The 71,252-nt window shown below is 34.2% G+C and overlaps 6 protein-coding genes and 1 pseudogene across 9 annotated transcripts; 4 read left to right on the top strand and 3 right to left on the bottom strand.

Moving 5' to 3' along the window:
- Positions 1-7,000: 7,000 nt before the first annotated feature.
- On the top strand, positions 7,001-14,010 carry LOC143633746 (beta-galactosidase-like). Its single transcript, XM_077101993.1, has 19 exons — positions 7,001-7,507; positions 8,013-8,108; positions 8,191-8,303; positions 8,386-8,452; positions 8,534-8,626; positions 8,995-9,138; positions 9,351-9,439; positions 9,542-9,647; positions 9,730-9,817; positions 9,972-10,090; positions 10,181-10,345; positions 10,650-10,822; positions 10,916-11,025; positions 11,145-11,254; positions 11,332-11,442; positions 11,873-11,983; positions 12,068-12,276; positions 12,487-12,823; positions 13,654-14,010. The coding sequence occupies exons 1-19, from the start codon at positions 7,310-7,312 to the stop codon at positions 13,762-13,764; spliced, it is 2,550 nt and encodes an 849-aa protein (XP_076958108.1). The 5' UTR covers positions 7,001-7,309; the 3' UTR covers positions 13,765-14,010.
- Positions 14,011-14,902: 892 nt separating this feature from the next.
- Positions 14,903-19,007, top strand: LOC143633721 (uncharacterized). The gene is made up of 6 exons (XM_077101969.1): positions 14,903-14,915; positions 16,716-17,053; positions 17,971-18,023; positions 18,136-18,223; positions 18,303-18,401; positions 18,550-19,007. Exons 1-6 carry the CDS (start codon positions 14,903-14,905, stop codon positions 18,712-18,714), a joined length of 756 nt encoding a protein of 251 aa, XP_076958084.1. The 3' UTR covers positions 18,715-19,007.
- Positions 19,008-19,289: 282 nt separating this feature from the next.
- Positions 19,290-23,676, bottom strand: LOC143633745 (transmembrane 9 superfamily member 7-like). The gene is made up of 7 exons (XM_077101991.1): positions 23,495-23,676; positions 21,680-21,844; positions 21,464-21,573; positions 21,270-21,378; positions 21,071-21,183; positions 20,839-20,989; positions 19,290-20,722 (listed from the first exon to the last, which is right to left on the bottom strand). The coding sequence occupies exons 1-7, from the start codon at positions 23,603-23,605 to the stop codon at positions 19,565-19,567; spliced, it is 1,917 nt and encodes a 638-aa protein (XP_076958106.1). The 5' UTR covers positions 23,606-23,676; the 3' UTR covers positions 19,290-19,564.
- Positions 23,677-33,461: 9,785 nt separating this feature from the next.
- On the bottom strand, positions 33,462-38,280 carry LOC143633734 (WD-40 repeat-containing protein MSI4-like). The gene is made up of 15 exons (XM_077101980.1): positions 38,117-38,280; positions 37,066-37,129; positions 36,487-36,573; positions 36,300-36,362; positions 35,958-36,023; positions 35,785-35,859; positions 35,604-35,679; positions 35,309-35,501; positions 35,011-35,092; positions 34,696-34,769; positions 34,490-34,601; positions 34,310-34,384; positions 34,131-34,198; positions 33,797-33,896; positions 33,462-33,718 (listed from the first exon to the last, which is right to left on the bottom strand). Exons 1-15 carry the CDS (start codon positions 38,251-38,253, stop codon positions 33,620-33,622), a joined length of 1,371 nt encoding a protein of 456 aa, XP_076958095.1. The 5' UTR covers positions 38,254-38,280; the 3' UTR covers positions 33,462-33,619.
- A 1,428-nt stretch (positions 38,281-39,708) lies between these two features.
- Positions 39,709-43,632, top strand: LOC143633744 (uncharacterized). 3 transcript variants are annotated; one of them, XM_077101990.1, is made up of 4 exons: positions 39,709-39,797; positions 41,255-42,926; positions 43,003-43,207; positions 43,301-43,631. In XM_077101990.1, exons 1-4 carry the CDS (start codon positions 39,780-39,782, stop codon positions 43,473-43,475), a joined length of 2,070 nt encoding a protein of 689 aa, XP_076958105.1. In that variant the 5' UTR covers positions 39,709-39,779; the 3' UTR covers positions 43,476-43,631. The 3 variants fall into 3 exon arrangements, with proteins under 3 accessions (XP_076958105.1, XP_076958104.1, XP_076958103.1); XM_077101989.1 differs by lacking the exon at positions 39,709-39,797 and adding an exon at positions 40,584-40,652 and having other exon boundaries at positions 43,301-43,632; XM_077101988.1 differs by lacking the exon at positions 39,709-39,797 and adding an exon at positions 40,973-41,137 and having other exon boundaries at positions 43,301-43,632.
- Positions 43,633-47,619: 3,987 nt separating this feature from the next.
- LOC143633741 (protein ROOT HAIR DEFECTIVE 3-like) lies at positions 47,620-54,395 on the top strand. Its single transcript, XM_077101987.1, has 23 exons — positions 47,620-47,738; positions 48,710-48,859; positions 48,993-49,059; positions 49,137-49,239; positions 49,310-49,380; positions 49,742-49,805; positions 49,892-49,957; positions 50,055-50,102; positions 50,198-50,260; positions 50,355-50,411; positions 51,006-51,164; positions 51,243-51,311; positions 51,384-51,475; positions 51,551-51,629; positions 51,720-51,885; positions 52,181-52,305; positions 52,392-52,654; positions 52,772-52,868; positions 52,960-53,103; positions 53,218-53,322; positions 53,409-53,503; positions 53,590-53,686; positions 53,940-54,395. Exons 1-23 carry the CDS (start codon positions 47,735-47,737, stop codon positions 54,135-54,137), a joined length of 2,382 nt encoding a protein of 793 aa, XP_076958102.1. The 5' UTR covers positions 47,620-47,734; the 3' UTR covers positions 54,138-54,395.
- On the bottom strand, positions 54,295-59,889 carry LOC143633742 (receptor-like serine/threonine-protein kinase ALE2; annotated as a pseudogene). Its single transcript, XR_013153721.1, has 8 exons — positions 59,715-59,889; positions 59,583-59,630; positions 59,395-59,490; positions 58,508-58,879; positions 57,184-57,507; positions 55,835-56,227; positions 55,131-55,368; positions 54,295-55,052 (listed from the first exon to the last, which is right to left on the bottom strand). The product of XR_013153721.1 is annotated as a receptor-like serine/threonine-protein kinase ALE2 (transcript).
- Positions 59,890-71,252: the final 11,363 nt, after the last annotated feature.

Raw genomic sequence — 71,252 nt, 5'->3', positions numbered from 1 at the left:
GGAAAATATATATATTATTATTAAAAGTAAAATATAAGTATAAATAAATATTAAATCATAAAAGAAAGAGATCGGATAAGGGAAACGGGTACCTGGGTCGGGTCGGATCGGGGCAGATGTTACATTTTTCAGGTTTATGGTTAACTCCGGCAGTACTACTGCTCCGGCTGTTGTACCCTGGGAAACAACGAGTTCTCTTGGGAGACTCGAAATATTGTTTTAAGGGCCCCGTGTTCAACACGATCCTCAACCAAACCGTTTATATTTTTTTTCCGTATTGTATTTGGTTTATTTCTTTGATTCTGTATTGTATTTCAGATTCTTGTATTGTATTGTATGAGTAATAAAACTGTTTGTTAATTTTCTGTTTATTTACTCAATTCACGAATTCGGTTCCTACAGTCTTAAAACAATATTTTTAAAACCGTTTCGTGAAAACTTTGTTTAAATTTTCAGAAACTATTCTGTTTTGATCCAAACCAGTTTTGTTTCAAAATAGTATATGTTTTAAAAACAGTTTTTTCTTTTCTGTTTTTGTCTCAGAATCAAGAATTGGATCTTCAAAGTTGGACTTAGACAGATTCGTTCTTGGTTTAACATTCTGAAATCAGAAAAGGCTCCTTTTTGGGTTGTTTTTGGCTATCTAGCACGAGATAGCTTATCGTGAAAACTTTGTTTAAATTTTCAGAAACTATTCTATTTTGATCCAAACCAGTTTTGTTTCAAAATAGTATATGTTTTAAAAACAGTTTTTCTTTTCTGTTTTGGTCTCAGAATTAAGAATTGGATCTTCAAAGTTGGACTTAGACAGATTCGTTCTTGGTTTAGCATTCTGAAATCAGAAAAGGCTCCTTTTTGGGCTGGTTTTGTTATCTCGCACGAGATAAAGCTATCTCGCACGGGATAAATTTATCTGGCAAATTTCAGAATTTTCTGAATTTTTTTTCTAAGTTACTAACTTGGTCTGTTTTCTGTGTGCAAGAATGACAGGACCAACCCCAAACACTTCTAATGCTACCCCTGCTATCCATTTGACCACCCCAGCCAATGTGGGAGCGACTACAATGGCTAACCATGCTGAAAAACCTGAAAAGTTCACGGGTGTCCACTTTAAGAGGTGGCAGCAGAAAATGTTTTTCTACTTGACAACCTTGAACTTAGCACAGTTCTTGGAGAAAACAGCCCCATACCCACTGCCCAAGATGATGCCCAAAGTGTGAGTGCTTTGGACGCTTGGAAACATTCTGAATTTCTATGTCGCAATTACGTGCTCAATGGTTTGGCGGATCCATTGTATAACGTCTATTGTGGGATAAAGACTGCCAAAGAACTATGGGAGTCTTTAGACAAGAAGTATAAAACCGAAGATGCAGGAACAAAGAAATTTGTTGTGGCCCGTTTTTTGGACTTTAAAATGGTTGACTCCAAGACTGTGATCACCCAAGTCCAAGAACTACAAGTTATACTTCATGAAATTCATGCCGAGGGTATGACACTTAGTGAAACGTTCCAAGTTACAGCCATAATTGAAAAGTTGCCTCCTAGTTGGGTTGAGTTTAAGAATTATCTTAAGCACAAACGAAAGAAAATGACTATTGATAAATTAATTGTTCGTCTTCGAATTGAGGAAGACAATAAAACGGCTCAAAAATCAGCTCGTGTGGAGCCAATGGCTAAGGCCAACATGGTTGAACTTGGACAATCTTCTAAGGGGGGGCATAAGGGAAAGGGTAAAATGAATAAGGGAAAGGGAAAGGTGAACCTTGGACCGAAGAAGGAGGTTGTGAAAAAGAAACCTCAATCTTCAAACTTCCAAGGTGTTTGTTACAATTGTAATGAGAATGGCCATCGTGCGAACCAATGCAAGAAGCCTAAGCGTGAGCGTGCGCATATGGTGGATGAAAATGGTGAACCGTTGGTGGCAATGATCACCGAGCTCTCGGCAATGATTGAAGAAATCAATCTTGTGGGGGACAAACCGCAAGGATGGTTCATTGATACGGGTGCGACCCGTCATGTGTGTGGTGACAAGACCCTCTTTAGCACCTTTAAGGAGGCTGCTAGTGATGCTAAGTTGTTTATGGGGAATCAAGCAACGGCCGACATCAAGGGTGAAGGGAATGTGATCTTGAAGATGACTTCGGGAAAAGAGCTTACTTTGAGCAACACTTTGTATGTGCCCGAAATTCGTAAGAATTTGGTTTCGGGTTGGTTGCTTAATAAGTTTGGTTTTCGTTTAGTGTTTGAGTCGGACAAGTTTGTCTTGACTAAGCGTGGAATGTATGTTGGTAAGGGCTATGCCCTCAATGGTATGTTTAAACTTGATGTAACCGTGATTGGAAATGAAATGAATAAGACATCTACTTCTGCTTATATTATTGAGTCTTTAAATTCAAATGTTTGACATGGTAGATTAGGAAATGTAAATTTCAATTCACTTCGTCGTTTAATTAAATTAAAAGGCACACCAACATTTCACATTGATACAAACTCGAAATGCGAATCATGTGTTGAATCCAAACTTACAAGATCATCCTTCAAATCGGTTGAAAGAATAACCGAAACACTTGACCAAAGCCGTTGTCGGCAATTTGCATACACTGTGACAGTGAGTCTGCAATTGGTATATCTCAACGTTCAATGTATAATGGCAAATCAAGGCATATGAGACATAGACATAACACGATACGACAACTACTGTCAACGGGTGTCATCACGATTGACCATGTGAGGTCAGAAGATAACATTGCAGGCCCGTTAACAAAAGGCTTAAGCACGAATAAATTTTATAAGTTGTCGAGAGGAATGGGACTAAAGCCCGCGATAAAGGAAGTATGAGGGAAACCTAACTTAGCAGACTGGAGATCCCAAGAGCTAAGTTCAATAGGCAAACTTAATCATATGACCAGAGGCAGTCACTGTGGGGAGTACCCCAAAACCAAAGGGAGTCTTGAACTTCCTAGTCCTTTCTCCTAGGGGAGTACCCTAAACCAGTGACATTTGGGAGAGGTTAAGCATATTAAGGTTAAGTGAAATAACCATGATGCTTTTAATGATTCATGGGAATCACCTATGTTAGAGAGAAGTGTGGTCGCTTCGAATGGAATTGTGGGGAGGCGCAATTTCCTAGAGCTCTCGCAGAACTAGGACCGTGATCCATGACCATAACGGACACAAGAATGAGGGGTTGACCAAACCAGGGAGAGTATTGTGTGAAGGCATATTGTCGTCTACACAAATGGGGGTCTGTTCAAAGTCATCGCGACTACAAACCGCTAGGAGGCTAAGTATGCTTCACAATGGAAGGTTCAAAGGGTAACACCTACCTATCCGGCAATACTCAACTGCTGAAACTTACTTCGAAGAATCGATTTCCATTCATGTGGGGGATTGTTGGAAAATTTGTTACGTGTGCATTAGTAGGTTGTTATGACACAAAAAATGCACACTAATAGACATTGATGAATGAGATATCGATGTGTGATTGTGTGTATTTGAAAGAAAATACTATAGTGGTGTATCACACATTGGTGGGATGAAAAACTTGTGCCTTGTTTTTCCTCTATAAATAGAGAGGTAAACTAAGTTGCAACACACACCAAACCTTACACACAACACAAACATTGTTGCAAGATTTTTCCAACTTCTTCTTCTTCTTCTACATTTCTGGTTTCTTTTATTCGAACCTTTTTCAGGTTTACGGTTAACTCCGGCAGTACTACTGCTCCGGCTGTTGTACCCTGGGAAACAACGAGTTCTCTTGGAAGACTCGAAATATTGTTTTAATGGCCCCGTGTTCAACACGATCCTCAGCCAAACCGTTTATATTTTTTTTCCGTGTTGTATTTGGTTTATTTCTTTGATTCTGTATTGTATTTCAGATTCTTGTATTGTATTGTATGAGTAATAAAACTGTTTGTTAATTTTCTGTTTATTTACTCAATTCATGGTTTAACATTCTGAACGAATGTTAAACCAAGAATGAATCTAAGTTTGACTACATTCTGGACGAATCTGCCCAAAAAGCTTGTCTTGGGTCATGGCTCGGCTCGTTGGCTTGATCTTAGGCTCGTTTGACTACAAGCTTAAGACCGAGCTTGATCTCGAATCCATCATGGCTTGACTCATAAACAACCCTAACAGAAATTAGAAAGGAGTGGACATGGTCAATATAGTTATCAATCTGATATCATAATGGATATGGTGTAGTAGTAACGTGTGTTTGATACAAATACAATTCTCTTGTGAACATGATATATATCAAGATCTAAGTCAAAAGTTGTTTTATCTTTGAATAGTTGTCTATAAATGGTAGAAGTCATTAATGTATGACACCATTGGTAATTTGGTATGCAAGCTCTAAGTGTTGTAGTTATCGACTTCATCATTACTCTTGGTTTGTAAGCACTTACAGTATATTGTTATCAGAGTTGTTTAAAATTTCAATTCAACCAATATCTGGTTTGTATGAGTTGTTTCGGTTTTTTGTTTAAAGCATGAGCATTTCAACTTATACTTGCCGAGTCTCTCTCAACTATTTTTATTACCATTATAAATGATTAATTCTATACATATGAATAAAAGAAATATTTCTTAAATAATAGAATGTTTTTGTTTAAAACAACATTTATTTCCACTTATATTTAGAAATCAAATGTCCCACATCAAGGATGTGTGTTGTCATCATTGCATCATGTAAAGTTGAAGACAACATTAAGAGGGTGTTTGAATTCAACGTGTGCTTTGAAAGCAATTATGAGATGGAAAATATAGAGTAAACCATGTAAAAATACAGGAGATGATTTAGGTTTGTTTTCATTATTATTATTATTATTATTATTATGAGAGTTTGTTTTGTATAAGGTAATAGCATGAACGCGAGAATGAAATTATCAAGGGTCATGTTTGAATATTTATCGTTTATAGCATGGTGCAATAGCGAGCGTGATGGGTATATAATTATCTACAATTCAAGACTCGTCTTTAATCAAAGAAAGTCATATTAGCTGACATGACAAATAGGCAACTTTTCTATTCTTCGTTCAAAAATATTTTCAATAAATCTATCCGTTTTTTATTTGTTGTTACATTTCAATATAAAACAACCTTTGAAATTTATTTTTATAGTTATATTATTTTAGCAATAAACTACTTTCGTGTAAATAAATTGTTATTAGCAATGAGATTTCAATCTTTCTCAGTTATTTGATGTTTCAAGTCCTACTCGAAAGCTCATTGAATGCGGAAACACCAACAACCGGGTACGCCCTCCCGACGCATCACGATGTAGATAACCTTTTCTAGGAAAAGCAATTGGACTACCACTAAGCCAGACATCCCGTAATTACAAACAATTAATAATCTTGTAATCTAAAGGTGTACACATCATCCACATGGGGTGTCATGTGATACAAGGCTTCATGTTGGTGATATTTATAACATAAACAAGGCTTTCAAGTCAACACTTGCTTGAGTTAAAAGTCAAAATTGATAACCAGCTTAGTGAGTATGTTATAATTTATAAAAGCTAGAAAGTGTCATAATATTAAAGTTGAGGTCAAGATTGGATCCACAACTCAAAGCCCTGACAGCAGGAGGATTTCACAATCCTATGCATCACATGTTTAGCCGACTCATTTACAACAATAGAGTCTGATATGTCATATAATATAGGTTGCTTCAAGCCTTAAATGCTATGTGTAATACATTAAAACAAGCAAGTACATATATGATTAAAGAAATGGATTTGAGTTTACATATAATATAGGTTGCTTCAAGCCTTCACCTTGGTTATTTTTAGGTTCATGCCAATCCAGGACCATATCTCTTCATTTACAACAAATTCTACAAACCATACACAATAACCAATGAGATTATATTTCGGTCCATTCAATTTCGTGATTAAATCGTTGTGTTATTTCATTGGATTCATTCCCAACGCTGCGACGTCCGTGCAATAACCCATAGTCCATAACCATTTCGTAGTTCTCGTTATTTTTCTACATCTTGGTAGTTATTTTTCTATGTGTTGGTAGTAGGCTAGTAGCGGGTTGGTGAATTTAGTTCAAAGTCACATAACACACTTTTATGTAGTGCATTTATAATCAAGGTAGTGGGAGAGAAAAATTGTGACAATATGAGTTAAAACATCAAATACAAACGTATTATGTGACTTTTATATTCCTCAACGTTTTTTAGTTATGATTACATCTCTCCATGACTATGATTTTATTGAGAGAAATTTTTCAGTTGTTTCTTCTTGTTATTCTCTAAACCGATTCTATACAAGTATATATGACACTGACCCATAAAGAGTTGAATTTCTTACAACTTATATGACACAATAACACCAATTTAAGAGAGAAATGTATTTTATGGAGGTCGCATTCATCAACGGTGTCAAGAATAAAACGAAATTGTTGTTCAACGATTTGGAAGATGACGGGAATTCAAAAAGATATAGCTTGACAAATACATCTCTCACAAAAGAAGAATTAGATCGAGAGGAACGGATAACGGTTGAAATGGGTGAAGATGTGAAGTTTTGGGTTTTAGGGTCACCAAGGCAAGAGGAATAGATAAGAGGTCTGATCATTATAGGAGTCAAACGGTGAAAAATGAATTTTATGACGTATATTTTAAGAGGGGCAGGTGACGTAAAGCAAACCAAATATTTTAAAATCGGGTAAGAGATCAACTTTGGATTGAGAAAGTCGGTGTAAGTTTAGTTTTGTGAACTTTCTTTTGTAAGTGTATTCGTCTATATTAGTCCGGGCTTGGTTTTTTTTTCTTTCGGTTTCTCTTAGTCTATAAGTTTTTTGAACTCTTAACTACGGACTAGGAGGTTCCCATTTTAGTTTTAATATATTCGACATTTAAAAAAATAAAGCTGTTAAATATATTTCCTAAATTGTGTATTTTTTATACTATAAAAATATAGTTTCCAAAAACAAAAAATCACATCATATCTTTACCCTGCTACAACTTTTATAGCAAAAATGTCCTTGATGCTTAAAAAGCAGCCACAAAGCACTCATTTTTCCCCAAAATTTTCACACTCTTGCTCCCTTTATTTACTGTCATCCAGTAAAGATAGAAGAAGACACTTGACAACAATTTATTTTTATATTTTATATATTTTTATTATCTTATAAACTCCATTAATAGAACACAGCTGTAGTGTGTGTGAGAGTGTGTTTCCTGGTATCTTTCTTTATTCTAAAATATATAAAAAGAAAAAGAATAAAATAAAGTGGAGGGAACTTGCTGATAAGGGAAAGAATATTAATATTAATAACCAGAGGGAAAAATGCAGTTTGCTGAGTGTGGTTTTTGTTTCAAGAAAATGCAAACTTTTAGGATATTATTATTGTTGGTGGTTTCATTGAGTTTATGGGTTTGTTTCTGTACTGCATCTGTTGCTTATGACCATAGAGCAATCTCCATTAATGGCAGAAGAAAGATTCTTATTTCTGGATCCATTCATTACCCAAGAAGCACACCTGAGGTACAGTACAACCCATCAACGCACACTTGAGTTTTTCATCAAGAAATGTTAATGGGGTTTCAAGATTATACATTTTTTTTAATAAAAATTGTATCTTTTTGATGTTTCAGTACAACCCATCAGTGCACTTCATGGGTTCTTGTCTTTTTTGAATTTTTGAGTGTTTTTCATCAAGAAATGTTAATGGGGTTTCAAGATTATACATTTTTTAAAATAAACATTGTATCTTTTTGATATTTCAGTACAACCCATCAATGCACTTCATGGGTTCTTGTATTTTTTGATTTCTTAATTGTTTTTCATCAAGAAATATTAATGGGGTTGCAAGGTTATACATTTTTTTTAATAAAAAATGTATCTTTTTGATGATTCAGTACAACCATCAATGCACTTCATGGGTGGTTGTATTTTTTAATTTTTTGAGTGTTTTTCACCAAGAAATGTTAATGGGGTTTCAAGATTATATTTTTTTGTTTAAATAAAAGTTTTATTTTTTATGTTTCAGATGTGGCCAGATCTCATTCAGAAAGCTAAAGAAGGTGGTCTTGATGTGATTCAAACTTATGTTTTCTGGAATGGACATGAACCACAACCTGGTAAAGTAAGTATTTTTGGTTTTCTTTTAAAGGTGTTTCTTTAAGGGAAAGTTATTATTATTTTTAATTAACTTTCCTGTTTTTCAGTATTATTTTGAAGACAGGTATGATCTGGTTAAGTTTATTAAGCTAATTAAGGAAGCTGGACTCTATGTTCATCTCAGAATAGGCCCATATGCTTGTGCTGAATGGAACTTTGGGTATGAATTATTTACAAATTTCCTTACAAAAAAAAATAATAATAATAAATTTTTTTTTACCAATATGCCATTGTGTTTTCAGGGGATTTCCTGTTTGGTTGAAATATGTGCCAGGAATTAGTTTTAGAACAGATAATGCTCCTTTCAAGGTCTTATTCTCAAATTTCAATAAAATTATTTATTTATTTTTACTAGTTTTATGTCATGTTAATTTGGTTTATGCATTTTAGGCTGCTATGGAAAAATTCACAAGGCAAATAGTGAGCATGATGAAATCAGAAGGCTTGTATGAGAATCAAGGTGGTCCAATTATTTTATCTCAGGTAGTCAAAATCACTTACTATGTTTTTGTTATACGTTGTTCAACTGGTCAAACGGGTCGTGCGGACAGCCCATAATATTTTTTTACTCTTTTTTGAAGTCTAAAACTATTTAGTGTAAAGGAAATATTAATAACTTGTAGCTATCCCCTACCATTTTACTAGTAGTTACAAACGAATAAAAAATAAAATCAGCCCGTTTTTGGTCAAATGGGTCAAAGTCGCACATGTAGTGCTTAATTTGGCCCGTTTCCTTTGTAGCCATTTCCCATCTGTCAGTAATGAAATGTAGCTAAAATCGGCCCGTTTTACATACACGGGTCAAAATCACCACCTCTAGCAACTAGCATAACGAGTCTTGGCTGTGACAGATTGAGAACGAATACGGGCCAATGGAGTATGAACTTGGAGAACCAGCCCGAGCCTATTCAAAATGGGCTGCTGATATGGCGGTGGGTCTAGAAACCGGTGTCCCATGGATCATGTGCAAGCAAGATGATGCCCCGGATCCCATTGTAAGTCCATGTTCATGTTAATGTTCCTTTTTGTCATTTTGTTCACCTTATTATTGACTCTTTGCATTCTTTTATTCCCCTAATGTCATCATTGGATTCTTTATCCAGTGCACATGGCTACCTTTTACATTGCCTCCCCTAATATAATATTCACCAAAGTTTTTTGTTATTCATGTTTACAAGAAAGTAAATCTTGCTTTTGGTATTCACAGATTAATACATGCAATGGTTTTTATTGTGATTACTTCACTCCCAACAAATATGACAAACCGAAAATGTGGACCGAAGCGTGGTCTGGATGGTAATATTATTATATTTCTTTTCAACTTTTATTCAATACTATTATAGTATTATTTATAATTTTCTGCTTTTTTTTATTACATTTCTTCTTTTTTTAATGTAGGTTCACTGAGTTTGGTGGAGCAGTTCCTTATAGACCAGCTGAAGACTTGGCATATTCCGTTGCTAAATTTATTCAAACAGGCGGATCGTTTATTAATTACTATATGGTAACTAAGATGTTATGTTTTGTGTTCAATAATCGCCGTCTAATGATATTGTCAATTAATATTTTTTCTTGTTTTTTGATAGTACCATGGGGGAACCAATTTTGGTAGAACTGCAGGTGGCCCGTTTATCGCCACGAGCTATGACTATGATGCCCCTTTGGATGAATATGGTACATTCCAAGTTTATTAATTTTGATTTTGATATAAATTAGTTAAAATTTGACGCATCATTTAGGAAGGCATCATGTCACTTAATGTAACTGTCTTATGTTTCTTTAACATTTTGAAATATTAACTCACAAATGTATATTATTCGATATGTAGGACTAAAAAGGGAAGCTAAATGGGGACACTTGAAAGATCTGCATAGAGCAATAAACCTATGCGAGCCCGTTTTAGTAAACGGGGACCCGTCTGTTATCTCACTTGGAAACTATCAAAAGGTCTGATCTTTTTTCATCCTGTTAGTTCATAACCAATCTGTTTCAATTTCCAAGTGCGCCCACATCTTATATTAATCGCTTTCTTTGCAGGCATATGTTTACAAGAACAAAACCGGAGGCTGTGCTGCGTTTCTTGCAAATGATGACAAATCTGATTTTGCAAAAGTTAATTTTCAAAATCAGCATTACAATCTGCCTCCATGGTCTGTCAGCATATTACCTGATTGCAAGACCACTGTTTATAATACTGCAAGGGTGAGATATATATATAAAAAGTTTCAGATTATGTGATTTTTAAAAGTCAATATAATACCTTTTTAGCGTATTAATTTTTGCTCAAAGTAATTATCATCATGAATTTTAAAAATTCTTTGAAAAATTATTTCGATACACACTACCATAAAAATGGTTATATATGTAATATAAACATTTTACGTGTACAATGTATTAGTAAATTTTTTTTGTAAGATTTAGATATAACAAATGTTTTTATTCTCTTTGCTACCAAATAATTTATAAATACATATTTAATATTGAATACTTGTAACAATATTAACAGGTAGGTGCTCAAACCACAATGATGAGAATGAATCGTGAGCCGACAGGATTCGCATGGCAATCGTACAATGATGAAACAGAATATTATGATGATGATACGTTTGGAACCGTTGGATTATTGGAGCAGTTAAATGTAACTAGAGATGCTTCTGATTACTTGTGGTACATGACTGAGTAAGTACACCAAGATCTCTATATGCATAATGTTTAAATCAATAATTTTATTTTAAAAAGTTTATTAATTTATGGATTTTAACTGTCAATCAGTGTTAAAATCGACGCCAATGAAGGGTTCTTAATAAGAGGGGAGCAACCGACACTAACTGTATTCTCTGCTGGCCACTCTTTACATGTTTTCATCAATGGTCAATTATCAGGTGCCAAACACTATATTATAAACATTTTTGAGCCTTTTAGATGAATGAGTTAAACGGGTCGTTTTTGGAGTTAAATCATATAATCTTTCAGGAAATCTTATTAAATCTGTTTTCAACAGGGACCGTTTATGGAAGTTTAGAAAACCCGAAAATAACTTTCAAAAATGCTGTTAATTTACGAGCGGGTCTTAACAAGATTTCACTGTTAAGCATTGCTGTTGGTCTTCCGGTATGTTCTACCTCTCAAAAACATTTATCATGAAATGTATAAGGAAATCTTGAAGCTTATGTTTATTTATCTGTCAGAATATCGGCCCACATTTCGAGATGTGGAATGCTGGCGTTCTTGGACCCGTTAGTCTTTCTGGTCTAAATGAAGGGAGGAGGGACTTAACATGGCAAAAATGGTCTTACAAGGTCAGTTTCTGTATATTAATATATTATGAGAGGCAAAATTTACACGGAACTCGCGGGTATGAGTTTAGTCTAAATGGGTTTGGTTTAGTTTTTGGTTGTACTTGCAAAACACATTTAGCTAAGCAAGTCGATAAGCATCATGTATTATAGTTTAAATGTAATTACTTTGTATAAATTTAGTTGCAAACTTGTAATTTTAGAATATTAATAAATAAAATAAAAATAAATTTCCAGGTTGAACGGGTTGTGTTTGACACAACTTTTTGGGTTCGTGTCGGGTTCCACCCGCCAATCCATGAACACAGCCCATATAAGCAAAAAAAAACGGGCTGGCTGACCCGTTGGGTAACACAGTTCATACCAAAATAAGTAACTATACCGTTAGGTTTTGGTCTAGCTGACAATCAACATACTTTTGAAATTTGTTCAGGTCGGACTTAAAGGCGAAATTTTAAGTCTTCACTCGCTCAGTGGAAGTACATCAGTGGAATGGGTTCAAGGTTCTTATGTTGCTCAAAAACAACCGTTAACGTGGTACAAGGTAGATATGATCACAATCAATCATTCACAAACTATAACTTTTACTTGAAAAATATAATTTCTTAGCTCTTTTTTCCCTTTTTAGACGGTTTTTGATGCTCCTGCGGGAGATGAACCTTTGGCATTAGACATGAACAGCATGGGTAAAGGTCAAATATGGGTCAACGGTGAAAGCATCGGACGGTACTGGCCGGCATACAAGGCTACCGGCGGCCATTGTACCACATGTAATTACACTGGTTATTATGATGAGAAGAAATGCCTGAGCAACTGCGGAGAGGCGTCTCAGAGATGGTGCGAAAGTTTCTTATATTACAACTAGTTTTTTCTACGTTTCGATATAAATTTGATTGAAACCGTGTTGTATTCAAACTAACATACTATTTAGTCCCACGATATAAAAAGATACGTCACCTTGAGTGCAACTTGGTTTTCAGGAAAATTTATGTCGAAATTTAGACATAAAAATGTTTTTGATCTTGATCATCTTTCAACTTGTTTTAGGTATCACGTGCCTCGATCATGGTTAAAGCCTAGAGGGAACTTGTTGGTTGTTTTTGAAGAACTAGGTGGAATACCGTATGGGATATCGTTAGTGAAGCGTGTAATGTACAGTGCTTGTGCTGATATCTTCGAGTGGCAGCCATCACTGAGGAACTACCAGATGCAAGCTTCAGGTCAAGCCACGAAACCGTTGAGGCCAAAGGCCCACCTTTCGTGTAATCCTAATCAAAAGATTTCTTCTGTTAAGTTTGCTAGCTTTGGCACGCCTCAAGGCGGTTGTGGTAGCTTCCGGGAAGGTAGCTGCCATGCGCATAACTCATATGACATCTTCAACAAGGTATGCTTCCTAGTTTTAGTGAATTTCTTGATTTGTATCTATAAGTTTCAACTCCAAAGATCAAGATCTATTGTTTTGGGATCATGGTCCTGTAAATGTTTCAAAGATGCATGATTTTGCAAATTTCTAGATCAAGATCTATACTTTTTCAAGTTTCTTGAAAAATATCTATAGGTTTGCAATTATGTTCCATCAAATTTATTTTAATCAAGATGTGTAATTTTGGTAATTTGTTGGTCATTACCTTTTAATTTTGCAAATTTTTAATCAAGCTCTATAATTTTGCAAGTTTCTTGATCAAGATCTTTAGTTTTGGCATCATGGTCAAGGGCGAAGCTTAGTGAGGGCCACCCCCCCCCCCCCCCCGTTTTTTGCGTAGTTGTGTAAATTTATTCGTTTTTCGCCCAAAAATTGTATACGTAGTGTAAATTTACCCGTTTTCGACTGAAAATTTGACCCCCCCCCTCCTCGTTTATGACTTGTTATATACATTTTGAGTCCGGTCCCCTGACGAACTCGTCCAAGCTTCGCCACTGATCATGGTCTAGAGACTTTCTTGATCAAGCTCTATACTTTTGCAAATTTCGTGATCAAGTTCTATCCTTTTGCAAATTTCTTTATCAAGCTCTATACATATGCAAATTTGTTGATCAAGTTCAATACTTTGCAAATTTTATGATCAAGATCCATTTTTTTGCATGTTTCTTGGTCAAGATCTTAAAATTGTGTAAATTTATTGATCTAAATTCTAACATCTATAGTTTTGTCATCATTGTCCCACAACTTAATCAAGATATATATTTCTCTTACAAATTCGACATCTTTTGCAGGTTTGCGTTGGCCAACAATCTTGTGCGGTACCCATAAATCCAGATATATTCGGAGGCGATCCATGCGCGGGTGTAATGAAGAAATTATCTGTGGAGGTCATTTGTAGCTGATCAATTGTCAGCTTGAACCAAATCTAATTCTAATATTTTTGAAGGTTTATTTAAAAAATTTACATGTCTTCAGAATAAAAGAAGTGTTTTGAAGATATGTGCTTTTGAGAAAGGTGAAAGTTGTAGAGATATGCTATGCAACACACCATTTTGGTCCAAAGGCATTAGATTTAAAGATTGGTGTATATATTTATATTATATTATTATTATTATATGTAACATGAAAATAAACACTTTCATGAATGTTTTTCGAAGAGGACCTTGTTTTATGAGTGTCATATATATTGAAGAACTTGTCCAGATTGATAACAAAACCATCTACTTGATGTTGTTCTCCATCCATCAATCAATCAAGCCCTGTATATCCAACCGCATAGCACGCTATCGGTAGGGTCAGGGGAGGGTGGGATGTAGGCAAGTCTTTCTTCTATCCGAGAGAATAGAGAGGCTGCTTCCAGAGAGACCCCCGGCTCATAAAGCTACATACAGGTAATCATAATAAACATACATCCTACAAGTAAAAGACACTTAACAATACATAGATAACAAACTACTAAAAAATTAAGGAATCTATAACCTACTAAGAAAAGGATATAGGAAACAAAAAGCAGCATCAAACAAAAAAATATTCATAAACAACAAGGAGCAAGGCTAGCCAACTAGACCCTAAATAAACAAGCTAAGCTAACTAGTGAGGAGATGTTCTCCTTGTTCTATTTTATTTCGTCTCTTCCAAGTGAAGTCTGTACTCCAAGTATTATGTAAAAATGTATTTATTTCTTTTAAAGATTTGAAAAGAAAAAAAGAAATTAATTACATCTATATTAATATATTACACACACAAACATATATTAAAGACTGAAACCACATTAATATATTACACACAAACAAATATATTGTTCAGCGTTTTTAGATAAGAAAAAAAATATTTTTCTAAGTAAAAAAAAATATGTTTTTATTAAAAGCTTTTAAATATACATAAAAAGATAAATAAAAAAATTGTTAAATAAAAGTAGAAAAAAAATGCTTTTACAAAAATAATAATGATAATAAAAGATAACAAAATGACAAAAGAAACAACAAAAAGGTCTAAGTTGTATTAATGTAAAACTTGAGGGAGGAGATATGTTTAGTAAAAATGAATGGAAGGGGTACATTTAGCAGCACCCAATTTAAATACAAGAGTGAGGCAATCAACCTCTGCAATGTCCAATCCGTTTCTATTATCGTCCACATTCAATCTCTACATGGATAAAAAGTTATGCTAGTTTTAAATTTAAGTTTTTCCTAGCGCTGCCAATTTTATTCATGTACTAGTTTTTTAAATTTCAGTTGAGTATCATGCTTTTAATTTATAATTATTATAACATACAAACTAGGCAACAAAATTCTCTGTCATATGCGAATTTGGTTGATACAGTTAAGTTCGTTACCACGACACTAAATTAAGAAAATATGTAAATGCCCAAGATGGTATTGATACACGCACAATCAGTGGCGGACCTAGCTTGTAGCTAGGGGTAGCCTCCGCTACCCCTCAACTTTCGCCGGTAATGCAAATTTATTAATCTTCTGGTCGGTTTTTGTAATTCGCTACCCTTGAAAAAATTTTACCTTACCCCTATTTGCATAAAGTCCAACCAAATTAAAAGCTAAAATTAATTAAATCCCAACAAAAGTAAAGTCCAAACCAAATAAAACATTGTTCGTTGTTCCCTAATGTTGGACGTTTGGTTTATGCCGGACATCAACATTCAACAAAACAAAGTTTCATTCAGTGGTTGCTTCCACCCTACATTTCCCGACCCCAACTGCCATCCTCTGGTCACTGGACCTCCACCCTACAACCGAGTAGCCAACGCCTGATGCTCCCTCAGTCCCTCTTGTACGGTCTTGTACGGTTACTTGTTCAGTTTAGGTGTTTTTCTATTTCTATCTAAAATTGTAATAGTAATTTGTTTATATAAATTGTGTAAATTAGTTAGAGATTTAGGGTTTATGTGTAAATTGAAGTTGATTTTGGGTTTATAGTTTAAATTTTGTTTATTCTAAAATCAGGGAACTTGGAAGATGAAACGTAAAAATCTTAGTACTATTCTTTTTAAATGAAAAATCTAAGAAAACGATCATATCGGTCCAACATCAAGTTAAAAAAATCAGTTATTGTATGAAATACGGTAAGAAAAAAATTCAGATATTGTATAGAATACGGTAAGAAAATTTTTTGGTTGTTTTATGAAATAAGGTAAAAAAATATTCGTTTACATAGTATGAAGTACGGTAAAAAAAAATTTGAACGTTACCCCTGAGATTTTAGTGTAGATCCGCCACTGCGCACAACTTATGATCATGACAACCTGAATTCGTTTGATATCGGTTAGGTACGTTACGATATAATGTAATTTAATGTAAGATAATATAATATAATATAATATAATATATTGATAATAAAATAACAATATTTTTATTATGTAATGGAGAAAGAATACAATAAAGTGAAGAGAAGATAAACATAAAGGGAAAGGTTGGGTGTATTTCCACCATGTATAGTAGTATAATACGAATTAAAGTGATAATAAAAATAATAATATTCAAACGAAACTTGAAACCAACGCTTGAGACTTGAAAATACTTTCCAATTTCCACCATTTTCTCACTTCCATAACAGAAAATATATAAATAAATATCTTCAACCTCCGGTCACCACCACCTCCATGACGACTTCAACTTCCGGCTATAATAATACTCATTTCTAAACCCAAACCCACAAATGATATTATTCCTATTCCACAATAACCACCTTCTTATGCTTCCATTGGTACTCTTCTTAATAATATTAATAATAATAATAATATCCTTCTTCTCTTTCTCTCTCCACACCAGACGAAGACGGCTCCGGGGCCCACCACCACCGATCACGGACATTGTCCGTACAATCGGTGAACATACAGTGGCCGGAGATGATGATGATGATGAGGGTGAGAGGAAGAGGAATAATAATAATAATAATAATAATAATAATAATAATATTAAGAAGAAGAAGAAGAGAGTGAACAAGAAGAAGAAACGGGTTTCCGATTGCGAGGATTCGGTGAGAATTGAAAAAGACAAGGATGAATTGGTTGATGGAATTGGAAATGAGAAAGAGGATAAGAAAGAGGATGATAATAATGATTTAGTGAGTTTGTATCCGTTTACTTCGGCTTCGAGTGCCACGCAGAGGAGGATTAAGCAGCAGTATGATCAGCTTGTTCAGTCTCATGGCTCCAATGGATTAACTCTCCTTCAGGTTTATTTATTTATTTATTTATGTCTATTTTGTATAAATTGTAATGTTATATTTAGCATTGTAGAATTCGATGGTTAGTCAGGTGGTGGGGTAAGGGCTAGCGATAATCAGAATGAATTTTATATATAAAATTTTCAATTCTGACCGTAGTGAGTAATCAACAACTAGTCGGTGGGATACTGACTATTAATCGGTATCGGTGCATAGTCTGAATTTATACAACCATGGTTGGTGTGTGTGAATACAAATTTTTTTTAGAAGTAGGTGGTTTGTAGAAAACTGAGGTGTTTCTAGGTGGACGTTGGAATACTAAACAAATCTAGATAGTCTGTTGTCTCAAGTGGCGGACTTAAAGGAAAGTTGAAGTCCGCTACTTGAAGTAGCGGACTTTAAGGAAAGTTAAAGTCCGCTGCTTGAGACAGTAGACTATCTAGATTTGTTTAGTTTTCCAATGCCTACCTGGAAACACCTTGGTTAGGAGCCAAATGTGAGGAAACATGGATGCAAAGAGAAAAGTACAATTTTATAACAAATATGATTAAACTTTCAGTTGAATTTGCAGCTGCAAATAGTGGTATTACATTTATCCATGAATTCTTTTTTATCACTTTACCAATTTAGCCCTGGTCCAAAAAATGCCAAATTTAGACCAACAAACGAACACAAATTGTTTAAAGATACTTTTAAACAGACAAGATTAGTTATAACTTATAAAAGGTAGCACACTTTTACAACTTGACCAGTGTCTTCCTTGATTATCTTTTATCGAGTACATCGAGTTATTACAATCCAAGGATCTTTTTTTTCAAAGTTATTGTTTTGATAGTAAATTTGTTTCGTTTACTTGGCCAAAAGAACTTAGAAATAGGATTTTATCTTGTACATATAAAGTTAAAACATTTGAATTATACGTGCAGGTTAGTCAGTTTGTGAACTGCTTGATTGAAGCGAGAACTGAGCTAAAACACAAGTATGTAATAAGTTTAAATACATATTGCAGTCCAGTAGTATAAAATATATGTAGTTCATATGTTAATTAGAATGAAGTTTTATATAACTACAGTTGGTTTTGTTATCAACAGGTCTGAGGTCATCCATAGAAAGTTCACTATTACAAAGACTTTATTATTTAAGGCAGACAGGTCTTCATTTGATCGACTGCGCCAACAGGTTAGTAACTAAAGTTATTTAATATAATTTGGTCTTAAATATTGTAAAATCCATTTTGGTAGTAATTAGTCATCTGCAGATATACAAGTTAGAGTTAGAACAAAAGAGGCTAGAAGAGGATGCATTTGTATATAACTGGCTTCAACAACAACTTAAGCTTTCACCAGCTTACAAGAAGGTAAATTAATACACAAGTAGAGGCTAATTTGTAATGTTTGAGAATTGTGATATATGATAATAAACTTTCTCCCATTTGGGTTCTATGTAAACGTTTGCTAGAGCGTATCTAACCCGACACGCATTTGACTTTGGCTCGTGTTGTGTAGATGCTTGAAGTTGGTGCTTCCATGGAGTCAAAGGCAAAAGCTATTGAAGCAACAGAAGACAGTGACTTAGGTATATTTGATATTTCTTTTGAGGAGCTATTAGCTCAGGAGAAAAAAGATTCTTTCTGGCAAAAGAAGGTGAAACCGAAATCCGGGTCGGGTTGATGGCTGGCAAATAGAAGTGAAGCCCAATTATGCATTTCAGGGTTTTTATTTTTATTTTTTTTAACTTTTTGTTGCTTATTTTGGGTTATCTTATAGATTTTTTTTAAAACTTTTTAAACTTAATAGAATTTTGTTTTCTTTTCTATGGGTGCAACTACATCTTGGAGTTCAGTTGAAGTTACTATCATGTGAATGACCCTTACTTTTAAAAGCAATAGCAACATGCCACAATTATTTGTCTTGCCTTATAAGTTGAACTTTTTTCAACTTGTTTGGAGCATAAAAAACTATCTTAAAACTTATAACATTGCTGTTTCAGTTTTTGATAGTCATAGCTTGTAAATTTTGGTGGTTAGAATGTATAATTAGAGACTAATCGGATTGGTATTTTAATATGTAATTTTCAATTCTAACTGGTTTTAACCAAATAACGATTAATTAGCTACTAGTCGATTGAATACCTTCAACCGACTAGTGATTAATCGGTGTCTAAGCAAGTTTTTACAACCATGGCGAAAAGTAAATGTAATCATGCTAAAAATAGTTCATGTGAATTGTGATTATGCTAAAAATAATTCTTTTAAATGACTTCTTTTTATTATCATTTTTGTTACATCAAAAAGTGACTGGCCTATGTTTAACATGAGATAAGAGAATACAAAACAGGCAAACATAGAATCCAAAAACCTAAACTGAAAAGCAGAAAATTAGACAATATCCTTTTACTAATTATGATATAAAACATCATCTCATAAAACATTACACACCTCTAAAGTCTTGACTCTGGCTCTGGTGCAACAATTGCTTCATTTGTTTTCTCTTTTCATACTCGTATATGCGCTTACGTCAATCAGTCTATCTTCACGGATGAGTAAATCTTCCTCACAAACCATAAGCACGCATAGAACCCGATTGTGCCCGTCAACACAAAAAACGCATATGAAGCAATCGACATGTAACCGAAGTACAAAATCCCTGAAACCAACTTTGTAATTTCCAGTTTCGTGAAGAAGTAAAAGGCGGAGTAGAGGAAAAGGTACAGAGCGGATGACCCTGCTGTAAGGTACGCGCGCCACCACCAATTGTAGTCCTCACTGCACAGCTGGAAGTAACATAGCACCACTGTTATCTCCGCACACGTGATGATTAGAATCACAAACACGATGAACAAAAACCCGAATATGTAGTAGAACTGGTTTAACCAAATCGAGGTTAGAATAAAGAACAGCTCGATAAAAACAGCCCCGAATGGTAAGATTCCACCGATCAGGATTGAAAAGACGGGTTGCATGTACCAAGCTTGCTCCGGGACTTGTCTCGGGATTTTATTTGTTTTCACGGGGTCTTCAACTGCGGGTTTCTTGAAGCCCAAGTAACTGCCTACAAACACTAACGGCACGGATATCCCAAACCATAAACAAACGAGAGCAAACATGGTTCCAAACGGTACCGCTCCAGACGACTTCTCGCCCCAAATTATCGCGTTTAAAATGAAGAAAAACACGAACAAGATACCTGGAAACATGAATGCGGTTTTTAACGTGTTCCTTTTCCATTCGGTACCTTTAAACATTTTGTATAATCGGGCGGAGGAATAACCGGCAAACAAACCCATAAACACCCATAAAAGAACCATAGCTGTCATGAGACCACCACGGTTGGATGGTGATAAGAAACCTAGTAATGCGAATAACATGGTTACTACTGTCATTCCTAAGATTTGGACACCGGTTCCAACGTAAACCGAAAGAAGGCCATATTTTGTGGGAGCCCGGAAAACATCTCCATGAAGGAGTTTCCATCCGGTTTCTTCCTGGGCTTCGTCTTGTGAATCTAACTGGTTGTAATTTGCAATGTCGCGATAAAGGGTTCTCATCATGATCATTGCTACCATACCCGAAAGAAATAAGACTATCATTAGAGAGTTTATTATTGAAAACCAGTGGATTTGATCATCGTTCATAAGAAGGTATGTGTCCCAACGTGATGCCCATTTGATTTCACTCTCCTGCAAATTTTAAAAAGAAAATATGAAATAACATGCATACTGTACGTTGACGTGTTATTAAACATATACAACCCAAAATGACTTGTTTTCTTATTAATGGGTTCACTTGAACATACCTTGAAAGTGACATCATATGTAAATACCACCTCCTTGTCAGTATCAACTTCCTGTGGCACGGTGCTTCCTTGAATTATGGTTTTGGTATTTTGATTGCATGTTGTCAACTGAGGGTTCTTGTCATCCCAATCCTTGTACTCGTGATTGATACTAAGAACAGAAGTTAAAAAAAAAGGTCATGTATTTTCACATTAATAATCACAATTTATATGATGAAATGACTTTCTATACCTGTTTGGAGTAACTTCAAATCCAACAATTCTTGCAGAATCAGTCTCGAGGTCATTGTGATACATGACTCGAAAGCTCAGGTGGTTATTGATGAAATACTTTTCTTCTTTGCTCTACAGAAGTAAATGAAAGAATAAATTCATAGAAATTTAATAGTTAGAAAAGTGGTATGAGTGGAAACTTTGGTTACGAAACTCACCCCAGCATAATTTCCTTTGAACCCTACACGAAAACCATGTTCATAAGTGGTTGACTGACTACCGTCCCGTCTTTGTCTACGAACAGCAACCGGGAGGTTATCCAAAATCCTGAATAGTATAACGAATATCCAAAAGAAACATATGTTAATAAGGTACCATAAGGAAATGGAAATAGGATAACAATGACACATACTTGTTTACGCGATACTCATCATCGATTTTTTCCTTGAAGTTTTTTGCAGATTGAGCATCAAGCTTTACTCTACAAGCAACCTTACATGGGATCTCCTCTCTCATATTAAACTGAAATAAAGATAAGAAGCTTAGATCATAACAAAAAAAAATCATGTTGCAGTGTGTTCCCCTAACTTTGTTTGGAAAAAGAAAAACAAATAAAGAAGATGCTCACCGTGTAAACCGAATTCTCTATGCGATCACCACGCAACACCTCCCCAAGGTTCTCAGCGCTGTTCTGAATGTGTTTAGGCTTACAGTAATTCAAGTAATAATAGTCATAAGGAAGTTGTGTCTTTGTAGAAGATAGCTTGTTGACTTTGACTTGTAGAGAATCTCCCTGATAGAACGGTCAAATCAGGCATAAAGACATAAACTTTGTCAAAATACAATATAATATTACAAAAAATAGCCTAAACAAAACCAACTAGGCTTCTCAAACAGTACTTATTTAACCATGATTTGTATACACAAGTTTATAAGATAATGATAGAACTTATTTAACCATGATTTGAATGCACATGTTTATAAGATAATGATAGAACATAAATTAAGGAGCTAGATGTAAGCTCTTCAACGTTTGATATGGGAACATGATACAACAAGCAGTTTGACCGGTAAATAAAGAACGTGTATGCCTATAAACGAACCAAACATTCAGTGAATAGTTCATGAACCGTCTGACAGGAAGTCATTTATTAAATTAACTAACAAGCATGAACAAAATTTTTTGTTCATTTGATTAAACAAATGAACATGAACAACATGTTTCGTTCGTTCATTTATGTTCATGAACGCTCATTTATGTTCAGCAGATATGTTTGTTTGTCTGCTCATGTCCGTTCGTTTATACCTGATTAACCCATTTAACTATGTAATTGTATATATTTTAAAACGAACAAATATGTTCAGTAGATAAGAACCCAACTCATACTTTTAAACAAATAAGTTAAATGTGTGTTCGGATTTTTGGACAAATCATGTACTTAATGTTTCATATATGTTCGTTTGTGTTCAAATCATGTTTGTGTTCGTTTACATTTGTTCATTCATATTTGTTCTTTATTTCCATTTAAGTTCAATAACTGTTACATGTAAAAAACTTTAAACAAACAGACATGAACAATATTTGTTCAATTAACTGTTCATGTTCGGTTAAACATAAATGAACAAACACAAACACGCCTTGTTCGTGTTCGTTCGGCTCATTTACATGCCTAAAATTAGGACTTACCTGTGTTAGAGCATCAAAACATAAAACATAATTTACTTAAACCTAACTCCTCAAACTTCACACATTATAATAATGACCTTCACAAAAACTAATCGGTGTCAAAATAATAAGCAAGTGAGCCTGTAAACGAACCGAACGAACACGAACACTTAACCAACACATATTCTGTGTTCGTGCTCGTTTATTTAAAAAATGAGCATGTTTGTGTTCGTTTGTGTTCGTTTATGTTGTTTAAGTTCTAAACGAACAGTTCACAAACATAAACAAGCATACTGAACAGAGATAAACAAACATATATGAACAAATGTAAATGAACACAAACAAACATAAATGAACACACTCAAATGAACATATACAAAACCACTAAGTAAATAACTCTTCAAGATTATTAATTATTATCCATTATCTATTAATAAGTAAATGTAAAAACATAAATAGACATAACTGAGCATAAATAAACGAACACAAGTCCAGCTCAATACGTTCATGACGTTCAGTTCGGTTCGTTTACAGGCCTAAGTCAAGCTCAATAGTCAATACGAAACCAAAACACTAGATCCAAACACATAAGTGACATAACACAAAATCATCATAGCCTATAGTTACTACTTACTACTAACAACCCTAAACTAATGAAAAAAACCGTAGATCTAGCTGTAAGTAACGAGAAACCTAAATTCGCGTTGTCCTTAGTGATTAAAACTAAATTAAATTAAAACATAATGCAGTAAAACAGATCGAATTGAAAACACTTACTCTTTGGAAATCACGCGGAGCAACACCTGGAAGGTAGAATGATTCGGATAATGAGACGAAGAAGAAGACTGAGATTAATATGAAGATGAATCGAGTCATTCTCGACTCCATCTTCGATCGATTGATCGATCGGAGTGAATATGAATATGAATATGATGAGATCTCGATGTGAAGATGATGGATGGAAGAAGCCAGAAGAAGAAATAGAAATGGTGGTTACATGAGGCGTTTTATTATTATTATTATTATTATTATTATTATTATTATTTTCTTGGACGGGACTACCGAATTATTTAAACGAGCTACTAGTTATATTCATCATATTGAAATACATTATATGTGTACCAACCAGGTATTTTCAGGAACCGGAACCGTGGTAGTGAAAACCGGCTCGGGAAAAACCGGTTCTAGGTACAGTCGGGTATTTGACCAAGTTTTTTTCGGGTTTCGGGTAAGGTCGGGTCGGGTTTTGACCGGGTATTCCGGTTCCGGTGGGTCCGGGTCGGTTCCGGTTCCATGTACAGCTACGGGGAGAAATCTTATACCAAGACGTACCCACGGGTCGGGTACTGGTAGGATCCGGGTAGGGTCCGAACCATGTATTTTATGCACCTCTTGGATACACCCCCGCCTTCTGATATGAAGAAAAGCCTCACCTAAAGCCAACGTCCATGAACACTAACCTTAAGGCACGACAGGTCGACAGTGCGATAAATATAAAACTCGTTCAGTTCAATGATCCAACTAGTGAACGTCAGTACATCACTTACTCGTTTAGTCTTCCATCATCACTCTCAAACTGTTGAAACAAAATAAAAATCAAACCTGAAACACATTAAACAAATGTCTTGTCGTACCACTCCGTTACCAATTTATTGGCATGAGACGTTCTATTATTATTTGTATTGGTTTATTTTATTACTTCAACTCTGCTTTTGGATTTGATTTTATGTGGAAAATTATATAATTGAATATGATTTTGAGTACGGACACCGACGCCGTAGCCCGACTTTCGCGGTAATTAACCCAAGACATTTTTTTACTATTAATTTTTATGACTTTTTTTAATGTTATTTTATTAATGAAGTGTTACTTTAATTACTTATTATAAAATCTAAAACAAATAAATGTTATTTTCATGAATGTTTAAAGCTAATGTTATCAAATAAAAAATATTAGTTAACATAAATGTTATATTTATGACATTTTTATTATTTTTTTCGTGAAGCATTTTATATATCATTTAAAACGTACAACAATTATTATTAAAAACTAGTTATCAGACACTGCGGGCTCAAGTTTACAGTATAATGAATGAACCCCCAAGTTAATGGTATAATGGATGAACAAAGTTAAAATTCAATCATGTTTTAACATATCTCCAACTATACTCGGTAGCCCTAAACGACACTAATTTCCACGTCTCACACTTGAGACACATTGTCTTTAACGTGTCTATGCGAAGAAATAGAAACAAAATAACCATAAAATAAAAAGAAAAAAAAACAGAGAACTAAAACTCCCATAATGCATATATCATACATATGCAAGTGCCTCTTGAAACGCGTTCATAGCATCGACTGAATTTACAACGCGAGCTATAACTAATATGTAACGAACCTCATCCGCTCGCAAATAAACAATGTACACAAACACATCAAAAACGAACATAATTATAAATATTAAGTACATACCAAATCAAACTGAGAACAAAAAAAGGAAAAAAAAAGTAAAGTACAAGAAATAATGTAACTAGAAAAATTACTGCAGGCATGCAAATGAACTCCTAATCTTCATATATAGGCTGCTGTTAATGTTATGGCTCTGGCTGTTGAGAATATGGTGTTGAGATACCGAATAAATCAATGATATTTTGTAGCATCATCCCTTGCCTCTCTAGTAACTCTCGTTGGCTAACCAGCTCGGCATGTAACTGCTCTAATGTGACAGGTAGAGCAGTCTCGGGCCTTGCATGTTCCCTCGATCGTAACTGACGTGGTACCTCAGCCGCGTCCACAGGCTGAACATCAACAAACCTCCGTTGGCCACCGTATGGGCAAAGGCCCATCTGCTGCATATCCTCAAACTTAAACCGTGCGGTCCTCTCACCTTCTGTCAACTTATCCCTCGGATAATTGCTAAATACCCCCAAACTCTGCGCCAACGTGCCAATGAACGTCCCCATCGCAATGCGAGACCCCTTTCCACGACATCTATGTCTAGCGAAGGACGAAATCATGATCGTGGCCAGATTTGCTGGCTTCTTCTGAACTAAACAATAAAGAATGAAAAGGTCTAGCTGGCTAACCTTCTCGGGACTCATATAACGTCCAACGACCGTGCATGCGATGATCCGATGAAGAAAACGGATCACGGGATCACAAATATGCAATTCTGGAGAGGACGTGCGGTCTACGCCGTCTGCAATTGTAATCCAAAACTCCTTTAACTGCGCTAGTGTCACGCCATCCGGCCTCTCCTCATTGAAAACCCCTTTCAAACTTTTAGTGAATATCGGCTGCCTCGTTTCCTCAGCCGTGTACAAACCCAAATGAACAGCAAAGTCGGGGATCGTCATATGATGTAGCCGACGTCCCAAGCTGAAAACGATAGCGTGATCATTATCAAATTGGTCAGATGTATGCCTGAACGACGAAAAGAACTCCAACGTCAGCTCCTGGTACTGGCGCCCGGGCGCGTCTAATACTCTCCTCCATCGCTCCGTAACCATCTCCTCTAAGCGAACTCTTTGTCCTAAATCCTCCATCAGCTCCCAATCGATCATGCGTGGCTGATGGTGCTGCAAATCTATCATCCTCATAAGACGTGTATGCTCCTCAGTGCCCGGCTCAAACTGAAGCAACGGGTGGTCCCTGAGCTTCGGCTGCTCGTCTAAGTCAATCTCGACCTCAACCTTGGGCCTGGGCGCGTTCTTTCTGTATCTAATCTGAGGCAGCTGCCTCACAACCTCTCTTGTAGACTCTACCTCCCGACCCCTCTTGCGGCTGGATGCAGCTGATGTAGTTCAAATAATAAAAAGTATTCAAATGTATACTTATATATATTAATCTAAAATGTTTAGATTAATATGAACCTTGTTTGCAGCGAAGGAAGAATATTTCTCATTAGCAATTTCTTCACATTGAACAGCTGCCACGATAACCTACAAACTAAAAAAATCAAAATCTATACGACATGTCCGATTTTACTAGACGGGTCCATAACCATTACATTATGAGCTGCCAAGTCAAGATCTTTATTTTCATTAATAATTTTCCAGATGTGTTGTGCACTGAAAGAAAAACCTGATGCCGGAACAACTCCTTGCCTATTGCCAGCTAGACCGCCAGGTGTTATAGATTGGAAGAACTTCTGCCTCAAACTAGCAACCTAAAAACAGTATAATTTAAATAATTTAAAAAGAATAAAAATCATGTGTATATAAGTCACCAGGCAACCCAAGTTTTGTTTATGCAACTCTCTATATGAATTTTCAAAACATATATTCAGGGGCATTTTTGTCTTCTTACAAGTCTAAACATAACAAAAATCTTTAAACTTGTGTGGCCTCAAACGTTGTTATAAATATTTGGGTGGCCTTAATGATACCTTCTAAATAGTTAGGTGATATATGTCTATATCGCTACCATACCTGCTCTTTAAATTGTTCTTCCTTATCTTCATAACTCGACAATGCAACAACTTGGACCTGGCCACATAATCAATGAGAAGATATTATATAGTACATATGCATGCTATTCTATCTCAAAAAACAATTAAAATGCGATAAAATTAATATAATATCTATAGGTTCTTACATTGAAAAATTCGCACGGTAGAGTGTGTTTGTGAGCTTTCGGTTTGGGAATGGAATCCCATATCTACAATGAATATCACATTAGCATAAAGAATTTTTTGTCACTTTTGAAGGTGGCAACATCAAAATAAAAATAACTTATATATAATAAGGCAAGAGTAAAAAAGAAATTACCTTCTCGATATCTTCTCTCAAGAGAGGTTCTAAATACTCAAGAGGTATCTATAGAAATCGAAAGATACTTTAATCAAATTTACATCAAAATATGTTATGCTTACACAAGAGACAAACCTTACCCGTGTTTTATCACGTATAACAAACACTAAACTTGTTTTACGTGGAAAAATTAATCGCAACATAACCTGAAAAAAATATCATAACATAAACAAAAGATCCATGAATATATACTAAATACATATAAAGATGATGTACCTGGAAAACAGTTTTCAAAAGAGGTTTAATTGCAGCCTGCTCAAGCCCAATATCATGACACCACCTATATATGTAACACAAACTTATTTAGAAACTAAATCTAAAATAAGTCAAATCAGCAACTAGCAAACTTACATATTTATAAGCACTATATCAGAAAGCGCAAGTGCGAAAAGTGCACTTTGTTTTTCAAATGTTGTTTCATCCTGTACGAGTTATAAAATGTTATCAAATAATAGCCAATAATGAGATAACAGTAGAAATAAAATGTAAATTTTATTTCTAACCTCCCCTTTATCTCTTCCATCGGTACCCTCCAGATCCATTACAATAGTGCAAGGTTCGATACCGGGACATCTTGCTATCCAAATACCTTTGGTCGTCTTGGACCTAATAATAAAAAATGTTGAATGATAAATAATCATTCTACGAAAACATAATAACAAAAGAAAAAAAAATCAAAACATGCCTTCCCTTGTAAGCATCCATCTCCTTGAAGTTGGTATGAAAAAATGATTTAGAAGCGTGCTCTTCCCTATAAGAAGCGCGTTAACGTCACAAATTTATATGTAAGTTTTAAAAGATAGATTCGATATAAACAGCACATACCACTGCTCTGTGGACCTATGATCGCAACGACCGCATAAGAAATTCCACATTCTCCAAGTTTGACGTCTTTCATAAAAGTATCGAGTCCGGTCGCATTGAAAGTACCATCACCATCTATGAGGTGAGTGGAACAGCATTCGACTTGTTTGTCTGAAACAAGAGATCAACACATCAACTTCAAACTGGTTGTAATTTAAAAACATGCATTCACATGATCATTGATTGCATAAATTAAGTTATATATACTTGGAACTGATAAGAGTACAAGACATGAATACATGATGAAGCTTAATTAAGTTCCACTTATGCATAAACTAATTATCTAGAAAAATACCATTTCCGCCTGAACCGTTTATCATGTCATGTGAAAACATATTAAAATCAGCCACACTATGCAAGTCATGAGAAACATCTATTAATACAGTATCAATCGCATCGCCATCCTCCATATCCAACTCATATGGGGTCTGCTCGGCTCGAATATGACGTCCATTGAACAAAAACTTAACGGAGTTAAGGTCAAATGACTGCCTATTACAATATGCATTCATCAGCCTTTTAAACTGTGTGCTTCGTCTTATTCTAAACAACACTTCATTTTTATCCTTTCCTTTCACAGTCACACTGATGATATGAACACTTTGATCTCCAGCCAGCTTCTTGTTTTCCTCATTCATTTTTTTCGCAAAATTTCACCACCAGTCAAACTTTCTAAAAAAGAAAAAAAACTTAGCAAATGTTGTTGTTTTAATGTTGCAATGAATCACATTATTCATATATATATCATATAACTATACTAAAAATCACTGCATTTTCAGTTTAATTATTCTCTATTTTTCCACTCACAACCACTTTCGGAAAATATTAAAAAATTATACGGTATGAACAGTGAAACCCGAATTTAACTTTCCCATATAAAATTTTCTCTCTTTAATTTCTACTCACAACCACTGGCCAAATCATATAATTTGCAAATCTCACTCACATATTTTTAGAGAACGGGTTGAGAACGCTTTAGGGGGTGTTTGGGATTGTTTTTTAAGTGAGAGGGAAAAGTTAATAAAAGTTACATTTTTGTAACTTATTGACTTATTGAAAAGTTATAAGAAGGTTTCATAAGGAATCCCAAACACCCCCCTTAGAACACAAAAATAGATAAAATTGTATACATAAATACAAACCTATATACAAGCATGTTTGTGTATACTATACAGATATAGATTCTTTATTAATGCAACTAAATACAAACATGCAAAAGTGGATACTGGAATCATCTTCTAAAACATGGTGGTGAAGATATCAACATTATAGTAATGATATTCCAGCAAAATAACTAAAATAAAAGAAAGATAAATCGATGCATAATGCATTTTACCTGGGAAACAAGAGAGTGTGACTTTTGGGATAACTTTCTTGAAAAATGTTATAAAGTCTTCTTTTTTCTTGAGTTAATTGTTTGTTTAGTGTTGTGGTTTGCATATTTTTAAGTGTGCTCCTCATAGTTTTATAATAGTTACACGGTTGGTGGTCCTAATTAATATTTAATTTTTTTCATAACTTCTTAGTAGCTAACGTCGTTAAAACTTCAGCTAGTACATATTAAACTACTTATTTACCCTTAAAGATAAAAAAAGTAAAGTTAAATAACAGTAATAAATATTAAATCCATGTGAGCCCCACACAATCTTACTTGAAAAATTTTTATAAATAAGAAATACTAATAGGGTGTAATGGTTTACAGGAGAGAGAAATTTTTTTTGAGTTTCTAGGTGTTCTGCCATTTCAAATGACGGAACCGACCATGGTAGCATAACATGTCAGAAGTTGTCTGGTGACATGGACGTTAATTTGGTGTTCCGCCATTTCAAATGGCGGAAGCCAAATAAAAACCACATGTTCCGCCATTTCAAATGGCCGGAACACAATTTTCACCCCTTCTAGGCTACCCCTATTTATTTTTATCACTTCCGCCATTTGAAATGACGGATGTGAACAGTACCAACAATTATGACACATGACATAACTTTCTGCCACCTTTTTGACCACATATTCACTTCCGTCATTTCAAATGGCGGAAGTGAACAGTGTTATTATGACACCTTTTTGTCTGCATGTTTTTTGACCACACATTTTACTTACCCTCACTATTCACTCTTGTCATTTCAAATGGCATAAGTGAACAGTAGAATATAATAAAAAATATCACGGGTTTAAAAAAAGTACATTTTAAATAGCTAATTTGTTTTTTTCTTTTTCTCTACATATATAATATTTTTTTGAAAATGACAGATAGGCGTTTTATTGTTAACGGGTTTTATCTCATCGCACTCTCGTGTCTTCGGGCGAGTCTTTACGGTCGAACCATACCTATAATTTGTTTAGTAACCATACCTATAATTGAAATACTTTATAATAATAATACCATATAATACATAATTTTTAAATAGCATGAGTGAATAGTGTCGTAAAAAACCAGGACAGTCTTGTCAAAAGTGTCATAAAAATTCTATATTATATGGTATTTTTATTATAGAGTATTTCAATTATAGGTATGGTTACTAAACAAATTATAGGTATGGTTTGACCGTAAAGACTCGCCCGAAGACACGAGAGTGCGATGAGATAAAACCCGTTAACAATAAAACGCCTATTTGTCATTTTCAAAAAAATATTATATATGTTGAGAAAATGAAAAAAATAAATTAGCTATTTAAAATATACTTTTTTAAACCTATGATATTTTTTATTATATTCTATTGTTCACTTATGCCAATTGAAATGGCAAGAGTGAATAATGAGGGTAAGTAAAATGTGTGGTCAAAAAACATGCAGATAAAAAGGTGTCATAATAACACTGTTCGCTTCCGCCATTTCAAATGGCGGAAGTGAATATGTGGTCAAAAAGGTGGCAAAAAGTTATGTCATGTATCATAATTGTCGGTAGTGTTCACATCCGCCATTTCAAATGACGGAAGTGAATAGTGTTGGTCAACACCCCTCGTCAGATGTGTCAGGATTTACACTATTCACTCACGCCATTTCAAATGGCGGAAGTGATAAAAATAAATAGGGGTAGCCTAGAAGGGGTGAAAATTGTGTTCCGCCATTTGAAATGGCGGAACATGTGGTTTTTATTTGGCTTCCGCCATTTGAAATGGCGGGACACCAAATTAATGTCCATGTCACCAGACAACTTCTGACAGGTTATGCTACCATGGTCATTTGAAACAGCGGAACACCTAGAAACCCAAAAAAAAATTTCTCTCCTATAAACCATTACACCTCATTAGTATTTCCTATTTATAAATATTTTCAATCTTACTTCTTCATCTTCAACCATCAACCACCATCATCGTACTACCGGTTTTCGATAGTCCCAGACCATAACACACCAAACGACCACTGGTCGGCGGTGAGTATCATGGAGGTGGAGGAGAGGTTGAAGGAGGACAGAGAGTGAGATGAAGCCATAGTGGTGGCGACGGTGGTGGCTGAAATCCAGTGGTGGGTAAGTGTGGAAGTTGAAGTTGAAGGTGGGTGGTGTAGTGGGTATTTAATTATTTAATATTTTTATAATATGTTTTTTTATCCTTTTTTAATTGTTTTTGTCTTTTATCAATAGTAAAATGGACATTTCACACTCACTTAACGAATAAAGTTAACTATCATCCATGACAATGAGTGTTATTGTTCTGAAAACTGACCCATAGGGAACTATGGGAATCAAGAATGCAAGAACCCAAAAACATAGGGACCAACCAAGCAATTAACCAATTTATAATGCAACTGATTTCAAATATTATAGATGTAAACAAGTTCACATAAGACTATTAGGCGTGGATGCCATTATGTTTCTCACTTTATAGTGTCACGTTAGCGGCACATCATACTACATTTCACTTCACTATCTTTCAAAATATAATGAAAATGGTCACCAATTCATCACTCTCTCCCTTTTTAAATAAAATAATAATATTTGTATAACAATAATTTAATAAAACCTAAATTAATTTAATATAAAGCGGAACTACCGAACTCGACTTGCCAATCGGATGAAAAATTCATCTTAGTTGAAAAAGATTTGTAAATTTTTTATTAAAAAAAAGATTTGTAAATTCATCTTAGTTGAAAAAGATTTGTATATGGTTTAGTAAGTTATTTAATTATATTTTATTAAAAAATAAAAAGAAAAAACACTAACCGTTGTTGTATAAATAATAAAACATTTCTTTTTTGAAGTGGTCAAATGCTCCACTTTCAGCGGTGATATGGAATAAAAAAATATTTTTTTTGGAGTTGTTCAAATCTCAGCGGCATTTTACACGGTAATTTTAGTTCCAAAACTTCACCACCGGCAATATCAAATTGAGGGGGGCAGTGTTCACCGCCGACACCGCCTGCCACATCAACATTTCCATCAGCATAATGGGTTCCAACCTATCAGCCTAAGTTTTATAGGCTCGAGCTTGACTCATTTCGAGTTATATATTTAATGCTCGAGCTTGGCTCGTTTTTTTTTATCTATCAATTATTTTACTTATACTTGTTCATTGCATTTTAATTCTAACAAATATCTTTATTCGTGTGTCGCGATGGAGTAGGTAAATACATTATGGTAAATGTTTTGTGAAAAATTTTTCATTCTGAAAGTTGAGAGACTAAACTGTAAATAGTGAAGCTAAGGTTGAGGGGCCGAAGCCCGTGGTTACAATCATGTACAATCGATTAGCCCACTTGTGTTAGAAGTTGCGGAAACACTATCCAGAAGACCTTGTTTATAAAACACATAGTCGGGAACTCTCGTATTAGAATACGTGGCGACACATGATTAACTCTGAACGCCCATAAAATACAGTCTAGTCCGCTCATGTTTGGATGAAAAAAACTCCACAGCAATATTTGTTGTAAACGCAAACTCGGGACGTGTGAGCTTAAAATGAAAGCATGTTCGAGTGAAAGGAAATAGACAAGGACGGTCGTCGTGAAACAAGAGACAAGGGTCTATGGTGCAATGCTGAGATGGCAGGCCCGTAAGCCCTCACGTTGCAGATGATCTAATACTGAATTCACGACCCACTCACTCATGCCCGAGCACCAAACTGCATTAAATTTCTAGTTCCGATACTGCCCTTACGTTAACAAGTGAATCCGTCTTTCCTACCACATGAGTCTAACACACAAAAGTACAAGTTTCAAATCTCAACACTACAGCGAAACTTCAAAGTACAGAAACACCATATCACGCTTACAGAATCTAAACTCCCACCCTACGGAGTTGAAAAAGTGAGGATGTGTGACTTGAACTTCTCCAGCTCGTCGATAACCTCCTCTTGTGGTCTATAAATCAAATCAATCATCCTCCATATCTACAAATACAGTCATCAAATAATTAAGAGCACGATTATCATACAAAATCAGTCATTGTTATTATAGCAAGACCCTACCTGTAGTGTACCACCGCCACCAGTACTTTCACCATCATCAGACACACTGACAATTGTCCATGGATCATGTGAGTTCCAGTGAAAATCAACCACCTTATCCCTGCGATCGTAGGATACACACCATTGACTTGATTCTTATAAATGCAATTGAAAGTAATATATTGAAATTAAACGGTCAAAGACACTATTAAGCATAGATTTTATTATCATATGTAATACTTCAACCTGGTCCTAATGGTTTTGATCTGAACTTAATATTTACATGTTTGATCAGTTACCTGACCGACCCATTTTGCAATCTCTATCGAGTGCTAAGAAAAACAAAACTTTGTACCTGTGGCCAGAGTGACGGAACAGTAAGCCCGGTGCAAATTTGGAGGCTGGGCCAGAGCGTTCACCAATCTGTATTTAAAAGAACATGTTTACATATAAATGCTCCTTTTATCCTTCATATGCTGAAGGACCTTAAATAAAACTTAATCAAACCATGAAGAGTTATATACAGCTTCCCACCTTATTGTGATCCCAAATGTTCAAGACACCATCCTCAGCTGAACTTCCAAAGATAGACGATTTGTCGGGAGACCACTGAAATATATTTATTTAACTCAATGAATAACCATGAATAATGTAGTATAGTGAAAACGATGTAAAAAACATAAAGGAAAAAAAAAAGTTCCAAAATGTTAATACCTGTACGCAAAGAACCGCAGCATTGTGATTAGCAAATACGTGGACGGGTGATCCAACCCCATTAGAAGTGAGATTTCGACGATCAAACAGACGAACAGTGTTATCAGCCGACCTGAAAAGAAATATATTCAAATATTTTAGTGAATGTCAATATATGATCTTACGTAGTAACTAAATCAGCATAATATAACATATATGTGTTTTACCCCGTTAAGATTAAGTTGTCATCAATTGGGTTCCAGTCAACACAATGGAGATCAGCGTTATGAGCTTTCTCAACCTGCAAATAATCATATAAACTAAACTTAAGTTTATACATGGGATACATTTAGTTCATACATGGTACTTTAGAATATGAGAAAAGCATAAATCACTAGCTTTTGTTGTGTTACTTGTGTATACATGCAAATAAATCTGTATGTATTATATAACCCATGTTCCAAAAAAATACGACACAAGATTACCATAACAGACAAAGAAACAAACTAGTTGAAATCCTATATAACAAGTGTGATAATTACCTTGACAACTGGAGAAGACCCGGTTCTTGCATCCCATAGAATAAGACAAGAATCATCACCAACACTACAGAACTCTTGTGCGCTTCATAACATAGATAAAAAATAAATAAAATTTCTGTTAGCAGGTTGTAACCATAAAACCAACTTCATTTTAATTTAATTCTTTTTATCTACCAGGTTGGCCTAGCAGAGATAAAGCTCAACCGGCATCGACCCATACACAAGTAAACGGGCCGAGATTGCTACTGATATGGATAAAAGAAATCATGTTCACGTTAGAAAAAAAACTGTGACATACCTAGTTGGGCAAAATTGTACATCTTCAACAGTATCGTCATGCCCTTGGAAAACACCTCTTGCTTGAATTTTAGGGCTCTCAGTAGGTGGTTTATCATCAGTAGCCTTTGGGCTTTTACCACGGGCATCAGAATCTGTTGCCAAAGTCGAGATATGATCATGAATACTCCACAACACAACTGATTTATCCTTGCCTGTCACAACCAAAACAAATTAAATTAACTATTAACCAAACTTATTATTATAACTAAATGGTTTTGCAAAACAAAACATAAAATCTTGTTGTAGTACATCACCTCCAGATAGTACAAAAGGTTCAGTTTGGCACATAGCAAGAGCAAACTCAGCATTTTCTTGATGACCAGTCAAGATCTGCAAGGTAGAGAATATAAAAAGATGAACATTTTGCCTTTAGAGTTGAGAACCTTTGGCCCGTTCCATGAGTATGTGAGTCAATCGGGTTACACTTCGACTCACCAGATCAGGATGAGACTCTGTAGCTCCCAAGACAGCATGGCGATTGGGTTGAGCTTCAACATCCCAGATAAGAACCTGGTTTGAAGGGGAAAAAAACAAATTATAAATTATGTTGGTTTAATTATACATAAAATGTAACTGTATATGGACAACAAGAGGGACTCGATGCATACATCAGGACTGTCTGTGTGTGTGGCTACTATTTTGCTGTTCTGAGGAAGCTCCCTGATGCGATTCACCTTCACAAAAATAGAGTCAACATCAAATATCAAATATAAATATATTTTTCATGCAAAGATGACAAATATAATAGAGAAAAAAGCGCATCTGAGAAAATAGTTTTAATGCTTGGATAAACGCAATAAAAACGATTATCAAATAACTGAAATAAAGAACCAAATTTCAAGGACTTTTACTCCCTTTTCAAAAAAACGTATATCCAAATTTCACAATAATGTCCTTTCGGTCATATTATGTATTATCTTTTACAATAATCAGATTGCAAGGATTTTTACCTCTCCAGGATGAATAATGGTTTTAAACTTCTTAACAAAGGGAGACCGTGCTTCTTCATTGAACTACAACAAGTCAACAACAGTTCAGTAAACAAATAAATTCACATAAATTGGAAATCAAAATTTCATGCTCGTGCGAGAAATAACAAACAAACGGCATTACAAGTTCAGATCATGGTAACCTCACCTGTGCTATGTGTTCAGCAGCTGCAACTCTTGGTTTAACAATTTCACAATTTGCAATCACGAGTGTGTTCGGAACACTTCCATCAGTCTGTAAAAAAACTCAAGGGTGATTAAAAAAGAAAATAAATAAAAAACAGCTTATATCATCATCATAATCATCGTACTCAGTATATCCCACCAATAGCAAAGCTATGGTAGGGTCTGAGGAGGGTAAGATGTAGGCAGCCTTACCTCTACCCCATAGGGATAGAGAGGCTGCTTCCGGTGAGACCCCCGGCTCGATAGTAGTTTTGCATCAAGCCTTGGACATAAGGCACATAGCACTCAATCATCGGGACACCGGCTGATCGGTGCATGTACCCTTATCTTTCAGCTATCAACGCCACTACATGATGCCTGATTACCGTCCGTCACTTTTAACGTTATTTTCACGAGATTAGTAAAATAACGTCAAAATTAGTGCAATTTCACTTTTGCCCACCCGAGGGTTCACACATATATACATCATATGTGCGCACCGCAAGCAGGGCTAAAAAAAACAGCTTATATCTGGTTATTAAAACTTCCCATTTTAACACACCTGTTCTGAAAGGTAGAGTCGTTGACGATTCTTGTAAGTAGCTTGCTCTATCAATGGCCCCCATCTATTAACAAAACAATAGCCAATGTGAGTAGCATGCAATTAACCCAACTAAAATTAAAACTTATAAAATTTCAAAATCAGTACACACTTTATCCACATTTCACCTCAAGGGAAAAATTTATGACCTAAAACAATATTAGGAGTTAATAATCACCTGCCCTCTGTCATATGAACAAAAAATAATCAAAGTTTTAGTTACTCTACCAGGGGCAGGGGGTGAACAATAACCAAACCATTAACCGAAAACCGACGAAACCGAACAGAAATTATCTGAAAACCAAACTAACCAAAAACCGATTAACTGAAAAACAAGTTAACCGAAAATCAGTGATCTTTTGACCGAAATTAACCGAAACGAACCATTCATATATTTCTAGCTTTTATTTGTCTATTTCATTTATTTCATATATATCTATCTATTTCATGTATTTATACATCCACTCCATGTATGTATAGTTTTATACCTCCATTTCATGTATATATACCTCTATTTCATGTATTTATAACTCTACCTCATGTGTTTAACTATTTATACCTCCATTTCAAGTATTTAAACCACCATAATTTTACGTATTCATACCACCATTTCAAGTATTTATACCCTTATTTCATATATGTATACCTACATTTCACGTATATATACAGTACCTCCATTTCATGTAGCTGTAAGCAAAACTAACCAAACCAAAGCGAAAACCGACAAACTAACCAAATAAACCTAACCAATTAACCAAAAACCAATTGGTTAACAAAATAGACCAACTGATAACTTTAATTTCAGTTTCAGCTAATAACCAAACCAAACCATGCACACCAGCCTAAACCCTAAACCCTAACCAAAATAAGTTTCAACAATATTATCATACACATCTAACAAAATGCAGCTACAGTTAATGAATCCAAGCAACAAACGGCAGCTTAATTTAAACAGCAACTGAAATTGTAAAACAAAAAAACAAAACCCTAGACTGTACGGTACGGTACTAACCGGCAGGAAAGAGATGGCCAGACGAGATTGTGATTAGCGAGCCAGTCGTAGAGAACCGGTACGAGTGACTTCCACTGTGAGTACCGTTCGTTCACCGACGGCTGCTGCTGTTTCCCGCCACCTACTCGATCCTTCATTTTTGTCAAACTCCACTGCTATGAGAGACACGAATGTATGCTTTTGTTTTTATATACGTATGAATAAATAAAATTATTATTATTATTATTACTCCTGCTGCTGTCGCGATGCGGCAACAAACAAAAATTTTAGTAATCATGTGTAATAATTATGGTTGTTCAATGTTCGTTTGAAACATTGAAAACATTAAACCAATTACCGCTTTTGGTTAGCCGATTTATGAATAAAACCATAGCAAACGGTTTGGTTTGCGGTTTATATCGAAATCCGTCATATAAAACGGACTGAACAGTAAACTTATTATTGAAGCTCAATTCCTGAACCAAACCAGTAGTAACGATTCAGTTTAAATTTTCAACAGTTCAGTTTCAATTTTCAATGACAAAAAATCGAACTAACAGCTCACAATTTAACTTATAAACCGTTAGAACCGAATTGTGAATACACATACGTAACATGTTCATTTTTTATGTGTTTGTGTACATTGTTATTTGCGAGCGGGTGAGGTTCATTACATATTAGTTATAGCTCGCATTGTAAATTCAATCGATGCTTTGGACGCGTGATCAAGAGGCACTTGCATATGTATTATGGGAGTTTTAGTTCTTCGGTTTTCTTTCCTTTTATTTTATATTTATTTTGTTTCTATGTCTTTGCATTGACTCCTAGACACATTAAAGACAATTTGTGCCTGAATTGTGAGATAAGGAAATTTGTCTATTTTAGATACAAACAAAAAAGAAAAAAAAAATAGTGTTTTTGCCAATCTTGGGAAACTTTTGATTCTCGTCACATACAAAAGACGTGACTTGATATAAAAAGTTATCTCTCTTACTTTTCTAAACATAAAATGTAGGTTGATTATATGCTTAACAATTTTCATAGGAGGGGGTGTCTTCGTCATCGGGCCTTCACGGTTTTACTTTATTACATGCTTGTCATGGTTTTCTTTCTTTTTTATTTATGTCAAGCGTATATACCATATTTAATTTATATATATACACTCGATATAATTTCCTTTTTTTATTTTAATACTTGTTTTTAAATTTACCCACTACATACCCGACAAGTATTTGAACCAAGCCTTGTGAGGTTGTTATTCGGATCCCGAGCCCACCAGGGTTTTTCTCCCATCGTGTTTTACGTCGGAGAGTTCTCTTGTGGCGGCACAACGACGCCCAGTTAAGATAACATAGTCTGGCCATAATGGAGGCAATGATGTATTTTAAATTGAATAGTGCGGTGACCTAAACACACACACAAAAAAGTCATCGTTCTAAATATAAAAAAACATACCCGACAAATTTTGGGTCGAGTATACATAACAAATATTTTTAACAAACTAACAAGTTAACAGTTACATCTGATACCCGACACCGACAGAAAATTAATAAGTTATTACCTAAATCAATCCCAAACCCGACCCATTACAATTGTCTTCTTAATAATAAGGTTTTTAACGTATTTCTAGAAACAAAAAAGAGAAGCTCAAAGAGAGCCGCACTGTGTGTAATCTGCATGCTTCATGTTCCAGAAATCAAAGGTAATAAATCAACAATCTTTAATTCTTGATGAATACCCAATTCGTTTGTTGTATTATACCAGCTTCAATTTTGTTCTATAATAATATCATTCTTTCATTTTTTTGACCCTGAAACCCTAGCTCTGTCATTCATTCAATTAGTTGTTATTGAATATTGATACAATGCAGACCATAATTTAAAAGTGTTGATTGATTGATCTTATAATTAGTTAGGGTTTACTGTAACCTCTGTTGGGAATTAATTAATTAATTAATAGTGCAGTGCTTTAAACCCTAACTATGCATTAGGTAATGAGTAATGACATTAGTTATGACAATGATGCAAAGTTTAGGGTTTTTTCGTTGAGTCCTGTTTCACGGGTTAGAGGTGCACAAGCCGGTTTGGGTTGAAACTGGTTCGGTTTGGTCAACAAAAGTCAAACCGGTTCAGTTCGGGTTGAAACCGGTTCTTGATCAGGTTACGATCGGTTTTTTCCGGTTTCGGTTTGGGACCGGTTTTGGTGGAGAAAATTACAAACCGGTTCCGAACCTACGGTTCTAAACCGGTTCTACATAATCGATTTTAAACCAGGTCGGTTTCTGTTCGATTTTTGGGTTGGTTTGGTTAACTGGTTTATTTGCCTACCTATATTCACGACTGTGCTCGAGGTTTTATAACAAGATATGTATTTCTTACAATTTAGACGCTTGTATTAAATAGCTTACATGATTGTGAACCATGGTTTTCGTAATCGAACTGGTACCTGCACGCTCTATGATGTGTTGGGTACCCATGGAGGCATGGATCACTCTGTTTTGGGCCGGGTAATGTCAAATTTCGGTTTAACCGGTCACCCGGTTCAATGGTTAGACCAGGTTTGATTAAACCTTTTTTTTTGGCTTTTTGTGAGTTAACTCGTACAATTTCTGCTTTATACAGTTTGTAATTTGTGATATTTTTGCTATGAATCTGTAGTTGTAAATTGTTGCTGTATATTCATTGAATGTTTGTTATTGTTGATCTGCTGTATGACCTGCATTTTGTTTATTATTGTTTATTCGTCAATTGTTTTATAACTTTTTTATTTTATAGAGCATGGGTATGAAGGATTCTGTAGCATCATTAGATGCTTATATGCAAACTAGATTTGTTTTATCATTTATGATTATATTGACGCAAATCTTAGGGCTTTTTGTTGAGTCATGTTTCATGGTTGTACTCGAGGTTTTAACAAGATATGCATTAGTTACACGCTTGTGTTAAATATCTTACATGACTCTGAACCATGGTTTTCATGATTGAACCGGGACCTGCACACTCTGCGTATTCGTTACATTGCTACTGTAAATTGTTGCTTTGTGTATGTATAATGCTGCTGTAAGTTATTGTATTTTGTTTGAATGTTTATTGTTGATTTGTTGTTTTACTTGTATTTTGTTTATTCTTTAATTGTTTTTCATATTTTATATTTTTATAGAGCATGGGCATGAATGAATTAGTACCATCATCAGGGGGACATTCACAGTCTCCCGCAAAAAAACGTTTGAAAAAGGATAAAACTTGGAAATATGTTAATGAAAGTAAAGACGAAGCCGGAAAAAGAATATTCGTTTGTACCTTTTGCAACAAAGTCTTTCGTGGAGGTGGCATTTTTAGAGTGAAGCAGCACCTTGCTGGAGTAACAGGTAACGGTTCACCATGTTCAAAGGTTCCTAAAGATGTAAGGTCTCTTATGCAAAATGCGTTAGCCGAATGTTCACAAAATGCAAAAGAGAAATGTAATAAAAATGAAGATGTAAAAGTGGAACTGCAGACGGTTTCTCCACAAGTAACTCGTAAAAAGATAAAAGCTTCTTCTATCTCTGACATTGGTATAGATAATACTCCTACTAGTAACGAAAGATCGCATGATGCAGATTTAGCTCTTGCTATGTGGCTTTATGCTGCGTGTATACCTACAAGTGCGGTTAATTCTCCTTTTCTCCCAATTGCAATGAGCAAAATAGCTTCCATGGGTGAGGGTTATACCGGACCGACGTATCATGCAATGCGTATGCATTTATTGAAAGACGCTAAACAGTCAGTGAAACTCACAGTTGATTCCTTTAGAGAAAGTTGGTCGGACACGGGCTGCACTATTATGTGTGAAAAATGGAGAGATTCTAGGCAACAAACTATTATTAATTTCTTGGTTTATTGTCCAAACAGGATATCGTTTATCAAGTCTATTGATGCATCGGATATCGAGAGTAATTCCGAAAGTTTGTGTAATTTGTTTGGGGAAATCGTTGAAATAGTCGGTTCTACTAATGTTGTTCACTTGGTTACTGATAATTCGGACTATTACAAGGATGCCGGAAAATTGCTATGCGAGAGGTATCCGTTGATCTGTTGGTCTCCGTGTGCAACTCATTGTATTAACTTGATTATGAAGGATATCGAAGAGCTTCCTCACGTGACTAATTTGTTTACGCTTGCGTCACGGGTGTCGGTTTTTATCTATAACAATACATGGCCTTTGAATTGGTTGAGAAATAGACACGGTTGGAGAGAAATCATTCGTCCGAACGCAAGTGCAACTCGTGTTGGTACGTCTTTCATTGCATTGAAAAGCTTGTACGACAACAAATCTCATTTGCAAGCCATGGTCACCTCTAATGATTATAATAACATCTTGACATTGTCCAAAGCTAATGATGTGAAACTTATTATCTTGGATGAAACATATTGGCAAAGTTGTTCTGTATTAGTAAAGGTGATTGGACCAATTTTGAGACTATTGCGTATCTGCGAGTCGGATGAAAAACCTGCATTAGGTTACGTGTATGAAGGTATGCATAGGGCAAGGAAAGATATTGTAGAGCTGTTTCATGACAAAATAAACTCATATAAGCTTTATACCGATATAATTGATGCTCGTTGGGATAAGACGTTAAGCGCCGGGCTTCATGCAGCTGCTTATTGGTTAAATCCAATGTTTCGGTATAATGAAGATAACCCTTGCAACAAGCAACTTGCGTTTGGAGGGGTGCTTGATATGGTTGAGACCAAGTCGAGTGAAGATTCGATGAAGCTTTTAAGTCAACTTGTCAAATTTCGTGAAAGAATGTGTAGCCTCGATGGACAACTTGCTTTTGCTTCCCGTCCCGGTAAGACTAGTTTAACTTTGAATTATATCTTAGTTTTTTAAATAATGTTATTATGTGTATAACTTGTTTTCATTAGACGAGTGGTGGAAAATGTTTGGTGGAGATCTCCCTGATTTGCAAAGATTTGCGATAAGAATTTTAAGTCAAACCGCATCTTCTTCCGGATGTGAACGAAACTGGAGTGTTTTTGAAAGAATCCACGCCAAAAAGAGGAACCGATTGGAGCATCAAAGACTTACTGACTTGGTATATGTTCATTACAATTTACGTCTACAAAATAGGTACGGTATAGTATTTATAAAAAGCGTTTATGTGTTCGGTGTTCCTTATTTTTGAATGATGTTAACGAAAATGTTATCGTTTGAATTGTTTAGGTTCAAGGACGATAAGAGGCCGTATGATCCGGTTGATTATGAAAACATAGACAAGACTGAGTTTTGGGTGGTTGATGAAGAGCCAGAAGGAGAACTTGATTATGGTGAATTAGAAAATATGCTTAAGGAAGAGGCCTCGTCGAATGGCGACGAGTTGTCTGGTTCACAAACATAAGCATCTAGTGGTTAGTATCTTTTTAAATATAATGATCAAGTGATCTATGAGGAATGTTGAATTATTAGTGTTTTTACTATGTTGCATGTATCTTTTTTTTTTAAAGCAATGAAGGATATGCTAATTTTGATGTGCTTATACTTATGATGATGAATTGGATTTCTATATTTAAACTCAACCAAGATTATAATCAACTATGAAAGCTATGTAATTTACAACATATGTTAACAACATTATCTAAGTCAGTAAGAGGTGATCTTTATAGTTTAACGAGAAGTATGGTAAAGAATAACTCTTGATAAAAAGCTAAGGACATGACGCGGTGATCACCAACTTGTTAGTGGGACGTTTGTACGACGGTAATCTTTATAGTTTAACAAGAAGTATGGTAAACGATAACTCTTGGTAAAAAGCGGAGGACATGACGTGGCGATTACCAACTTGTTAGTTGGATGTTTGTACAAAATGTACAATGAAGTATAGTAAAGAATATTGTAGGGGCTTTATTAAAACCCTTGAATTCTGAAGGACGTGACGTGAAGTATAGTAAAGAATAACTCTTGGGTAAAAAGTTAAGGACGTGATGTGATGGAGATTTGTTAACGTTCACCCAAATCATGACATATATATCCTCTTGTTTAAAAGGTCATATTGTTCTTAATTTTTTGCTCGTATTCTTGTCATATACATAGTGCGTTTATTCCAAAATCAACCACAAACATTTAAAACCGTTTGTAACATTTTATAAGAACTAAAATAACTTATCAATCTCTTTACTAATTCTTTAAATTGCTAATTTATGGCTATCAAACTTGATAAGTAGTTAGAACTTTTAAGTTTTACCTCAAACTTTTAGTTTCTACTTTGCTTTAATATTGGCTTAAACATATTAAGGGTGTAAACGAGCCGATCTCGAGCCTGACTAGGCTCGAGCTTGACTTGTTTTGAGTTATGATAGCTCGAGCTCTTTTTCTAAAACTCAAGCTTGGCTCGTGAGTTGTTTTTTTCCAAGCATGCGCTATCATGAGTTGTTTTTTTCAAGCTTAAGCTAGGCTCGTTTATTATTTGATACGTGTTTTTAATTATTTTTTAATATTTTGAAAAAACCATAAACGAGCCTAAACTCGGCCTACGCTCGTGTAGTAACTTAAACAAGCCGAAGCTCGACTCGAGCTCATCTATAAAGTGTGAAATCAACACATAGAAGTATTAAGAAGATAAAATTTAAAAATACATAAGACTCATTAAGGCTTGACGCGTCTCAATGAACTTCCCATACAACAACTCGGGCTCGATAACTAAACAACAAACAAACTTTACTTAAGGCTCGGGTTCGGCTGGGCTCGTTTTGATTTTTTTTATCGATCCGAGCTTGAGTAACTCACGAGCAGCTCAACTTGTTTACCACTATTATATATATTATATATATATATATATATATATCATGTGTAACCCTAATTAATTATCTATGTATATTACATCACAAAACAAAACATTGTCAAACCTTAAACCGACGGTGTGGGTGTTAATATAATTTGTGTGATCACCATTAATCATGACTGATGATCATGATCATGCCATCACTTACGATTGCCATACCGGGTTCTCTCCGAACGATCACGGCGGTCTGAAAGGCCTTGCTGATGACCTCCGTAACGTTCAAGAGTCCCACTTCAAGATTCCTGAAGACTTGGACTGGTATGTACTTGCATCAGGTGACGCTCAGCTCGTGTGGTAGTGAATCTCGATGATGAGGAAATTGTGACCAGAAAGTACGAGATCAGGCTAAGGGGAATACGTGTGCGAAGAAATGGAACGCTTGATGGGTCTCAGGCTAGGAATGAGCTTGCAAGGTTGGTCGTTGGGAAGTGTTTGACGTTAAAGTCTTCCGTGTAGATGACCAAACGCGTTGTTTTGGAGACGTTTACTACAGTGGCAACTTACTACAGGATATATTGTTGGACAAAGAAGAGGCGTCGTGTTATTGGTAGAGAGTTGCCTCGGGCATGGAGGATGAACTATCGTAGTAATCGCGTATGAAATTGATACTCAAGGTATAGAATTGGTGAATTTTCAAGTTAAGTATAAGCTAAAGAAAGAAGATATATGATCAAGTGAAACCAAAGAAAGTGAATTCATCTTTTGTGTTTTCTTTTTATCAATGCTATATTATATGTTGAAAACTCTTTAGTGGAACTCATATATTATCAATCTTTTTAAGTTAAAAAAACTGGGAGAGAGTATTAGACCATATAGTCATTGGTATAGTTAGGGTTATACTGATATATGGTTATATATAGTACATGTTACATAGTCAAATACTAATGACTATATGGTCTAGTAGTATAATGTTTGAATTTCGACGTTTATTATTTAATATGAAATATTACATGTATAAAGAAGATAAATACTAAGATTGTAGACCCTATGTCGATACCCGAGACAAAACGATGTTAGGTATGTTTAATATTACCATAGTTGGGCTAATGATGTTTAAAAATAATGATTATCACCTCTTGAATATAATTTTTTTCTTGCTACTTTCAGTCTGATGATTACATTATGATTAAACTTATCATTAATTAACCATACTTTAGATTTTACATTCGAAAATATACTTTTGGTGATAAAACTGGGAAAAGAGATTTATTTAACCTCATCTGATTGTTGTATTGTATTAAAATGGTGTATGGTTTGTGAACCTGTGATCGGTAGTACACGTATTTCAAACACGAATTTTATTTAAAAGAAACATATAACAATAAAGAGTGTTATTTAAATTGTGATTATCAAGTATAAAAGTTCCATGCTTTCTGTGAGGATAACGTGTATCCCAAGAAACACACTACAAAATATAAGGTAGATAGAAGGAACATAAGAATAATATTAAAATATAGTTATTCGATAGAAGTAGGCATATTTCATTCATGGTTTAAATAAAGGGATTTCATATATTATAGACCATTAGACCGAGTTAATAATATCATTTTATCCAACTATTATACATCAATGTAGGGTCAATTGAAAGATTATATTTCAAAGTTATAAGGAACTCCAGAGCTTAAGACATATAAATCTATAATTAATATATTTTTTATCGTATCTGACGGGTGTGAAATAAGTGCTCCTTTCAAGAAAAATAAAGGGTTCAAATTCTACTTTTATTTTAAAATATACTTTTTTTATCACTTTATTTATCCCAATGTATTATGTGAGAGACTAGAACTCACAACAATTTAGTTAAAAGTTGTACACATTTATCATTATACCAAACTACTGCGACTTGCAAGGGCTCAAATTCTACGGTAGGAGTAGACTAAAGCCATTAAAAAGTTGTTACTTTTTTTTTCTGATAATGCATATTCAACAAATTTTTAGTTGATCAAAAACTAATTTTAAAATTTCATTCATTAAATAAATATTATTTACATTGAAATAGAAAGCAAATGAGAAACAAACAATATTCTTATTCATGATCTCTTATATAGGATTTAGTAACTTCAACAAAAAAAACCGAAACTATCAAACACAAATAATGTAAAAGCGTGTTGGTTAGATTGTATACTTTCCATAAGGTAAAAGTAAAACTCATTTCTCAACTACCATCACACACACATGTTCATTGAACCTACGTGCATCAGTTTCGATAACTATTTTAAAAAACAATATAATAACAATTAGGTACAAAATACAAAGATAATAATAATAATATAATACCTTATTATTTATGCCGCCGCTATACCTTATTCAACATGGTATAGTGGTAAAAGGCTAATTTTTTAAAGTGGTATAGTTACAAGAAAGCCTGCAATATTTTAATAGAGACTTAGGTTTAATCTTTACGGACAACAAAGTGAAGGATATGAGTGACTCAATGAAAAATACCGAGATATTTGTGATATTCAGTTTGATTCTGATGACGTCCGGGTTTTAACACCAGTGAGTCTTCGGGCTTCGTTCGGCTGGGCTGGACCTGCCGGTGGTACCTTTTACCATTAGATCATTCCGTGCAGAATAACTAGACAATTATCTGTTCGTAAGCTGTTAAAATAATAATAATAATAATAATAATACCGCCGCTTTATATTATACCAGTATTCAATACTCATTCATTCATTTTCCAATTATTTTTTTTACTTCTCACGCCCACCTTTCAACTAATAATAATAGTATTATTCTTGCCTGAGATCTCACTCTGTTTCATAACTTTCATTCTTCATCTTCTTCCACAAATCAAACATCAAATCACACTCTTCGCTATGAGTACGCACTTCATTTGATCCATTAATTTCATTTCTTAATGATTTAATTCTTCAATTTCCAAGTCAAAACCCTAGCTGACTAAAATTGATACAACCGAGGCATTTTAAACTGATTGCTAGTGTTATTAGGTTAGGTTTATAGCATCAGAAGCTTGAAATTGTTGTTGATTTTAGTTCAATTGATGCTGCTAGTTGATGTTTCTAATTAGTTACAATTAGGTTTTGTTACTATTTGATGTTAAATTAGGTTTAAATTGTTGTTGTTCTGGAAGATGTATAACTGCATAAGCATGCTGAGTGTTTGATTAACTTAATTTTATTTGTTACTTGCAGTACACGATAAGTTAAATGTACTTAAAATATCATGTATATGTTTGGATCTGGAAGTTTTTAAACTGTTCGGTTTTGGTGTTTTCCGTGTTTTGCCATTTGCGCTTGAAGCTTGAAAATTTTGGGCCGACAAGTTTTTTAGCTCAAAATAATGGATATAGGCTTAATTCATTTTGTTAGTTTATAACTAATTGATTGTTATTATTATTATTATTATTATTATTATTGTTATTATTATTATTATTATAGGCTAAAGTATTTGAGTTACATATTTATCACATTCTTATAAGTTACATGAAATAAAACATAAAAAATGAAAATCTAGAAATTTGGTTTGGTTCTGCAAAACCAAAACTGAACTGTAAGTTCGGCTTTTACAAAAACGTAAAACCAAACTGTCGGTTTTTGTTTCAGTTTGGATAGGTTTCTTCAGTTTCATGGACACCCCTAACTGAAAGTATACTTGTGTTATTACTAAGACTTAACCAGTGACTATTTTGTTGTGTGATTACTTGAAAGTTGTGGCAATTCAAATAATAAACATTAGATCATGTGTGTGTATGCTTTGAATTGGAACTAGTTTAAAGGGAGCATGTTATACTTGACTAATATCATGCAAATGCAAATGATCGCTTATTGCAGACACAGAAGCTGAATGTTGCTCCACTCACCTTATAGAAGGGGATGGTACCTTCAATGCAGTTGGACTTGATAATTTCATTAAACAAATCAAACTTAAAGAATGTGGACTTTCTTATGCTGTTGTTGCTATCATGGGCCCACAAAGCAGTGGTATGTATAGTTTATGCCATCCAAAAGTAAATTGGTTTCATGTATAATCGATCCATGGTGATAGTGTACTTCAATGCTTTTGCCTATGAATTCATGACCTATTTTAGTTCTGACATTAATGTGTTTTTTGCAGGGAAGAGCACACTTCTAAATCATCTATTTCATACCAACTTCAAGGAAATGGACGCTTACAGGGGAAGGTATGTTTTCATTTTATCATTTTTTTATTATGTTTTTTAGCTTCTCTTTTGCTTAAATTATATATCTTTTTTATCAGGTCTCAGACTACCAAAGGTATTTGGATAGCAAGATGTCCGGGTATCGAACCTTGCACCATTGTAATGGATCTTGAGGGTACCGATGGAAGAGAACGAGGAGAGGTTGGTCTTAGTTACTGTTTTATCTATATTTGGTTTGATATCATTTAATAAGAATTTATAAAATTTCCAGGATGATACCGCATTCGAGAAACAAAGTGCCCTTTTTGCGCTTGCTGTTTCGGATATAGTGCTTATTAATATGTAAGACTGCTGTTAGCTCCAGATAGCTGTGTTGTTGATCTGAAAATTTTACGGTTAAATGCACCAAAATGTTCCAAAATTTTACTTTTTGTATCGTATACAACCTATTTCACTTCTTACCATTGTATGTAACAAGCTTTCATTTTGTTTTTTTTTTTGCAATTTTATGTAAAATCTTTGCAGTAAGAACGTTACATAATACATACAGTTGCCCAAATTTTGATGTATGAAACATACAATTGTAAGAGGTGAAATTGTCTATAACATAATAAATGTGGAAAGTATGTTACTTGTTGGAGCACTTAACCCAGTTATTTTTTTATGAAGCAACTTGTGTTTCTAATAAATTTGTGTTACGTAGGTGGTGTCATGATATTGGACGTGAGCAGGCTGCAAATAAACCTCTTTTGAAAACCGTATTTCAGGTACATTATATATATGCGTGTACACATGTATGTATTTTATTCATTTCTTATTGTGCGTTTGTTGATCATATGGTTTATGTTTTTAGGTTATGCTGCGGTTATTTAGCCCACGTAAAACAACTTTAATGTTCGTAATACGTGATAAAACAAGGGTAAGTTATTATATTAAAAAACATGTCGGGAAAAAATGTTTTGTGTAAGGGTAACATAAATGTGAATTTGATATATGTATCTCAATACTTCTTACAGACTCCTCTTGAAAATCTAGAGCCTGTTTTGAGGGAAGATATCCAGAAGGTATCTTTTTTTCCTTTCTATACATATATGGCTTTATCTTTTTTATCCTGTCATCTTACAAAATATTACAACACACCATTTATGATAATATGTAGATATGGGATTCTGTTCCGAAGCCAGAAGCCCACAGGCACACCCCACTGAGCGAGTTTTTTAATGTAAGAACATAGATATAAAAGTTGGTATATTTTGTTTAATAGTGTATTTATGCTTATCTATCTAATAACAACTTCTCACTGATTGAATGACCAGGTTCAAGTTGTTGCACTGTCGAGTTATGAAGAGAGGGAAGACCAATTTAAAGAGCAGGTATGCATGATGGACATTTTACAAATGTGATCCTTACCTACTTACCCTGCAATATTTGTATACATTTACTTATGAATGAGTCAATGTGGGTCTCTGTATATCTCAAATGGGTGAAATAAGAACTTCTAGCTAGAAGGGGATTTATCAAACTCGTCAAATGGATTGTCCTGCATTATTGTTTGTATTTAACTTTCAAGGTTTAGATTAATAGTATAGTTTTTGTAATCAAAATTAACACATTATATATGCATCTTTTTTTTTTCATTTTCAAATGGATAAAAGGTGATTGTGGGTCAAGCAGGTTGAAAGTTGCTCAAAAGTACTTTTGATGCACACGACCTCCTAAACTGTTTGTATTGAAAGATGTGGATTACTATTGAATTCATATTCTTTTTGTAACCAAAGTTGAAACATTAGTTCATATATCTATATATGTTTTTTAAAATGATCAAAAGGTGTTTTATTGGTCAACACAACCAGACCATGTTCTTGTTTACCTTTAGGATTAAGGATCATGTTCAATTGAAGCATTTAGAACAACGTTGATGTATTCATATGGTTTTTTCTTTTTTGTTTTTTCCTTGGTTTCTGAAGGTGGCTAGTTTGAGGCAAAAATTCTTCCACTCTATTGCACCTGGTGGTCTAGCTGGCGATAGGCGAGGGGTGGTTCCTGCTTCAGGTTTTTCTTTCAGTGCACAACAAATCTGGAAGGTTATCAAGGAGAATAAAGACCTTGATTTGCCAGCTCACAAAGTAATAGTTCTAGCCCCTCCTACCATAATCTGACATTCTGTCGGATTTTAAACTTCACATTTATCCTTTATTTTGTAGGTTATGGTGGCAACTGTACGATGTGAAGAAATTGCTAATGAGAAATACGCTTTCTTTGCTACAAATGAGGTACAGATTTTAGTAACTAATTTTCCCAAAACATTCTTTTTTATAGATATTTGAACTATGTAATTTTTGCAGGACTGGCTTGATATAGAAGAGGCTGTACAATCTCATCTTGTTCCAGGCTTTGGAAAGAAACTTAGTTCCCTGCTTTCCAAGTGTTTATCCAGGTAATAACAACCTACTTTTTTATGCATTTATGATTCATAACATCTTGATATTTAATTGTTACAATATTTGTTCAGCTATGATGAAGAGGCTACGTACTTTGAAGACAGTGTTAGATCTGCAAAAAGAAAGCAGCTGGAAGATAAATTGTTGCAAGTAATGTTTCTTGTTGGTTGTTCATATCAATATGGCTGGCTTTTTGCCAGATATGATCCTTTTCTTATTCTCGTTATATTTTATTTTCAGCTTGTTCAACCATCTTACCAATTAATGTTGGAACACATACGATCAGAGACACTGGAAAATCTTAAAAAAGCACTTAATGATGCTTTAGATGGAGGGCTAGGGTTTGCAGTGGCTGCTCGTGAATGCACCGCAAAGTTTATGAGACTATTCGATGAGCGATGTCAAGGTATATAGCTATTAATTTCTAGAGATGGAACCACCAAATTTATAGAAACTGAATGAATACATATGATTATAAATGCACATTCACATATGAATACACTCTTTTCTCACATGTAGATGTTTATATATCATTTGGTTCTAAAACAGTTTATAAATATTTAGTGGTTCACATTTGAACTTGCGCCATTATTGCAGATATTCCACAAATTTGATATTATTAAAATGCATTTTAGATGGTGATTAAGTCTTTTAAACTATATGTTGATTCAAGTTCTTGGCCTTAATACACATTTCTACAGATGCTGTCATTAAACAAGCAAATTGGGGCCCCGGTAAAGTAAGGGATAAATTCTCACGTGAGTTAGAGTCACATATTTCTGAAGTCCGAACCTCTAAACTATCTGAACTTACCGCATTATATGAGGTAAGTTTAATATATGTTTATAATCTGTGAAGTGTTACTCGTTGATCTGTGAGATTCTAAAAATCCTTTTGTGCATTTTTGGGCAGTCAAAATTGAAAGAGGCGTTATATGGTCCAGTAGAAGCTCTTCTAGAAGGAGCTAGTGACGACACCTGGCCCGCAATAAGGAAACTTCTTCGTCAAGAAACTAAAAAGGCTGTTTCCGAGTTTTCTTTGGCACTTACTGGTTTTGAAATGGATGAACAAGAGGAAGAAAAACTGATTTTAAATTTGAAGAATTATGCAAGAGGATTAGTTGAAGGGAAGACGAGCGAAGAAGCTGCCAAAGTTTTGTACCGCATGAAGGAAAGGTAATGGATACATTCATAAATAGGCAGATCAAAATTGGCATCCCTAATGCATATGCACAAGCTGCGGTGTCTCGTTTATATTTAACTCTCATTGTAAATTTTTTAAAATCAACACAGGTTCACATCTATATTCAACCATGATAATGATTCGATGCCACGAGTCTGGACTGGAAAAGAGGATATTCGAGCAATAACTAAAACTGCCCGTTCATCTGTAAGAATCATGTTGATATTGAATCTATTAGTCTTTTGATAAGTGATTCACTGGCTTATAATCTTGTTTATTTATGGATTTATAATCTCAGTCCTTGAAGTTGCTCTCTGTCTTGGCTGCAATTCGTTTGGATGAAGAAGACACTGATAAAATCGGGGATACACTTGTCCTCACATTAGTGGATCCTAAGAAGGGCACTAGTAAGGACCCGTTAGCCTCAAGCACATGGGAAGAGGTACAGCGTGATTCATACATGCTTCTTTTTCTGCATGATAGTGTAGCGTTTATCCATTTTCCCGTTATTGAATTTAAATATCTTATTATACATTATTTTATGACTAATTTCCAGGTTCCACCTACAAAGACACTCATTACCCCTGTTCAGTGTAAATCATTGTGGAGTCAATTTCAAAGGGAGACTGAATATACCATCACTCAAGCTATTGCTTCCCAGGTATGGATTTGCCATTTCGTTCACATTTGTTTTGACTTTGCCAATGCCTTTCTGTGTTTTTAAAAGTTTTCTGGTGTGGTTTTCAGGAAGCGAATAAGAGGAATAACAATTGGTTACCACCTCCGTGGGCGATTGCTGCCATGGTGATCCTTGGATTTAATGAGTTCATGACTCTTTTGAGGTTTTTTTTGTCTTTTTACAATTCTCCACCATAGTTCTTCATTTACATAAAACCAGGATTTACTTTATCTGAATTTTATTTTGCAGGAATCCTTTGTGGCTACTCGTTATATTTGTGAGTTACTTGCTTGCCAAGGCCTTGTGGGTCCAACTAGACATTTCTGGTGAATTCCGTAATGGCGCGGTAAGTTTTTCTTTCAAGAACTTGAATTGTAAAGTCCCTGGATATTAATTTTTCAAAATAATCTTTCTTGTTTTGCATGATCAAGTTTTTTTAAACTTTTTAAAAGATAACAAAAACGTCCCTTTCTATTTTTTTTTTTTATAAAATCTGGTTCATGAAACTTTACAAAATGACTTTTTGTCAATATTTGAAAGTCCATGGTTTTAGTTACATAGTAATGCCTTTCCCTAATTAGTCTTTTTGGTGGTTACAGCTTCCAGCAATCCTTTCATTATCCACCAAGTTTCTTCCAACAGTCACAAATCTTCTTAGAAAACTAGCAGAACAAGGTCAAACACCCGCCAGCACTGGAAATTACCAACATTCACTACAAACATCATCAACAGCCTCGTCTCAGGTAACTATGGAAAACGAAACGGAATACACAAGCCCTTCAAAACACCAGGATTAACCACCATCAGTTAAACAAATAACGCCCCGCCACCTGGTAACCTACTTTTGTAATCTATACGACAAGCTTTGTGTATTTAGCCGGCGGTTATTCAAGAGGGAGGGCATAGAGTTTACAAGGAGCCATGCATTTTGTCAAACTTAGAATGGTTTTGTTGTATACTATGGACATAATAATATAATATCATCCGTGTTCGAGTTTGTTTTAAAATTATAATTGTTGAAATTGACGGTACAAATATCACAGGTTAGATTCAGACTAGTTTTAGACCTTACATCTTCATAGATTAGAAGAAAACCCATGATCATGTTCACTCATGCTTCCTCTAGACAAACCTCGTAACCGTCTCCAAAACAGCTTCTTTCTCCCCATTCTCAGAGGAGCAGAATTGAACTGCCTTCTGAATGATTCAGACTCCAAACCCCCGATGTTTTCTATTCGAGCCGATAACCCAATCCGTGCATCATAGCCACTTGTTTCATGTTGAGTCTCGGATTGATCAAACGTTTCAAAGTCGAGGTAATCATCACGGCTGCAACTTCTAGACTCCATTTCTCTTATTTCATCAAACTCGTTGTACACAAGTTTAAGCGCTTGAACCACTTCACTCATAAACGGGCGGTGTGATACTTCTGGCTGCGCACACATTGATGCAATGGCTGCAACTTTTAGTATGCTATCAAATGGGGTGTTTGAGTTTATGATGATTGGATCAACGATCGACTCTAGGGCCTCTTTGTTTGCGAGTAGTGGTCGAGCCCATGTGACTAGATTTTCTTGACCTGGTGGCTGCAAGCCTGCAACAGGTCCACGGGCTTTCTTCCCGTTAGAAGCTCGAGAAGAACCACACCGTAGCTGTAGACATCACTTTTCACCAGAAGATGGCCCGTCATGGCGTATTCTGGTGCTAGGTAGCTGTATAAACAAGTGTTGATAATTTTTTTAGTGTGGTTATGGTGAAAATACACAGTAGTGAAGAAACGTGAAACGTACCCGAAAGTTCCCATGACATGTGTCGATATGTGCATATGACCATCTAATGCAGTTCTAGCCAAACCAAAATCCGAAACTTTAGGCGTGAAATCATTTTCAAGTAAAATGTTGTTTGACTTGAAGTCACGATGAATGACTCGAGGACTTGAATCTTCGTGTAAATAAGCTAAGCCACGAGCTGCACCTAAAGCGATTTTCATCCTTGCACACCAGTTCAAAGGCGCAATATTATCAGCACCTGAAAATTCAAAAGAACATAAAATAAAGCTTTTTTTTTTGTCTAACCAACCAATCAAGAAATGGTGGAATTGGTGTAAACGAGCCAGCTGTCCGTGAGCTACTCGAGATCGGCTCGTTAAAAACTCGAATCGAGTCGAGCTTAAACGAACTCGAGCTTTTATCATGGTTCATTTAATAAACAAGCTCGAGCTTGGGCCTCACATATCAAGTTCGAGCCAGCTTGCGAGCCTACACAAGCTTTTTAGTTATAAATTTTTTATTTAATATATTTATATTTATATGTAAAAACTATAATTATAAATATATATGTAAATAATTATAAATGTATTAAAATAAAATAATTATTATATTAATAAATAATAAACGAGCTCGATAACTCTTAAACCAAAACAAGATGAGCTTGTGCCTAAATAAGCTCCATCTCGGCTCCTTTACACCACTACGCGCAACACATGTTGATTTACCATGCAAATGAGATTCAACACTTCCATTTGGAACAAGCTCACAAACCAGACATCTAAATTGGTCATCTGTGCAAATACCAAACAGTTTCACCAAGTTTCGGTGATGAAGACGACTTAGCATCTCGATTTCAGCCAAGAACTCGCGGCTCCCCTGTCGGTCGTCTCTCTTGAGCACTTTTACAGCAACCTTTCTGTCATCTTCAAGAACACCACTGTAAACAACACCAAAACCACCTTCTCCAAGTATTCTACTGGAATCAAAGTTTAATGTAGCCTTTTGAATCTCACTCAAGCTATAGATCTTAGCAGTCTCGGCGTAAGCAGCTAAACTCGAGCTAAATGACACCGTTTCCGAACTTTTCCTGCTTCCAACGATCAATGAATCTCCGGTCCCTGATAGGGATGAGCAATAACCAAACAGTTAAGCGAAACCAAACCAAACTGACGAAATCAGACCGAATATAACCGAAATCGGTTATCGGTTTTTTTGTACCACGCGTAAACCGGACCAAACCATTCATATTTTTTTTTTTATATATTTCTAGCTTTTATACCTCCATTTCATGTATTTATACCTTCACCTAATGTATATATACATCCATTTCATGTGTTTATACCTCCATTTCATTAATTCTAATAGGGGCATGCATGAAACCAAAATAACGATGGATACCGAAAATCCATAAAAGCCGAATCGGAACAAAAACCGTCGATTTGGTTTAATATTTTTTAAAAACTGAACTGGTGTCTTATGTAACAAAACACGAAAAAACCGAATTTATAGATTTTCACTTTATTATTATGTTTTATTTTTATTTTAAACAACTTATAAGAATTTATTAAATATGTAACTCCATATTTTAGCCCAAATGTGATAGTTACTAATGACAATGCGCAAATGATGTAAGCCCAAGTTCATTATTTTCAGACTATTTTTTTTCTTGGATCTAAAAGTTTCAAGTTCAAATGACAAAACTAAAAGCACCGGGAGGTGGGAACCTAAACCAAAAACTAAAAAAAACTAAAATCGAAAAATCCGAAACTGAACAGTTTTAAGAAAAAGTAAAGCCCAAAATCGACCCATGCACACCCCTAATTTTTAAACAAAAATTTAGCCCAAGTTTGGCTTTGATTATCAACTGAAATTAACCGAAAAGGTTCAAGTTCAACCGACAAAATCGAAAAAACCGAAACAAAATGGTTTTAAAACCGGCCAATGCACACCCTGTTTTCTAAGCAAAAAAATTTATGTCAAGTTTGGTTTTGATTATTAACCGCATTAACCGAAACAAAAAACGACAAAGTAACCGAATAAACTGAACCTAAACTTGCACACAACACACCGTTACCTGACGGTTGCAATTGTGACGGGCGTTGTGTACACCGGTTCTTCTCGGGTTCAAAATCGGAAGCAGCACAGCATTTTAATTTCAATAACAAAAGCCAAATAGCTCCAATGAGAACAACAACAGCGGTTACAGAAGATAATATAACCACCACGACTATGCTTCCATTCACCTTACTATCATTATCATTATCTTTACCAATTCTATGTATGTCAACTCCAACCGGCTTATTATGCACTCCGTTATTATTATTATCATTTACCGAATCCGATTGGTCAATTGTTACGTCGGAGTTTGAAGGATTCGAAGTCGGATAAGGTGGAAGCCCTGTTTCAGATCAGATACACCGTCAACTGTTTCATTTATATTCGTTCATTTATGTTCGTTTAAATTATAAAAATTAAATTAGTAGTAGTTATATTTTATAAATATGAACATAAAATAGGCTTGTTTAAATTATATGTAGGCGTGTAGCGAGCCAAACGTTCATGAACTGTTAGGTGGGAAGTTCGTTTATTTAATAATAATAATAATAATAACAACAACAACAACAATAAGCTACCCATTATCCATATGTAACTTGGTTTGTGTTAATATTATTAAAAAAAATGAACGAACATGAACAAAATATTTATGTTCATTTAATTAAACGAACGAACATGAACACACGTTTAAACAGGTTTTATGTTCATGAACGCCTGTTCATTTATGTTCGATTATTTATGTTTGTATAAATGTGAATGAATACGTAAGTAGTTATATTTATATAAATATGAACTTAAAAGGGCCTCTTTAAGATTATATGTATTAATGTATATTTATGTGTGTTTTGTTATGTTCTTTTAAGTTTGTTTGTTTTTCTTCGTTTGTGTTCGTGAACTATTCGTTTAGGTTTTAAACCAACAAACACGAACATGTCCGTTTTCTTAATGAACGAACATGAACACAAAATTTGTTCGATTAATGTTGAATGAACGAACACGAACATGCCCTCATTTCTGTTCGTTCGATTCGTTTACAGGCCTAATTATATGCATATACTTTAGTTATTTTTTGTTGAAAAAGAAAATCATTGTAATGTGTATTCGAGTATGGTTGTTCAATCATGTTGGTTTAAGTTTGTTTGTTTGTTTGTTTGTTTATGTTCGTGAAATGTTCGTTTAGGTTTTAAACGAACAAACATAAACGAACACGAACATGCCAATTTTCTTAACGAACGAACATGAACAGAAAATCTTTGTTCAATTATGTGTTCGTGTTCGTTTGTTTATAGCAATATTTGAAGTTGTTCAAATTTGCAGATAATGCGATTATAAGTTCATAAAACCTGGATATGTAACGTTTACGACTTCATACATTCCGAATAGAGATTTTTTAATCGAAAGTTGCTTCTGCCAGAACTTTTGGTAGATCGTATACGATGTGGGGGCATCGAAGTTTCGGTTTAGCGGTACTAAGTTGATAAGAACGATGGTGCTGTCTAGCTGGTTGCCTACAGCATTGGCTCCAGTGATTCGGGCTTGACTTGCATTGAGTGAAACGCTGGTGGCGATCTCGTGGGCGAGTTCAGAGACTAATGGGAAGAATTGGTATGGAGATATCATGAGTAGTAGTTTGATTTCAATTGGCCATACACAAGCACAAGGTGATCCTGCTGGTGTGTATGTTAATGGCTGTGTGCAGGTAACTGCTGTACAATCTACAAATAAAGTTTGAAATTGTTACAAGTGAGCATGGTTCGGTACTTCGGTTATAGGCTAAAACCGAATATATAATGGTTCGGTTATTGAAAAACATGGTAAGTTATTTATACGCATATAACCATAAGTGAGCGGTAAAAGTCTGTTATAAAAATTTTATAACTAAATTATTGCTTTCTTAATCAAGTAAGTTACTTCGGTTATGATTAGTTTGGTGTTAGTGTTACTAAAGACGGGTCACAAGTTAAATGGGATCGGGTCCAAACCTAATATTTTTATTTAGTTAAAACGGGTGGGTTTGCTTGACTCGATCACCTTTAATAAAAAAGAAATGATCCTGAAAATATGCATAAACTTTAATGACCAAAATGGAACATAAACAATGACCAATAGGAACAAAAGCAAGATTTTTGATAATTTAATACCATATGCTTTAAAATATAATAGTAAACCGACCAATTTGTAATCGAATGAGTTTAAATTGTCACCTATATTAATCACCCATACGGTTTACCTTCATTAGGAGGTGGTGAAGGTAGCATGAAAACCGACGAGGGTGGAGCAGCAGCGTCCTTTGTCAAAGAAGAGCTTGATGGAGATATTGCAGGCCCTTCAACATTATAATATTTCATTAACCAGTGTATTATAACGATATAGCAATAAAACGTCACGAAATTATAAAAAGATCAAACTTTAGCCTACCATATTGACTTATTAGATCAACCGGTAATGGTGCAGGACCGGATGAACCTATTCAATGTAAAAAGATCAAAGCTTTAGTAATCTTTATGTAATAACTAGTTTTCAGGATATATTTATAATGACAAAACTAACCCTGCGGCATGTTAGTTGGAGGTTGAGCTGGATACGAGGGCGTAGGAGCAACATGATCAAGTTTTTCGTGAAGATGATGATGCCGTTTGATCCATTTTGTTGCATGATGCATTGAGGGTGTTAAAGATTGATCACTAGTGGGAGTTTGGGCCTGTGAGACACCATGATCTGTAGATAGTTTGACTTTTTAGGTCAAACAAGTTATTTTTAGTATTCCAAATTGATATGCATATATTCATGTAGAACAAAAGATATATCATTTGTTAATTTGAATTTGAAAAAAAAAATAAAAAATCTGAACTAATAGTAGCATAGTTCTTGAACTTTTGTTACTGATCATGACAAATTTGGATTAGAAAAGTTGACTAATTTGACCATAATAGTCAAACTGTCAACTTATTGATATTATGTGATAGGGTTTGATATATGTGAAGATTGGATAATAGAGAAGATAATAGGGATAAAAAGGATGACCGATTGTATTAATGAAAATGTAAAGAAAAGTTACAATAGATTCCCGGGCCTAGCCCTCTCTCACCGCATACACGGGAGCCATGGCAATGCCATCTTAAACCTAAAACATACTCCCCTCTCCCTATTGGCTCTTGATACCTATTTATAGAAATACAATTACACTTAACCCCCTCCCAAAATAGACAAATGACAATTAGGACTTAAAACTAGAATATGATTCCTATCATTATGTAACATTGATTTCACAGAACAATAACAAAACTATAATCATGGTTCCCAGTGGCTTAAAGAGTATTAAAACATCTAAATTTCTTCAAGAAAATAAAATCATGAACTCAAAAACAGATAAGTTGTTACCTGTATATCTAAAAGACATTCACAGCCAAGAAACAAAATCAAGAATGTGATCAACCAGTAAATCACTTGAAACTCCATTAGCAAGCCACCACAGAAAAAAAGCTTTAATCTTTGATCACTCCATAACCAATATCTGCATTAAATTATTTAACACTTGTACTGTGCCAATATATTCATGGAATTGTGGTATCTTTTTGATACTGAAATCAAGAAAACAAAAAGAAAAGCTAGAAACATGTTTTGCAAGAAGTTTTATGAGACTTTAGTTTCTATTTTATTTATTTATTTATTTATTTATTTTTTTTGAAAAACTTTATTTGACCAAAACATTTTGATTGGAGAGAAAGTTGGGGATATTGCTTATAAAATATAAATTCTTTTTAAACTTTCTTCAGTGCCCCAATAAGGATGATTATGACTCCCTCTGAGAAGTTATCTGAAATGTAGAAAAAGAACCCATTTAATTTAATCATTTGTTTGGAGATTAATTGTGAGAAGTTAAAAACCCATTAAATTTAATTTATTATTTGGTTGGAAATTTAATCATCTCCATCCAATCTTTGAAAACTTTTGTATTATTAATCATTGTAAATGTTTTACTGATCTACTTTTTAATACATGTTTTCAGCTACACCGTACGTGAGAGTTTTCACTAGTTGGTACATGTTAATTGATAAAGAAATTATTATGCTTTAATCATATACTTGTGGTGTGTAAAGGATTAATAAAACATTATATGTAAAGATATATGAAGTTACTTATTATACTGATTTTAAGCTAATAACATAAGTAAATTATGATTTTAAAAACTTAATACGTCTTGGTATATCTTGATAATTGATGTGAGAGTGCTTATATTTTCTTTTACTAAAGAAAAATTATTTAAATGCCTAAAATTTGTGTCTAAAAATATATGATCAAACTAAATAAAAATGCAAGAAAAAAGAAAATGTGCAGGCCGTTTATGAAATAATAAAATGAAAATGACTTGAACATAATTTTAAATAAACATGCATATCATTAAATAAAAAAAGATTTCTACATATATATTTATTTGTGGCTATGCATTTCACAAAACAGAATCCATTGTCCTTTATTGTATGATCCGAAGGCGAGATAAGGAGAAAAGGTAAATAGTGGGAGTGAGTGAATGAGTGATGACTACATAGATTTTGACATTTTTTGTTGATAAAAAAAGCCTTATTATATTAAATAATATATTTAAATAAAGTTTGAACTTAGTTTACAGTTTACATTATTAAACCATGCATGACAATAAACGTAATGCAATAAAATTAAAATAAATTTATCACACGACCATTCGTTTGAATAATTCTTTAAATTTACACTTATGGGTACAAAACACAATATAATTTAGTCTTTTTAATAATATATAAAACAGCTTATTTTGTTATAGCTTAATGTGATAATTAATTCTATTTTCTCAATTATTCTTTGTAAATATATTATTAAAAGTTAATTCCAATGTTATTTTTATTATAGGTTAATGTGTACCAATTGGTTCAATGATAGCTATATGGCTTTTTTTTATAAGAGGTCGTGTGTTCAAGTCTCGCATTAAGCAGTTTGCTTAAGCTCGAGCAGAGAGTTTCCCAGTTGTAAGTTTGATGAATAGGCCGGGTTACCATGCTATATTCTTCAAACGACCGCGTGATCTATTTGCTAAGGTCATCGTGACTGTTTGAACAGTTGTTAAAAAAATATTTGTCCCATCAAACCGCAAAGGAGGACCGCAATAGTGGTCATGGTCAGATGTTATGTTTTGGAATGTGGTGTTGGATATCACCTAACCCATTTATAATGTTAATTCTTTTTTAACTATTGCCGGTAGCCAAATGTTTTAATGTTTTAATAGTCACATACCTTTATTACTATTCATATAACAAACTAAATATTTAGTTTCGATTAAATTTTGTCATCGACCCACTTAATAATTATATTCTTTAAGAAATAGTTTTGATAAGATAATAAATTTTGGTTAAATATATATGGACATAAAGATGTACAATGGCGTTCTTTTGGATTAAAAATATTGAATAAGAAGGTGAAGTCGGTTGCAAAAACTTTGTAACAAAAAGAATTTGAATGAAAGTGACGAAAATGATCAAACCACATAAAGAAAAAACACCGGTTCTCTATATAATAAGAAGGCGACATCGGTTTCAAAAGCTTTGAAGGATATACATGCAATATTGTTTTTTGTTTCGGATTAAAATTCGGGTGAATATCATGTCTATTGAATGGTCTAATTGGTGTAGTTTTCCTTTTCCTTTTTACCACTTTAAGTGACTTGTATTTTTTAGCTTTTTTTTTAACGACCAACTAAGTAACGATGGGTCCTTCGTACGCGACTCCCATTGGTTAAAGGTAGCCCGAGCCGGCGACTAGTCCGGACGTACGGAGCCCCTAGCGGTCCACCTATTGAGGGATTCACCGGATAAAACCCGACCCCACGCCCGCCAAATGGCACGACAGCGAGGAGCCGGTAAAACCGGGTGAGATCAGGACTCGAACCCTGGCAAGTCAGAGTCATCCCTCATATCTTCCATATAAATTGGCGATAGTGAGGTTTAAAACTCCTACCTCTGACTTGTAAAGTAAGTGTTCTACCATTGAACCACAACCAATTTATACATTTTTTAGCTTTTAAGTAGTAGTTTTTATTGATGAAATTTCGTCACCTTTAAAAAACAAAAAAGCAAACACTACTAGTGACAGTCTACTTCAGTTGACCCTTCCACTTGATTGTCTTTGAGCCTGTCTTTGCATGTCAAATTACGTAAATGACCTGCAAATAATGATAGTTCATCTAATGCCATTACTAAAGGCTCTTATTGGGCTTTTGTCGAACAGTATTTGTATGGGTTTAATTGAGCCGTTGATTTATATATCTTCTCTCATAACAGAAAGCCCAAGAAGATAAATTATCAGAAATTGGAATCTTGTTCAAGATTGACTTTTATTGGCTTATTGGCTTTTTATAAAAAGTCATTTTAAAAAACTAAGATTTGGGTTTTTGTAAAACTGTTTTTTTATAACTCTTTTATAAAGCTAAAATATATAAAATTTTTGTGATTGCCAAACACATTTTAACTTATTGGTTTTATTAAAACATCAATAAGCCAACAAGCATTCCACAAACTTAATCCCAAACATGCTATATGTCTATAGCCTAGCTCATTTTTTTTTAACGGTCAACGAATCTTTCAAATTGACTACTGTTTAAATTCATTATATCGAATACACTCGTCTTTCGATCCGGAAAAACTATTAGCTAAGGCCAATGCCATACTCAATATTAGAAAAGCCAAACAACTAAATTAATTAACTCAATCTTTTTAATATTAATTTGCTAAATTATAGCCATACGCACAATAAAATTATAGCATCGCATGTTCGCATCTTATTAAACTTTTATTAGTCTAGAAAGTAAAACTAAATTTGTAATAAATGCTATATATTACTTATTACACCAAATCCCTTATTTATAGGAAAATACAACTAATGTATTCATACAATTCAAGGTTTTATATTTTAACTAGAGATTCGTATCTAGTTATATATACAATAAGGTTAGAAAGGTTGTGACAAAAACGTTATGTGTCTCATGTATGTTCTAGCTAGCCCCAATAAACGAATCTAACGGGGCATGCTCATGTTTGTTAATTTACTTTAATAATACAAACGATCAATCACAAGAGGAACAATGTTTTCTTGTTTGTGTTCATTCGTCAAGAAAATAAATTAATTCATCTTCGTTCATTAATAGTATGAATGAGCATTCGAGAATGCAAAACACACAAACGAACATAGTTGAACATATATTGAAGAAAAAACTATAAGCTAACATAACTGTAATTGGTTTTCATCTTAAGAGACTTATCTTTTCACGTCTTTATCTTTACAACGTCTCTAATCTTTACACATTTTAGGTAAAGATATACTCGTAACTTTCTCTACACGATCGGATTACATTAATGATCTCGTATAGTTTATGCAAGTAATGATTATACAATAATATTAAGAGGGGTAAATTTGTCAAAAAAAATCTTACTTTCACAATACACAATATAAATACAAACAATAATAAGAGGTCAAGAAAAGAATAAAAAAAAATTGATGTACGTAGAACCAAAATTACTCCTAAAATTAATAAATAAAATAAAAAGATAGCCAGATTTTAGGAAGCATTCAATCATTTCCTTCATTGCATATATATTTTCATTTATTACAATTAAGACGTACACAATTAACTTTCATCAATATATATCTTCTCCTATATAAGCATTGTAGTACTACTATTGGAACTAAAGAAAAAACAAACACACAAACATTAAAATGGCAAGGTCGTTGATTGTCACCGTATTTCTTCTGGTTCTCATGACACTAGGTAAATCTCTTTCCCTTTATTCATTATGTTTTTCAAGAATTACGTGACTGTATAATGTTATGACACCAAGATCTATCAATTTATTTTTTTTTTAAAATAGATTTTACTATTCAAAAAGGGCTTGCGGCATAGCTTGTTTCTTATTTGTCTTCTATTTTGATGTAAACACGACAATAGTTTATGTGATATTAAAACCATTCATGTATTGATATATTCTATGTTTGCAGGTACTGAGTTGGTTACGAGTCAACAAGTGTGTGAAAAAGATTACACCATGCCTATGTGTAGATTTGACTTATGTATTGAGTTGTGCAATTCCTTCTATGGAAAACGTTCTGCTTCACAATGCAAAGGTCGTGACCTTTGCCATTGTTATTTTGAGTGTCCGCCGCCAGCCGACGATAACTTTTAACTAACATGGTTCTCTTCTTAGTAGTTAATAGTTATATGTTACTACGTTTGATTCCTATGAAGATTATTTGTTCATAATAAGTTATTGTTATGTCCACTTTTGGTATGAAACATTTATATGAAGTGGTTATTTAATATCTTTGAGAAGCCTATTGTGGTTGTGTTTCATGTATTATGGTGTTGACCATAGGTGCAAATTACAATTATCTCTAATTATAGATTTGTAATTCATCTAATTCTATAAGCACAATTACAACATAGGCACATAGCAATATATTCAACAATAGCATTGCATTTGTGGTTCTTTAATGAGCTTTTATCGGGCTTTTGTCGAACAATAAGAGTTTGTAAATTTATGATTTGGTTTGGGCCGTTGATTTATATCTAGTTTCTCACAAGTCACAAGATATCCCAATATTGGAAATTGGAATCCTCACATTAATTTTCTCATTTAACAGCACATATTTACGGCTATTAATTAATCCTAAGATTAGGGGTGTGCAAGTTAACCGCTGTAACCATTAATCGAACCATAACCGACGTAACCGAACCAATTTTAACCGATAAGCGTCATAACCGATGGGTCGGTTTAATAAATTTTTAAAAACCGTCAAATACGGGTCGGTTTTAGTTAAAGATACTTTCAAAACCACCATAACCGAACCGACCCATTAATTTAACCAACAATATGTTTGGAATTAACTTCCACCAACATATTGTTGGATTATATAATTTTGAGATTTTGGTTCTATGTTTTTATAAAATTAAGTTGAATTTCATTGTTGGATTGTATAATGTCATTCTTTTTTTTGATTATTTGGTATTAATATTTTGGATTATATACTTTGTTGTATTATGTCATGTCGTTGTTTTGTAATAATGTGTGCCAAAATTTTATGCCCAACTACATTGTTCTGGTTATGGTTAACTGACCCATAATCGACCAACTATAACCTTCAAAACTGATTAACCGAAACCGCCATAACAGGTCGGTTATGGTTATGATTATCCATTAACCGACATGTCGGTTATGGTTATAGGTTTGGCTCAAATCCGCCTCAAACCGACCCATGCACACCCTTACCTAAGATGCTAAGATCATTAAACATAATAAAATGTATATTATAGCGAATAGCTTTATACATAATAATAAACTATATACTTTTTAGCTATTAAGCTATTTGACTATTTGTTGTCATATATTTATATTTTATATTTATTTGCAAATATATATTGTTATAGAGAATATAGGATATTATGTTTATATAATCAATAGGTACGTTAAATCTTGCGAGTTTAGTCAGATCCTGGCTCGAGCTTGTTTATTAAATGAGCTCTAGTTTATGTTTGTGGTTGCTTAAGATCCAATTTAAGTCTTTAGCTAGTCGATCTAGAGTAGCTCACGGATAGTCCGTCACATTTACACTGTAACTTCAAAGCTATTTAAAATTGAACTCCGAAGTTGATCCAAGCTTAAACCTATTTCAAGTATACTTTTTAAGTTGTGTGCACTTAACTCGTTTATAGTAGACATGATATTGCCATAATTTATTTTTTTTTTTATTTATTATGACAGCAATAATATGAAAAATGGCTGTGTTGGGGACCATTAATATTCGAACCTCAAAACTTTATTGATGATTAATTTTCTTCATAACAAAACCTTATGGAAAACGATCTTCAACCAATAAAATATGTATAACTTCTGAAATCACATATCTCAAGTAACAATTTAACGTTACCTTCACTTTATTTGAACTTCATGTACGTAAAGTTTTATTTTATATATTAAAGTAGCGAATAATATTTTCGAATTCAAAGTTTAACATCCTCAAAAAACAATTACAAAAGGTTAGTGGTAATTTTTTTTGACGGCTTCTCAGCTTCTGTATGTATATATTGTAATATGTTACATACCAAGGAATTGAATAATGCTTATTTCATTAAATAAGTTAAAGTTTACCTAAAATTAATCATGTTTCTTGAAAATGATATAGATAAGAAAGTGTTGTAAACCTTCTCTTGTTGCCTAAAGTAACCTTTTTTGCTGACTAAAATGCTACGTTATTTTCTATTGGTTTATGTTTATCTCATTGATCTCATAGGATCGATACTATATATAGACGATACTGTATATAATGTAATACAATAATATAGTAAATTACAAGATTATCACGTGACCTTAGTTTATTCAAAAATGGTTAAATATATGTACTAGTGGATATGTATATATATACAGCAAAATGATCAAATAAGAAGTTTGGTTTTTCTAAGAATGCTAGAAATGAGGGTATTTTAGTCTACTACTTTAATATTGAAACCCACTTAATTTAATTTCAAAAACCCACTTAAATTTTCACTCATCTCCTACAACTACCACCGCCCACCGCCACTCACCGCCACCACCTTGCCAGAAAAGTCTTCGGAAATTTCGTCGGAAAATAAAACACTATGAAAACACAATGAAAAAGACACAATGTAAAAAACACAATGGAATAAACACTATGAAAATAAAAACATAATGACAAAAACACAATGAAAACACAACTAAATAACACAATGTAAAAAACACAATGCAAAAAACACTATGAAAAAATAAAACACACTTGTATAACATAATTTTGTAAAACACAATTATGATAAAACACACATTGTAAAAACCCACGATTTTTTTTTATTTTTATAAAGCAATATGGTACTCATATAAAAGATAAAAAAAACACTCGTTATTATGGTGAAATTGTTTTGAAAAAAAGATGTCGTATAAAAAAGTTATGGACGTTTTAAAATGATGGGGTATTTGACATGTGTCTTGCATGTGGAGAGAGAAAGTCAACAAATGTGTTATCTCTATTATTTCTTTACCTTTGTTTTACACTTTATGATATCTCTGATCTAATCTAAACCATTCAATTTTAAAATGAATGGACAAGATTATTTCTTATCCTTCCTAAGAAAACTAATATTCTTATTATAACTTAACCCATATATACAACTAATCTTTGGTATATATATATATATGGGTCAAGTTATTCTACAAAGAGGGTAAAAAATGAGAAGGGTGAGAAGGATTATCATCCACTGGATCAAATCTCAAACAAAATCAATGGTTTAAAAAGGGGCGGTGGCAATTTTGTAATATTAGAGACAATCAAGGGCAAACTCTTACATCTCAAATAAGAATACGAACTGTTTTCTTTAATCATCTTCTTCACTTCTCTTCACTATTATTCTTCACTTTTTCCTCTGAACACAAACCCTACCATCTCCATTATGCTATTTGAATCTCAAATAACCTCCATCGCGAATCAATGGCCACATCTCCATCAATGGCGACATCTCCATCGCGAAAAACAACTTCAAAAACGTTCCATTTTCTTCATCTTTTCCTCTGAACACAAACTGTTCCATCTCCATTCTTCGATTGAAATCTCAACTGAACCTCCTTCATAAATCAATGGCGTCATCTCTGACGGCGACAATCGAACCTCCGACTGAATCACCGTCTCGGATGCGACACTTCAGAATTCGTTGCTTGAAGAACAACCTATTGACACTAAAAAGAGAAAGGAAACAAGAAAAAATGTCCCAAAGAAGCAAAATACAACTTCAAACAACGACGATACATTTTAGGTTTTATTTTTCATTGCGTCTAACGTGTCTTATTGTGTTATTGTGTGATATACGATCATTTGTGTGAGTGTATAAACATTATTATGTCATTGTTCAGTTAGACTATTGTGTTATTGTGTGATATAAGTTCATATGTGTGAGTGTATAAACATTATTGTGTCATTATGCAATTAGACTATTGTGTTATTGTGCATAAGATGAGTCATGTGAATATGACACAATGGAAACAGAGTCTGGTAAATATAACACAATGGATACAGAGTCTGGTAATTATAACACAATGAAAACACAGTCAGGTAAATATAACACAATGGAAACAGCGTCTGTTAAATATAACACAACAGAGACATGGTGTGGTAAATATAACACAATAGACAATAGAGACAGAGTCTGAAACAACATTATTGTGTCATTATGCAGTTAAACTATTGCGTTATTGTGTATAAGATGAGTCATGTGAATATGACACAACGGAAACAAAGTCTGGTAAATATAACACAATGGAAACAGAGTCTGGTAAATATAACACAATGGAAACAACGTCTGGTAAATATAACACAATGTAAACAGCGTCTGGTAAATATAACACAATGGAAACAACGTCTGGCAAATATAACACAATGGAAACAGCGTCTGGTAAATATAACACAATGGAAACAGCGTCTGGCAAATATAACACAATGGAAACAGCGTGTGGTAAATATAACACAATGGAAACAGCGTCTGGTAAATATAACACAATGGAAACAGCGTCTGGTAAATATAACACAATGGAAACAACGTCTGGTAAATATAACACAATGGAAACAACGTCTGGCAAATATAACACAATGGAAACAGCGTCTGGTAAATATAACACAATGGAAACAGCGTCTGTTAAATATAACACAATGGAAACAGCGTCTGTTAAATATAACACAATGGAAACAGCATTAATTTTTTTATATAACAATATGATACTCATATTAAAGATAAAAAAACGCTTATTATTATGGTGAATTTTTTTAAAAAAAATAATGTCGTATGAAAAAGTTATGGACATTTTAAAATGATGGGGAATTGACATGTGACTTGCATGTGGAGAGAGAAAATCAACAAAAGTGGTTTATTACCTTCATGCCCTCTTCATTAATTTTTATTTATTAAATTAATCTCACCATTCAAATTTAAATCAATGGACTAGATTCCTTCTCACTCTTCTTATTTTTGTTGTCCTTTATATTTTAACTTTACCCATATATATATATCGACTGATATTCAACTTGTCAATTTCGTGACTCTTAATCAACACAAATATACTTCTATAAACGAATGCCCCTTTTGATATCACACCTAGGTTATTATATAAATTCATATTTAATGCTTATATTGTTGTTAATTAATATCATTAAACTAATAACACATGCAAGCATGCAAAATTGTCAAAAACCAACTATAAAAAATAGGAAAAGACAGCCCAACTTTTAATGTCATGTATACACCAAATTCCCTTATTTTTAGGGAAATATAAATAATGTTTCAATATACGCATTTTACTCGATTTCAGTCTTATCAAAGGGGCTGGTGGCTCATTAGTAAGGCTATGTGTAGTGGAGGGGTTACAAATTGGGGCGTTTTGCGTCGTGTGACGCCCAGTCAGCAAGATGTGAGAATTTGTTTTTGGAGTGTAATGGTGTAGGAGCTACAAATAGTAATATATTATATATATATATAATATATATGTATATATAACACACACATATGCATACATGCCCCCCCCCCACACACACAATTCGCCCTTCTTCCAGGCGACAAAAGGCTCTCGCCCCCGCCCCAATTCGTCCTAAAATCGCCCGGGGGGCGGTGTTCTAGCCCCTCGTCGCCCCTTATCGCCCTCAAATGGCGCCCAGTACGTTTGGCCTAAAGACAAAGCCTTCAAAACAACAAGGGATTGGGAGCTCTTGACTTTAAGTTTCGTAGATGACAGAATTTCGCAAATCTTTGTTTTAAAAAGGAAAGAAAACCGATTTCAGTTTTAACTAGAGATGTGTAATAACTAAATAATATACTTGTATTGTGTATGCTTGTTTATCAAATAAACAAACTTTTCGTAATATTGTTAACGTACAGCTTATTAAACATTTGATGCATTTACTTCAAAATAGTTTGTATTATAAGCATGTGTGTTTTGAAGGCGGCATCCATGCCAACACTTCATCACCTCAAACAAATACTTCAAGCCAAGTGCCATATGCATAAGTGTGATCGTTGAT

This window comes from Bidens hawaiensis, unplaced genomic scaffold, assembly GCF_021521415.1.
Source record: "Bidens hawaiensis isolate Kalapana, Puna unplaced genomic scaffold, B.hawaiensis_p1.1 tig00006888_1, whole genome shotgun sequence".
Classification (NCBI taxonomy): domain Eukaryota; kingdom Viridiplantae; phylum Streptophyta; class Magnoliopsida; order Asterales; family Asteraceae; genus Bidens; species Bidens hawaiensis.
The sequence above is the reverse complement of the archived record's forward strand: the minus strand, read 5'-3'. Positions and strand labels throughout refer to the sequence as shown.

What these genes read in the sequence shown, in the direction of transcription:
- LOC143633734 (XM_077101980.1), bottom strand. Translation starts at nt 38,253, where the DNA reads ATGAAGGATCGAGTAGGTGGCGGGAAACAGCAGCAGCCGTCGGTGAAC. An exon ending in GACTCTACCTTTCAGAACAG is followed by an intron (nt 36,574 to 37,065) that starts GTGTGTTAAAAT and finishes GTTTTTTTACAG; the next exon opens with ACTGATGGAAGTGTTCCGAA. An exon ending in ACCTTTTGTACTATCTGGAG is followed by an intron (nt 35,502 to 35,603) that starts GTGATGTACTAC and finishes TGGTTGTGACAG; the next exon opens with GCAAGGATAAATCAGTTGTG.
- LOC143633746 (XM_077101993.1), top strand. Translation starts at nt 7,310, where the DNA reads ATGCAGTTTGCTGAGTGTGGTTTTTGTTTCAAGAAAATGCAAACTTTT. An exon ending in ATGATGCCCCGGATCCCATT is followed by an intron (nt 9,139 to 9,350) that starts GTAAGTCCATGT and finishes TGGTATTCACAG; the next exon opens with ATTAATACATGCAATGGTTT. An exon ending in CACTTGGAAACTATCAAAAG is followed by an intron (nt 10,091 to 10,180) that starts GTCTGATCTTTT and finishes CTTTCTTTGCAG; the next exon opens with GCATATGTTTACAAGAACAA.
- LOC143633745 (XM_077101991.1), bottom strand. Translation starts at nt 23,605, where the DNA reads ATGGAGTCGAGAATGACTCGATTCATCTTCATATTAATCTCAGTCTTC. An exon ending in CTCCGCGTGATTTCCAAAGA is followed by an intron (nt 21,845 to 23,494) that starts GTAAGTGTTTTC and finishes CCGTTCTATCAG; the next exon opens with GGAGATTCTCTACAAGTCAA. An exon ending in TTTGAAGTTACTCCAAACAG is followed by an intron (nt 20,990 to 21,070) that starts GTATAGAAAGTC and finishes TTCTGTTCTTAG; the next exon opens with TATCAATCACGAGTACAAGG.
- LOC143633721 (XM_077101969.1), top strand. An exon ending in AGAACTGAGCTAAAACACAA is followed by an intron (nt 18,024 to 18,135) that starts GTATGTAATAAG and finishes TGTTATCAACAG; the next exon opens with GTCTGAGGTCATCCATAGAA. An exon ending in TTTCACCAGCTTACAAGAAG is followed by an intron (nt 18,402 to 18,549) that starts GTAAATTAATAC and finishes CGTGTTGTGTAG; the next exon opens with ATGCTTGAAGTTGGTGCTTC.
- LOC143633744 (XM_077101988.1), top strand. Translation starts at nt 41,063, where the DNA reads ATGGTTTTCATGATTGAACCGGGACCTGCACACTCTGCGTATTCGTTA. An exon ending in TGCTTTTGCTTCCCGTCCCG is followed by an intron (nt 42,927 to 43,002) that starts GTAAGACTAGTT and finishes TGTTTTCATTAG; the next exon opens with ACGAGTGGTGGAAAATGTTT. An exon ending in AATTTACGTCTACAAAATAG is followed by an intron (nt 43,208 to 43,300) that starts GTACGGTATAGT and finishes TGAATTGTTTAG; the next exon opens with GTTCAAGGACGATAAGAGGC.
- LOC143633741 (XM_077101987.1), top strand. An exon ending in TTTTGAAAACCGTATTTCAG is followed by an intron (nt 49,806 to 49,891) that starts GTACATTATATA and finishes TTATGTTTTTAG; the next exon opens with GTTATGCTGCGGTTATTTAG. An exon ending in TGAGGGAAGATATCCAGAAG is followed by an intron (nt 50,103 to 50,197) that starts GTATCTTTTTTT and finishes GATAATATGTAG; the next exon opens with ATATGGGATTCTGTTCCGAA.